At 41.1% G+C, this 60,948-nt stretch overlaps 3 protein-coding genes and 1 long non-coding RNA gene across 4 annotated transcripts; 1 reads left to right on the top strand and 3 right to left on the bottom strand.

Annotated features, from left to right (window-relative positions):
- Nucleotides 1–3,596: 3,596 nt before the first annotated feature.
- LOC146723476 (uncharacterized) lies at nucleotides 3,597–8,782 on the bottom strand. Its single transcript, XM_085481879.1, is given in 5 exon segments — nucleotides 3,597–4,391; nucleotides 4,983–5,070; nucleotides 5,182–6,568; nucleotides 6,658–7,227; nucleotides 7,369–8,782. Coding segments are annotated over 5 exon segments (4,254 nt in total).
- Nucleotides 8,783–18,855: 10,073 nt separating this feature from the next.
- LOC114934129 (uncharacterized) lies at nucleotides 18,856–19,735 on the top strand. The gene is made up of 3 exons (XR_003820199.2): nucleotides 18,856–19,073; nucleotides 19,144–19,232; nucleotides 19,347–19,735. It is a non-coding gene; the product is annotated as an uncharacterized LOC114934129 (long non-coding RNA).
- Nucleotides 19,736–22,776: 3,041 nt separating this feature from the next.
- LOC146723475 (uncharacterized) lies at nucleotides 22,777–25,797 on the bottom strand. The gene has a single exon (XM_085481878.1). The coding sequence runs from the start codon at nucleotides 25,795–25,797 to the stop codon at nucleotides 22,777–22,779; it is 3,021 nt and encodes a 1,006-aa protein (XP_085338004.1).
- Nucleotides 25,798–26,027: 230 nt separating this feature from the next.
- LOC146723474 (uncharacterized) lies at nucleotides 26,028–27,352 on the bottom strand. The gene is made up of 2 exons (XM_085481877.1): nucleotides 26,278–27,352; nucleotides 26,028–26,236 (listed from the first exon to the last, which is right to left on the bottom strand). Exons 1-2 carry the CDS (start codon nucleotides 27,350–27,352, stop codon nucleotides 26,028–26,030), a joined length of 1,284 nt encoding a protein of 427 aa, XP_085338003.1.
- Nucleotides 27,353–60,948: the final 33,596 nt, after the last annotated feature.

Raw genomic sequence — 60,948 nt, 5'->3', positions numbered from 1 at the left:
AATAAATATCAAGAAGCTGTATGATAAAAAAAATAAATATAAAAAAAGAAAGATAAAAAGAGAAAAAAAGAAGAAAGAAAGGAAAAGAAAAAAAGAAAGGTATGTATATTATTCAGTAGTGTATATTATAACAACAAGGTATCTCATTTTAATTTAACTCCCCAAAAACTTTTTTATTTTTAATTTTAGAAAAATATGTTTCAAACAAAAGTTTCATGATTTCGAGGGGGAAAAGGAATGTCGTTGTCAGTGCAATCGTAGATAACGCCATTTTCGAGATTTCTTTAATAAGACCAATTTTTTAAACCAAAACCCCCCCTCAACAAAAGTACATTACAAATAACACATTTTTCATTAAAAACTACCAAGCGTTTTCTTTGCCCTAATTGATTCACCTCATTATTCTATACACTATATTCTATATTTTATATCAAGATACACTACTAAAAAAAAAAATAGGGAACACTTTCGAGATACCAAAAAACAGGCTATCTTCAAATGGCTGTAACTCCGCGAAAAATCATCGCAGAGAAAAAATAAAAAAAGCATTTTGAAGCTTGAAGTTTTAACTTTAACGCTATGTCGACAGATTTTCGAAGTTTTTTTAACTTCCTTGTCTTAGGCAGTAAAAAAGCACTCCTTGTTTTGTTCCTTAAAATTTCGTATTTTTTACACTTTGCAGTTGGATAAAAGAATTTTTATCGAACAATTCAAGTAAAGCTTCATAAACTACAATATTTTGCCTACAAAATGCTTTTTTTAAAATTTCTCTACGATTTTTTTTTAACCGAGTTACGCGACTTTGAAGCTAAATCTGTATTTTTACAAATTAATATCCGTAATCCGTGAAAAATCATCGTAGACAAATGATTAAAAAAGCATTTTAAAGCTCGAAGTTTGAGTTTTAACATGATATCAATGATTTTCAAAAATTTTCTAAATTTTTTAGTGCTATGCCCCCAAAAGGATATACTGTTTTTCCTTAAAATTACGTTATTTTTGATAGCCTGTAGCTCGATAAAAAAATTTTGTTTCGACAAATGTAATACAAGTCAATCATAAAGTATCATAAAGTATGACATTTTCTCAACAAAATGTTTTTTTTTAATTTTCCTACGATGTTTTTTGACCGAGTTACAAGACTTTGAAAAAACTTTTTTCAAAAGCTATCAAAAATAACGTAATTTTAAGGAAAAACAGTGTATTCTTTTTGGGGCATAGCACTGAGAAATTGAGAAAATTTTTGAAAACCATTAATAGCATATTAAAGCTCAAACTTCGAGCTTTAAAATGCTTTTTCAATCATTTGTCTACGATAATTTTTTCACGGAGAACGGATATTAATTTGTAAAAATGCAAGTTTAGCTTCAAGTCGCGTAACTCGATCAAAAAAAATTGTAGAGAAATTAAAAAAAAAAAACATTTTGTAGGCAAAATGTTGTAGTTTATAAAACTTCACTTGAATTGTTCGAGAAAAATTATTTTATCTAGCTACAAAGTGTCAAAAATACGAAATTTTAAGGAACAAGGTGTGCTTTTTTACTGCCTAAGACAAGGAAGTTAAAAGAACTTCAAAAATTTGTCGACACAGCGTTAATGTTGAAACTTCAAGCTTCAAAATGTTTTTTTATTTTTTCTCTGCGATGATTTTTCGCCGAGTTACAGCCATGTGAAAATAGCCAATTTTTTGGTGTCTCGAAAGTGTTTCCTATTTTTTTTTAGTAGTGTATATCAAATATTTTATAAACAATACAATTTAAAAAATTTAAGTAGTTTCGTTTAAAAAAATAGTTTTATCAAAGAAATCTCGAAAGTGACGCTATCTACGATTGAATTGATAACGGCATCCTCTTTCTCTCTAGAAATCATGAAGCTTTGTTTGAAACATTTTTTTCTAAAATCAAAACTAAAAAATTTTTTAGGGGCTAAATTAAGATATCTTGATAAATAAAAAGTACTAAAAATATTTCAAATAAAAATTTTAAAGTTCAATGGAAAATATAAGAAAATAACATTGGTTTGACTTTGGATTGTGTTGTCGAGGTCATATAAAAATTAGCAGCCACTTTTTAAAACGGAACTATCTTAATTGTTTTAGGTAAATGGATTTCTTGTAATATTGTAAAAAAAAAGTTACAAAGATATCATGGTGAAAATTGTATTGTTTATGGGATATTTGATATCTTAAATTGACATATTTTGACATAAAATATAAAATATCTCGTATAATATTTATTTTTCGATAATCTTACCTCACTACTTTTACACAGAATAATGAGATGAATCAATTGGTGCAAATAAACATATGTTTGTTTATAATAAAAAGTACATTAATTGCAAACTACATATTTTTTGTTACAAACAATCATGCTTTTTCTTTACACAAATTGATTTGTCTCATTATTCTGTGCATAAAAATATTAGGATAAGATTATCGAAAAATAAATATTTTACAAGATATCTTATATTTTATGTTAAAATGTGTTATATTAAATATATCAAATTTTGTTCGATAGCAGAGCGAAAACGCGAGCGATAATTTTCAAGAGAGAAGTGCGCGACAAGGAAAGGGACGCTTTCGAAATAGCGATTAATTAGAGAGTCGATTTTTAGGCACATACAATGTATATTTAAGACGGACACTATTTACAGGCTATTTACACTGGTTAAATAAACCGTGGTTTAATACGTGCATCCGCGAGCTACGGAGAAGGCGTTGCGTTAATTGCTGGCTAAACGCGAGCTACGTAAAGTCAAAAACGCGCCGAAATCGTACGTGCTACTTGCGACAGATATGCGTCTAATTCCGAGAGCGACTATATCCCGGTCGATCTGGGGTGCCCTTTTATAGCAACGTTTTTCGAGAGGATTCTAGATGCTTTTAGAATAACATGTTATTATTTTAGAATTATCTCGAAGGACATTAGCGTATTATTTTTCGTAGAAAGACTGTTGTTGTTTACAGTTCTCCTATTAGCGCTTGCTATAGGCGCTTTGGACTGTATACGCGTGGTGTAGCGATTGGCAAAAATAATCCGCGGTAATTTTGCCTAAATTCGACTTGCGCTAGGGCGTTTTTAAACATTCCGCCCGCCTTCGCTCGAAACTTTCGGCGAATTCGCTGCTGGGGCGCTACCGCTGACTCGCTACGCTACTGCGCTCAGCTAATTGATGCTCGATCACGCTTCGACCACGTGAAGACGCACGTGTACATACGAGTGATACGAGTACGCTACGCAGCGCGATATTCTATCGATTAATATTTCGGTGTTTTACTGTGAAAGTGATCGTGAGAAAAATCAAGTGCGTGTGCGGTGAAGTGAAGATTGGGCCAAAGTGTCGTCGCAGATGTACAATATTTTCAGTGCACGCCAGTGAGTATCGGTTTGCTGTCGGACGGTTCTAACCTGACAAGTCAAATAATTTGGCATGTATAATTGACAGGTGATACTTTAGCTGAGAATCGGTGGATGAAAGGAGCCTATCTACACTATTATTTTTCATCGATGCCAATGCGCTTATTATACAGAAGTACTTGAGCCTATTTCCCTTTTTCTTTGCAGGAATTACATGATTAAAAAAAAAAAACTAAAAAACTAAGTGGCAGTGCCTTCGTGATCCGACGGGCCCTCGAGTGCATCGTCGCCACTAACGGGAAGCAGGACGAGTTTGACGACGGGTCGAGTGAGCTCCGTCGCCGCCGTCTTTACTGTGACGACCCGAATTCTTCCTTCCTCTCCAGGATGTGCGCGGATGATTCGAGCTAGTGGCCATCTCGTCGGCGGTACGTTCTCGGACCGGATCAGACAGAGGCGCCCCACGTTGAAGTCGGAGTCCGCCTTTAGCCATTTCGGACGATGAGCGAGCGTATGGAAATATTCCTGGGACCAGCGTTCCCAGAAGTGATCCCTCATTTTCTGCAAGGCTTGCCAGCGGCTCAGGCGGTTCGCTGGCCGATCAATCAGTGAGGGTTCCGGCAGTGCAGTTAGCGAGGAGCCGATCAGAAAATGCCCCGGCGTGAGTGCGGCTAGATCCTCAGGGTCGTCCGATAGTGCCTGCAACGGTCGGGAGTTGAGGCACGCCTCGATCTGTGCGAGGAGAGTAGCCATTTCTTCAAACGTCAGCGTAGCTTCTCCCAGGACTCGGCGAAGATGATGTTTGAGGGATTTGACGGCTGCTTCCCAGATGCCTCCAAAATGTGGTGCGGCCGGCGGGTTAAACAGCCACTGGATGCCCTCGCCGGCAAGACTACTGACTATTTGACGGCCTTCGTTGCTGCTGGCCGCAAAGAGAGCTCGAAGCTGAGCGTCGGCTCCAACAAAGTTCGTGCCGCAATCGCTCCGAATCGTGCGGCAGATGCCTCTTCTAGCGGTGAAATCGCCGCAAAGCAGCTATGAACGCCTCGGCGGTGTAGTCAGAGACGACTTCCAAATGGACCGCTCGCGTGGCGAGGCAAATGAAGGCCGCGATGAACGCCTTGTACGCTCGATGTCCTCGCCCTTTCGTTGTCCTCAAGTGAATCGGGCCGGCGTAGTCGACTCCGGTGTGCAGAAACGGCCGGGACGGAGTGACTCGATCTCGCGGAAGACTGCCCATCAATTGTTGTGGAATCGCCGCCCGCCATCGCACGCACGTCACACATCGGAAGATAAGCTGTTTGACTACAGCTCGTCCTCGAGGAATCCAGTAATTCTGCCGGGTTAACGCTAAGGTCGCCTGGACTCCCCCGTGAAGAACTCGTCGGTGACAAGCCGTGACGATGAGCTGAGTGAAATGCGAGCCCCCCGGCAGGATGATTGGATGCCGCTCGTCGTAGCTGAGGATAGAGTGCTTCAATTCGTCCGCCCACCCGGAGGAATGCCCTGAGAATCAAAAAAAAGACTCAAACGGGTAAGTGGATTAGATTTAGATAGGGCGCGGCCTTGCTTTATTGTTTCTAACTCCCCTTTGTAATTTGCAGCCTGCGTCAGGCGGATCCACACTGTGCGAGCGGCCTCTATTTCTTCTACTGACAGGGCATCTTCGTAGAGGCTGGGATTGGACTTTGAAGCAGTAGGATCCGGAGCGCCTCTGTGACGTAGCCACCGTAAGCACCATGCCGATACGCGTAACAGTCGATGGAGTGACGAGAACCGTAAGCAGTTCTTCGGCTTCCTCCACTCGAAACGGCCCGACTCTCACCGCATTGACCTTTGCTTTCTCCTCTGGTAGATTCTCATCGCAGATGATCTCAGATGTGGATGGCCATGAAGAGCGCTCCGTTTGAAGCCACGGTGGGACCTTGCTACCAGAGAGCGTGGTTTACTAGGTCGCTCGGTAAAAGCCCGCGAGATGCGCAGTCTGCTGGGTTGTCCTTGCCTGGGACGTGCAGCCACAAAGCGTCTGGGACCGTCGTCTGGATTTCGGCTACCCGATTGGCTACGTATGTCTTCCAGCGCGTCGGATGTCCACGAATCCACCCCAGAGCGACCGTCGAATCCGACCAGAGATGTAGAGGAGATCTTTCCAAATCCAGAGTCGACCAGGATATGTGCGGCAAATCGAGCCAGCAAGGTAGCGGCGCAGAGCTCCAACCGAGGTAAGGTTATGGGCTTTATTGGCGCAACCTTAGTTTTGGCAGCGATGAGGATCGACTGCCATTCACTAGTTTGTCCTTGTTCGCAGGTACAGGACAGCAGCGTATGCGCGTTCGGAGGCATCCGCGAACCCATGAATCTCCACAGTCGCTCCAAGAGACATCCCGCGTCAGTCGCCGAGGAATTCGAATTCGCTCGAGTTGCGGAAGCTCCGCTTGATATTCCCGCCATTGCTTGGCTGACGCGTCGTCGAGAGGAGAGTCCCAGTCGACTCCTTTGAGCCAGGTTGACTGAAAGGCAATCTTGGCTCGGACTACCAGTAGGAGCCAACCAGCCGAGCGGATCGAACAGCCGCGCTGTGAGCGACAGTACCGATCGCTTTGTGAAGACTTCCACAGCCACTGTCCGCGTAGCGAACGAGAAGCTGTCCGTGCCTGGGTGCCACTGCAATCCTAGAGTAGGGTGTGTTTCCTGAGGTCGCCATGCCCGAGGTTCGCGTTGCATCCGATGCTCCACGGGGACGTTGACGAGTAAGTCTTCATCATTGGCGGCCCACTTACGCAACGGGAACCCGCCCGCCATGCACAGCTCGGCCAGCTGCCGTTGCAATTTCTTTGCTTCGTCCAAGGTGTCAGCTCCGGTGAGGACGTCGTCCATGTACACGTCCTCTCGCAGCCCGACCGCTCCCTGAGGAAAGCGCTCTTCTTCGTCATCTGCCAGCTGGCAAAGAGTACGCATGGCCAGGAACGGTGCACAGGATAGACCGTAAGTCACCGTGTTCAGTCTGTACTCCCGGTGAATCTCTTGGTCGTTAGATCGCCATAGTATTCTTTGCAGATCGCGGTCGTCCGGATGGACCAGGATCTGCCTGTACATTTTTTCCACATCCGATGCGAGGACGTACGCGTGTCGCCGCCAGCGTAGTAAGATGTCCGCGAGGGGCGGCAGTAGATTGGGTCCCACCATGAGATGCCGATTTAGCGACTCGCCCGCTGGAGTCGTTAGAGCCGTTGAACACGACTCGCAACTTCGTTGTTGAGCTGGATTCTCGCATCACGCCGTGATGAGGAAGGTAACTCACTCGCTTCCCCCCCGCCTGCTGCTCCATCCAGTAGAGTCATATGGCCAAGCTCTTCATACGTTCCCATAAATTCTCTGTATAGGCCTTTCAGACGAGTGTCTCGTGAGAAGCGCCGTTCCATCCCTGTCAAGGCGCGTAATGCAGCGCGCCGCGTTGGAGAGAAGTTAGGCAGAGGAGGGATCACGGGGAGACGCACGATGTATCTTCCCTCGGCCGTTCGAGTGTGAGTCCTTTTGAAGAACTCCTCGCATTCGAGTTCCTCCGGAGCAAGAGAGCTTGTCGCGGAAGGCAACTCCTCCTGGTGCCAGAATCGACCAACAAGAGTGGGTAAGTCATCCTCGAGATAGCACAGGTGAGTTGTAGCTCGGTTTCTATCAACTGTGGTACCAGTTACCCCTGACAGAATCCAACCTAGTGACGTCGGCTGTGCCATAGGTTCTTGAGGTCCGCCCTTACGAATTCCCTCTTGAAGAATAACCGTGTGGATGCCGACACCTAGCAGAATCTCAATCGGATCCGAGTCAAGGAAGTTCGGATCAGCTAGCTCCAGACCACGTATATGAGGCCAGCCTTTTCAATCAGCCCGAGCCGCGCCGTCATACGACGTGAGGCGAGAAAGTACCAGGGCGTTGACGATCATAGTTGAATCTCTTTTCAGTGAGGTGAGTTTAAGTAAAATTTGCCCTCGAGAGAGGCTAGTTTGTTTATCACCTACGCCGTAGATCGCAACGGAGGCAGACAAGCGCGGGAGTCGAAGACGCTGCGCGAGAGATTCCGCTACCAGGGACGACTCCGAGCCCGGATCAATTAGAGCGCGAGCAGTGTGCATGACTCCGTGACGGTCAGCTACACGAACGCGAGCGGTGGCAAGTATCGCGGCTACGGGAGCCTTGGACGGCTGATACGCAAGATGCGATGTAGTGGCTACGACACTTGGTTTGCACGCATCATGAAGTGACGTGTGATGACGTTCGCGGCACACCGAACAAGTTTTCTGCGACAAACACTCACTCACTTTGTGCTTCCCGAGACAGTTCAGGCACATATTATTCTCGTCTATATGCTGCTTTCGTTCGGTAGCCGGTTTTCCACGGTAGACGTCACACAGCATGATATAGTAATCTTTACGGCACAACGAGCAGCGGCCGCGTTTGCTCTCTTGCTTGCGCACGTGCAATGAGCGTGTTTGGCGAGCATCACTGGGGCTCGTCTTCGACGAACTGACTTCCGGTTTCAATGGCTGGAGAGACTCCAGGGTGTGCAATCGTCTTTCCAAAAACTGCTCCAGCTTAGCGTATGGCGGTGGCTCCGTCGTTGCGCATATCAAACTTTCCCATTCGCGCCGCGATCGTGAATCGAGCAGTTCAACGACGAGGTACACGAACAGATCCTCACCGGTAGTGATCGGTCGGCCGATACTTTCGAGTGAATTGACGGTATTTTTTACTCCGTGATATACTTTGCGTAAGTCGTTAGCAGACTCACCCTTTAATTTACTCAAGGCCGTAAACTTGGAGATGTACGAGCGCACAAGAAGTCGTCGATTTTTGTTATAATCCGTGAGCGTTTTCCAGGCACGATTAAAGTTCTCGTCCGTCGTCGGCAAGCTTCGCACTAACATCTCAGCTTCTCCTTATAAACAGGACTTAAGATAGTGCAATTTTTCCACAGGAGTTACGGAGGCGTCCTTCCCGATGATGGAATGGAATAAATCGCGAAACGAGGGCCACTCTTCATACCGACCCGAAAACTGAGGGAGCTGGATGCGCGGTAGCGTGGTGCGAGGAGCCGTCCGAAACTCGCTCTCGGCGGACACCGAGGACAAGGTCTTCTTCGACAGTGCTTCCTCTAGCTCGAGGATACTGGCGCGCTGAACAGTGTATATGTCCTCGACCTGACCCATAAAATCCTTAACGATGTAATCGTTTTTCTTGACCTCGCTCCAATATTCCGTCTTCAGCAGACTGTGCTGATCCTGAATTTTAGCCCATTTCTCGTCGAGAAGCTTGAGCGTGGTAGCTACAAGCCCTTTATTAATCTTGGTGATACCGGACTTTTTCATGTTGTCGTACGTGCGAGCAACCCGTTGCGACAACTCATGCTGCGAAAGAATTAACGCTTCCATTTTCCTTTCAGGTCACTAGCGGCGGCTCACTTGTCTCTCCGGATAGCACAGAATCACACTCAGTTACTCAATCCACTCACTTACGTCGCGGTGACCGGCTAAGAATCCGGCTCAAAGGACCATAAATGTTCGATAGCAGAGCGAAAACGCGAGCGATAATTTTCAAGAGAGAAGTGCGCGACAAGGAAAGGGACGCTTTCGAAATAGCGATTAATTAGAGAGTCGATTTTTAGGCACATACAATGTATATTTAAGACGGACACTATTTACAGGCTATTTACACTGGTTAAATAAACCGTGGTTTAATACGTGCATCCGCGAGCTACGGAGAAGGCGTTGCGTTAATTGCTGGCTAAACGCGAGCTACGTAAAGTCAAAAACGCGCCGAAATCGTACTTGCACTTGCGACAGATTCTAAGCGTCTAATTCTAAGAGCGATTATATGCCGGTCGATCTCGGGGTGCCCTTTTATAGCAACGTTTTTCGAGAGGATTCTAGATGCTTTTAGAATAACATGTTATTATTTTAGAATTATCTCGAAGGACATTAGCGTATTATTTTTCGTAGAAAGACTGTTGTTGTTTACAGTTCTCCTATTAGCGCTTGCTATAGGCGCTTTGGACTGTATACGCGTGGTGTAGCGATTGGCAAAAATAATCCGCGGTAATTTTGCCTAAATTCGACTTGCGCTAGGGCGTTTTTAAACAAATTTAGATATTAAATATTTTGCAAACGTAAACGATGCAAATTTTGGTCATATTACCTTTATAATTTTGTTATACAGAATATTACAATAACTCTATGTATATAAAACAATTTTGATAATTCCATTTAAAAAAATAATAGCAATAATCTTTATACAACTTTAACAATACAACCCAAGATCAAATCAATAGTACTATCTTATATCCCCTTTTGAACTCTACCTTATGTTTCAAATATTTTTCAGTATTTTTTATATGTCGATATATTTTGATACAAAAATTAAAATTGGATATCCTGTATAGTAAAGTTAAGATCAAAACATATGTTATATAATATTAATAATATATATATTTGTAACGGCGTGGCCGTTACTAACGCCTCGCGGGCCGATCACCCGCCCGCCACTTGAGGCTATGGCGCCTAAGGCGCCCCTAAACGCAAAAACATAAGCGATACACGAGTCACCCTACCCCAGGGGCGCCCCACTACAACCCCCAGAGGCGCCCCACTACGACGCCGGCGCGTTACCCCCACCACAGCCTCGATGCAGAGTGGGGAAACCGCCGGCAGGGTATATAAGCCGGCTCGACGGATGAGCCGGCACCAGTCCTGTTCCGGACCTCCTAGCCAGGCAACGGGCTTCTCGTTGTTACGCCGGGTTTCTCGGTTTCTGGCCTCCTACCTTTAGTATCGGGCAACCGGTTTCTCGTTGTTACGCCGGGTTTCCCGGTTTCCGGTCTTTTCCTACTATACACCGGGTGACGGGTTTCTCGTCATTACGCCGGGTTTCCCGGTTTCCGGTCTCCTCCTGTTACACGCCGGGCGACGGGCTTCTCGTCGTTACGCCGGGCTTCCCGGTTTCCGGACACCGATATAGGCTATATGCCTCAGTACGTTCGATCTCCAGATTTCGCATACCGGGTGACCTGTAAGTCCTTTCCGGACACCGCTACAGGCTATACGCCTCCGTACACCGTATCTCTAAGTTATACCGGGTAATTTGTAAGTCTTTTCCGGACACCGCTACAGGCTATACGCCTCCGTATTTTGTTTATACCGGGTAGTTAATAAGTTTCTCTATTCAGGCTTTATGCCAACGAACATTTTGTTTACTTGTTTCTTTTTGAATAAACCAAAACATTGTTAATAAGGAATAAGCGAGTCTGAATCTCCCCCTTCCTCCCGAATCCTGGAACCGGCGAGCCGATCCGCGGCGTCGGGAAAGGTGAACCGTTACATATTATTATTGTTTGTTTCAGAAAAACATTTAAGGTGATCTATAATTAACATCAAAAAAACAAGACTTAAGATATTTAGAAAAATAAAATTATTTTTTATCATTATTGTGTCATTATTATATTATTATTGCTATATTATTATTATTATTATTATATTATTGAATTATTATATAATATTATTATTATAGTTATTGTATTATTATTATATTATAGTAAATTATATTATAGTTATATTATATTATATTATATTATATTATATTATATAATATTATATTATATTATATTATGTTATATTATATTATTATATTATAGCTATATATCATTTTTATTTAGATTTATATTTTCATTTATATTTTTTTTAATTGTAATTTATAATTTAATTAATTTAAATTAATTTAATTTATTTATAATTTAAATACAATTTTCAAAACAAGAATAATAACAAAAATGATAATAATTATGAGAATGATACTGAATAACTACAATAATGATGATGATAATGATGACAATGATGACAATTATAATAATGATAAAAATGATGGTAAAGATAATAATAATATTGATGATTATGGGTTATTATTAGTTGAGTATTCGTTACTGATTGATTATTGGTTAATAACAAGTTACTGATCATTGTTGATTATTGATTGATTATTGTGATTGATTTATTATTGATTGATTGTTTGTTACTGGTATTATTAATTATTGGTTATTGGTTGTTAGTTACTAATAGATTATTAATTAGTGATTATTGATAAATAATTACTAATATATATATTATATATTTATGATATATAAATATTATATATTAATATATATATTATATATTAATATATATATTATATGTTATATATTATATATACAATATATATATATATATATTATATATATAAAAAATATATATTCCTGTCTTCATATGAAGACAGGAATGGAGGAAAAAAAGAGATAGAAGAAGGGAGAAGAGAGGAAAGGAGGAAAGGAAGAGGGGAGAGCAATAGTAAAAAGAAAAAGGAGGAAGGAGAAAGGGAGACGGAGGCAGAAAGGAGGAGGGAACAGGAGAGAAAGGAAAAAGGAGGAGAAGAGAGGAATGGAAAATAGATTTCTGGAATGTGGCAGGGCTGAAGAATAAGGAAGAAAAGTTCTGGAAGGAAATAGAAGATTGGGAGGTGGTGGTGATGATGGAAACATGGATAGAGGAAAGGGGGTGGGGGGCGATTAAAAAGAGGTTACCGAAAGGATATAGATGGGAGAAGCAAGCAGCAAAAAAGAGAAAGAAGAAAGGAAGATCGATGGGGGGAATGATCATGGGGGTAAGGAAGGAGAGGGGAAAGATAAAAGTATCAGGAATGGGAGAAAAGGCGGAGGGAATAATGATGGCGGATTTAGAAGTAGGAAGAGAGAAGTGGAGGGTAATAGGCGTATACATCAACGGGGACATGGAAAGGAAATTGGAGAAAATGAAGGAATGGATGGAAGAGAAAGAAGAAAATAAATGGACGATTTTGGGAAGAGATTTCAACGCAAGGACAGGTAGAAGGGGGGGAGTGATAGGAGGGGAGGAGGAAGAAGAAAGAAGATCGAAGGACAAAAAAGTTAATGAGGAAGGGAAGAAGTTGATAAAAGAGTTGGAAGAGGTGGGATAGGGAATTTTTAACGGGGGGATAAGAGGGGATAGGAAGGGGGAGTACACATATACAGGAGGAAGAGGGGAATCGGTGATAGATTACGTGGTGGGAGAGGATAGAGTAAAGGAAAGGATAAAGAGAATGGAGGTGGGAGATAACATAGAATCGGACCATCACCCATTGATTGTAACGCTAGAAAGAAGAGGAGGAGCTGAAAAGGGAAAAAGGGGGGAGGGAAAAGGAATAAGAAAAAGAGGGAGATGGACAAAGAGGGGAGGAGAAAGAATAAGAAAGGAAATAGAGTGGGGAGAGGGGTGGAAGGAGGGGATTGAAGAGGAGCTTGAGGAAAAAATAGGAAGAATAGAAGAGGAATTGAGAGAAGGAGAAAAAGAGAGTGAAGAAAGGAAAAGGAAAGGGTGGTGGGACGAGGAATGTGAGGAGAAGAGGAAAGAAGTGAGGAAAAAGTTAAGGGAATGGAGGAAAAAAGGAGGAGGAGGAGAAGGATATAGAAAAGTAAGGGCGGAATATAGGATAATGTGTAAAGGAAAAAGGGAGGAGGAGAGGCTAAGATAGTACAAAGAGGCGATAGAGGCAAGAACGGAAGGAGAGGTATGGAAGATTATAAACAGGGAAAGGAAAAAGAGAGAAGGGGTGAATGAGGAGATAAAGGCGGAGGAATGGAAGGAATACTTCATGGACTTATTGGGAAGGATAGAGGTAAAAGTTGTAAGAGGAGAAAAAGAAAAAAGGGAGAGGGATGAGGAGCAGGAGATAAGCAGGGAGAAAGTGAAGAGGATGCTGGGAAAAATGAAGAAAGGAAAAGCAGCGGGGGAGGATGGGATACCGGGTGAGGTATGGAAATATAGAGGGGAGAGGGTAGAAGAGTGGGTATGGGAAATGTGCAACAGAGTATGGAGAGGAGAAGGATGGCCGGAGAGGTGGAAAGAAGGGATAATAGTGCCACTGTTGAAAAAGGGAACGGGGAATAAAGTGGAAAACTATAGAGGAGTGACATTGATGCCAACGCTATACAAGATATACGTGGGGATTTTAACTGAAAGGTTAAAGGAAGAAATGGAGGGGAAGAATATGATACCGGAGAGTCAGACAGGTTTTAGGAAGGGAATGGGGGTGATGGATAGTATCTATGTGCTGAACTATCTGGTGAATAAGAGGGTAAATAAGAAGGGAGGAAAGGTAGTTGCGGCATTTATGGACCTGAAGGCGGCGTTCGATTCAGTAGATAGGGAGGTGTTAATGGAGGCAATGAAGAGGAGGGGAGTAAGGGAAGGATTAAGGAGTAGGATAGAAGAGGTGTACAGGGAAACGAGGAGTAAGGTAAGAGTGGGGAAGGAGGAGGGAGAAGATTTTTGGACGGCAAGGGGGGTGAGGCAAGGTTGCCCAATGAGTCCGCACTTATTCAGTTTGCTAATAGCGGATATAGAGGAAGTGCTAAGAAAAGAAGGTGGGGGGGGGGTGAAACTGGGAGAGGAAAAGGTGCATTGTTTGGCGTACGCAGATGACATGGTACTGTTGGAGGATGAGGAAGGGATGATACATATGTTGGGGAAAATGGAAAGTTATATGGACAAGAAAAGGTTGGAGGTAAATGTGGATAAGACAAAGGTAATGAGGTTTAAAAAGGGAGGAAAAAGAATGAAGAGAGTGGAGTGGAGATGGAAAGGAAAAAGGGTAGAGAAAGTGAAAGAATTCACATATTTAGGGTATAAGCTACAGAGGAACGGGGGGCAGAAGGCGCAGGTAAAGAACAGAGTTAGGAAAGCAGGAGCGGTGATAAGACAGGTGTGGGGAATGGGAAAGAGAAGATTTGCAGGAGACTGGATGAAAAGAGTATGGCTAATGGAAAGGCTGGTGGGGACGGTGTTGGAATATAGGGCGGAAATATGGGGATGGAAAGAGAGGAGAGAGGTAGAGGCAATGCAGGAGCGATGGATTAGGTGGACGTTAGGAGTAGACTGGTGCACGCCGGGGTATATGGTAAGAGAGGAGATAGGAAAAGACAAATTTAGGATAAGGGCAGGAAGGAGGGCGGTAGGGTATGAGAGGAAGTTGGAGGAAGGAAGGGGAGGAAGTTTAGCGAGGATGTTTTGAGGATATGAAAGAGAGGATAAGAGGAGGAAAGGAAAGAACGATGTGGGAGGAAGAGAGGGAGAAATTCTGGGAAGAAAGAGGAATAGAAGGGAAAGAGATGGAGGAAAAAAGGGGAAGAGGAGAGGAAGTATATGAGGGATGGGAACAGAAAGACAGGGAAAGGCAAAAGGAGGAAAGATGGGAGAGGATAAGAGAATCGAGATATAATAGATGGTATGGGGAATGGAAGGAGGAGGGTTTACCGGAATACCTGAGAAAGGGATGGGGGGAAAGTAGATGGAGAAGGATAGTAAGGTTCAGAATGAACAATGAGATGAGAGGGGCGAGATACTGGGAAGAAGAGGGGAAAAGAAGATGTAGGTTATGCGGGATAGAAGATGAAACATGGGAGCATGTGATAGAAGAATGTGGGGGAGAAGGGGAGAAGGGAAACTGGTGGGAAAGAATGAAGGGAATATTGCAGGAAGGAGGAGAAGGGGAAGGATGGATGAAAGAAATAGAGAAAAAGAGGGAAGAGGGGAGAACGGAAGAAAAGGGGGAGGGAGGGGAAAAGGAGGAAGGAAGTATGAGGAGGAGAATGAGTGGAGGTATGAATGAGGTGGTGGAGAATATATGGGGAACCGGAAGCCGAAGCGAAGCGATAGGTAGGGACGGCTCTTTCTCTCTCTAAAGTAGTAGATAAGTATAATAGGTTAAGGTAGAATTAAGTTATTTGTAAATTAGATGTAAGATGTAGAGATAAGAGTAGTTATAAGTATGATTGTAAGAGGCTTGTAAAGTTGGGGAACGCTCCTTCAAAAGCGCCTTCAATCCCTTAGGGGACGAATAAAGAATTAAATTGAATTGAATTATAAAATATATATTTTATATATTGATTAATTATTAATTATTGAAATAATAAGTTAATTAATTGTAAAATAATTATTAATTATTTATTAATTATTTAAATACCAAAACTAAATATAACAATAAATAAAATAAATGTAACAAATATTAATTCAAAAATAAAAAAATAAATAAAATATATATATTGTTTTAATTAAAATATTTTTATATTTAATTAACAAAATGCCAAGACGTAAAATAAATCGCACTTTAAAAGAAGAAGAACAGTTTCAACAACAACGTCGTAAAAGATTGAGAGAAAATCAATGTCGTCATCGTGAAATTGCACAAACAACAACTAATCAAACTACTATTTGTATGACTGGCACAATATATAATAATCGTATAATAGAAATAAATAATGACATGGTTGGAGGAAATTCTACAAATAATATTTATACAACTGATTCAATACATAATAATAGTACGATAAAATTAAATAATGATATTGTTGATGAAAATTCTACTATATTATTAAATCAAAAGCGTATAGAATATCAACTTCATTTTAGATCTCGAAAAAAACAACACTCTTGTTTAAATGTTAGTAGTACAATGCCAATTAATGAAATAATTGAATACTATATTGGTTCTATGGATGTACTTTGTATCCATTGTAATGCAAAACATTTTGTAGCAGAAAAAGTATCTAATAAAGGAAACTCATTTTATGATTGTTGTAATCATGGTGCAGTATCTTTGGAATCATTACCTCAACCTCCACAATATCTTTGTAATTTATTTGATGGTAATCATATAAAATTTAATAATTTTTTACATTATATTCGTAGTTATAATAATTCATTCTCATTTGCGTCATTTAATGCCAATTTAATTAATTTTCAAAATAGGCGACCAGGTCCATATTGTTTTAAAATACAAGGACAAATTTATTACCAAATAAATACAGCATTATATGCTGCTCAAGATGAAAATCCATCTTATGGTCAGCTTTTTATTATAGATCCCAATGAAGCAATAAATTATCGTTTAAATGAAAATTCAAACTTAGATTTGGAAATTATACATAATCTTGAACATATAATGCGAGAATTTAATGTATTTGCTCAATCTTATCAAATGATGGGTGAAGAATTAGAAAATCAACGACGTTTAGAAATCGAATCTGGAGAAATATTACCAGAATTACAATTATTATTCACTTTAAAACCAGGAATGGATTGACGTCGATATAATGCTCAAAGAACTAATGAAGTTGCTGCAGTTTTTCGTACAACAGCTGATGGAGAAATTCCAGAATCACACGTAATAATACGTAACAGAAGTACTAAAATATTACAAAAGATTAGTTCTATGGATCCAAATGTTGAACCATGGATATATCCCTTATTCTATCCATATGGTTCTACAGGATGGCATTGTAATTTAATGAAATTAAATAGTAATAAACGAATATCCAGAGGTCAATATATTAAATATCGTATAGCTATTCGTGATGAATATAATTGTTTCTTATTGGGCCGTCGTCTATTTCAACAGTGGCTTGTAGACAATTATGTAAAAATTGAAAAAGACAAAATAAATTATTACAAAAATCATCAAAAAGAATTACGCACTGAAACATATCAAGGTTTAAGAGATTATATACAAACTGTGGCAAATAATTTAAATGGACGTATTGGAAAGATGATTATACTTCCATCTACTTTTATCGGATCACCGCGTAATATGTTACAAAATTATCAAGATTCCATGGCAATTGTTGGCAAATTTGGAAAACCAGATCTTTTTATAACAATGACTTGCAATCCAAAATGGCGTGAAATTGAAGAAAATCTTTTACCTGGTCAACAAGCTTCTGATAGACCTGATATCTGTGCTCGTGTTTTTAATATTAAAAAGGATTATTTAATTGATTTAATTGTTAAACAACAATTTTTTGGAGAAGTAGCAACTTTTGTATATGTTATTGAATTTCAAAAACGTGGTTTACCACATGTCTATTTGTTAGTAACTTTAAAATATAATTGTAAAATAACAACTCCACAAATCGTTGATAAATATATTTCTGCTGAAATTCCTGATCCATGTGAAAATCGTACTTTACATGACATAATTATGAGACATATGATTCATGAACCTTGTGGCGATTGGTGTTTGGTAAATGGAAAATGTTCAAAAAATTACCCCAAACCATATCTTGACGAGACTAGAATGGATGACGATGCTTATCCTTATTATCACCGACGAAATAATGACAGGAATTTTGAACGTCCTGGAGGATATATAGTTGATAATCGATATGTAGTTCCGTATTGTCCTATTTTATCAATTATTTTTAATTGTCACATAAATGTGGAAGTAGTTTCAAGTATTAAATCAGTTAAATATTTATATAAATATCAAGAGACACGGTAGTGTCTCGCGACCAGTTAAGGGCGTAGCCGAGACACCGTGTATCTTAACGCGAGTCGGACATTTGAGTCTTTATAATATTTCGAATTCTCGATAACGGCTGAAGCAATCGAGTTTATACTAGACTTAATCGATAGATTGAGTTTGAATTATATAATAAAAGTGTTTTTATTTCTGCTCTACGTGATTTGTAAGCAGAGATATATAATTGCAAAGTCGAAATATGAAAAATTTCTTTTAAGAAACGTCCCCGTCATCATTATTATTATCATCATCGACCACGCATACATAGTAGCATCGTGCTACACGTATTCACACGTATACAACACATGCGCACACATATATCACACGTACACAACACATGCAATAGATGCATAGTATTGGAAATGTCCAGTTCTCACGTTTTACAACAGACGGCGATTTTAGTGACAGTTGTCACTATCGCACTTGTTTCCAGGTTATATGTCTCGTCGAACTGCATTATCTTACGCTAAAGTCAAGGTGAGCGATTAAAAATTTCGGATATTTCATCTTTATTGCCGATTATAATCTCTTGATTATAATATCTTAATTTCTTCATTTTTGTTTTTCATAATAACGTGATGTGAATGACGTATGGACGATGCAATTCATTTTGTTATATTATACAATTTATATACTTATCAATTCCTGCAATATGATTTATTAATGATATCTTTATGCATAAAGCTTCATAAAACGGTATGTTTTTTATAAATACATAATTTTTTTTCATATGACACGTTCGCACATAAAATATCAAATTGCTAGAGATGATGTAGAAACATCAGAATATTTGCCGCAAAATGTTTCAGATTTCCAAAATGTAATAAAGCCAGAAGCCACATTTTGGAGGAAAGCATACCAAGTGTGTTTATTGATCTCTGCTTACTTTATTTTATCAATAGGCCTTACATTTTATAATCCATGGCTGTATAATATGTATGTGAGTAATTACATGTATAACAAATTAATAACTTGCTTTTATTTATTATTATTTAGTTATATACAACTTAAAATTATTTAATTATTATAAAAAATATTGCTTTATAGAAATAAATTCTTTCTACATATTTAAGAAAACATATAAGTTTATTAATAATTGTTATAATATTTTTAGGGATTTAATTTTTCACTTGGAGTAGTAGTTTGCCATTTGATTATAAAGTTTATACTATCCGCATTAATACGCTGCATCAGAAGATGTTGCACTGGCAGACGGATAAATTTACCATGGCAAAATATAATTTATTCGTTAATGATATCTGGCATGGACAGCGGTGTGAATATTGGTTTATCCAATTGGGCACTTTCATTAATTTCAATATCTTTGTAAGTATAAATAATATTATAATGGCAATTATATAATAAAACAAAGTGTTCATTATTATTTATTATACAGTTTAATTTCTTCATAAGGTCACCATGACCAAATCAACCACCATTATATTTATTCTTGGATTTTCTTTTCTCTTTAAACTGGAGAAAAAGGTTTGTTTTTAATTGGAATTTTTTAAATTATGTAATTTTAATTAAATTATATATTTATCAGAATTTTTGTATATTTCCTTCTAACAGGCAAATAATAATTATTGTTTATTGTAGTCATGGTCTCTAGTAGGGATAGTGGTGATGAATAGCAGGAGGATTAGCAATGTTCACCTATAAATCTACCCAATTTGGTATTCTCGGATTTTTATTGTGTCTCTTAGCTTTGTTTGCAAGTGGTATTCGATGAACCATGACACAACTCATTATGCAAAGATCCAAACTCGGTCTCCACGATCCGATAGATATGATGTATTATATGCAACCTTGGATGTTATTACCTGCAATATCTGTAACCGTGTGGTATAAGTATTATCTTATCTTACCATGTATTAAAACAGAATGTTATTTGTTTTCGTTGTAAAAGTGAATGCAGAAACGTTCCAGATATTATTTATCTTATTACAATTTTAATCACAATAAAACTCAATTACCGTGCATTAAAATCTTTTGATGATTTTATTTGTTAAAATTTTATAATTAGTTTGACATCTTTCTCATATAAGTGCAATAAAAAATTTTTGTTAAACACTTAATGATTTAGTTATATGTTGCATATTTTATTATTTACAATATTGAAAAGATTAAATTAAATTTTAGGAAGTAGAATTATTAGAGTTACCGATTGGAGTGATATTGGTAGTATTTTGTTAACTGCAAATGCTGTAATAGCAGGTGCCATTTTAGCATTTAGTATGGAAGTGATGGAATTTTTAGTTGTTACTTACACTTCTAGTCTGACATTGTCAATCTCGGGAGTATTTAAGGTAAATGATAACATTCATTCACATTTCATTATTTCTTCTCATATCGCATGACATGTCTCACGTTTTGTTTTCACAGTCAGTGAAACACTAACAATTTTAATAAATTATAAAAAGACTATGATTCACAAACATATTTTGTATATTTAAATATAATATTCAGTAATATTAAATATAATAATCAATGTTTCAATTTCCATTTCTTCTCTCTGGTTCCTTACAGGAAATATGTACATTAGCATTGGCCTTTGCATTGAAAGGTGATCAAATGACTGGCCTTAACTCTATAGGATTGTTAATGTGCCTTGGTGGTATAATGCTTCATGTTGTCCAGAAGGTGTTACTCAATAGAAAGAAATTGATAATTTGGAATTACAATCAACCAACATGCTGTCAGATATTTTGCAACGCAGGGAACAGTGATATACATCATGCATTTTTAGCTATGACACAAGAAATTATTTTATCAAGCAAAGCATTCTAAAACAATATATGTCTATGTCTTACAGCATTTTATATTTTCCCAGTGTAAATTTTTCAGCCAATAAAAGTGTTAACATTATAAATTTTACATCACAACTTTATGCCTTATAAATGGCATAAAATTTAATATAACCAGAGACAAAATGCATTATAAGTTTTCTAAAAGATGTCTTTGAGACGTTCTTTAAGATTCTTTTAGATATTTGTGTATTCTGGGATATTCAAAGCATAAAAGACTTAATTAATATATATGTGTAATATAAAATGTCATGTAAAAGTTTGTCCGATAAATTTCAATGTATTATTATTACATAAGTCTGATATATAAATATTATAGAAAATTGCAAAGTACAAACATAGAAAGTATGAAATGGAACCTTGTCGTATCAATATGGATATAGAAATACCACTATCTGTGAAGAAAATTGTTAATGTTATTGCTATCTCATTATTTTTAATATCATAAACAAAAGCTTTGCATGCAAACTATATGCGATATAAATATAAATTCTTTTAAATTATGTCACTAGTTGTCTACACTTAGGATATATATATATTTCCCGAATAAGACAATGATAACCCATATATTTGTGTATATAATAATTTTTTAATGATAAACGCACAATAAATTTGAATGACACATACTAATTGACATCTACATTAATATAAAATTTAAATATATAATTTATTTTAAAAAGATTATATATATATTTATAATATTTATATAAAACTGATAAATAGATTACCTGTACTATATTCATTATGTTAACAATAATGTATCTATACTATACCAAAAAATTTAATAAAGTTATGTAATTTTCATAATTTTGAGAATGAGTTTTTTAACTTGATTAGAACTTGATAAAAATATTTTACATTATAAAATATAATATTATAATATTATAATATTATATTGTAATATTATTTTACATTATATAAATATTTTACGTTATCGTTACCTAGGTAAGTATATATTAAAATCAACATTCTTATGTTATCGTCGAAGTTCACTGCTGTTATCTCGCACGTCTACGACCGACAAGATTTCCGAAAGAAAAAAATAATGAATAAAGAAAATACGAGCAGGATACAAGAGGTAAGTAAATTTATATTTTAACGCACACACACGAGAGAGAGAGAGAGAGAGGGGGGGGGAGGGAGGGAGAGAGAGAGAGAGAGAGAAAGAGAGAGATTATAATTTTATTTTTATTCTTTATTTTTAGGACGCTTGTACGAGTGAGGAATTTAGCACATCGTTGGATTTGGAGATCACCAGAATTGAGTTGGATGATATAAAGAGACAGTTAGCTGCAGCAAAGCAGGCTCTTGCTGCAGCTACTGCTGCTCCAGCTTCAACCGGAGCTCCTGTTCATGCTCCGACTACTGTTAACGCAACTGATCCTGCTTCTGCTCCAACTCCGATTTGCAAAACCGGAGTAGCTCAACCTGCTCCAACTCCGGTTTGCAAAACCGGAGTAGCTCAACCTGCTCCAACTCCGGTTTGCAAAACTGGAGTAGCTCAACCATCGCAATCACCACAGCCTGCAGTGGTGGTTCAAAATGAAAATATACAACGTAAGTAAAACATAAAAATAAAAATTATTTAAAAAATAAATATAAAAATAACAAATATAAATATGTTTTTATATTTAAATTTTATTTGTTTTTTACAGTAAAACAAAGACCCGCTCGATGGTCGCGAGCTGGTCGCGGGCGTGGTCGCGGACGTGGTCGCGGACGTGGCCGCGGACGAGGACGAGGAAACATAATATATGTTCGAAAATCGAACGTCAAAAAACGGGGTGCAGTCGCGTTATGCGCGCAAGCGGCCACCGTGTGGGTGGAGTGATCTCGTTCCGTACTAGGCAGAGTCGACCGACGCGAGCCTCTTGATTAATTCGGGACCATTTCGATCGATGGGCCAGCGTGTTTAAATATTCGTTGACCCATCGCGACCAGAAATGGTCCTTCATTTGTTGCAGGAGTTGCCACCGGGAGAGACGCGCCGACGGCTCTTGTTCAAGCGACGGCTCGGGGATCGTCGCGAGAGCGGAGCCGACCAGGAAGTGACCGGGTGTCAGCGCTGCTAAATCCTCCGGGTCGTCAGACAATGGCTGCAGCGGTCGGGAATTGAGGCAGGCCTCAATCTGTTCGAGTAAGGTCGCCATCTCTTCATAGGTGAGGGTTGCTTCACCTATGACTCGCCGAAGATGATGCTTCATGGCCTTCACGGCGGCTTCTCACAAGCCGCCGAAGTTAGGTGCCGCCGGCGGGTTAAAATTCCACCGGATTTTTTCCTGGGCGGCACAGGATGCTATGCGGCGTCCGTCGGCACTGGCGGTGGAGAACAGTTGCTTTAGCTGCTTGTCGGCTCCCACGAAGGTGGTGCCGCAGTCGCTATACAACGAGTGGCATACTCCTCTCCTGGCGATGAACCGGCGCAAGGCGGCAAGGAAGGCGTCGGCGGTGTAGTCAGAGGCGGCGTCGAGGTGGACTGCCCTGGAGGCTAAACAAACAAACACAACGATAAACCCTTTGGTCGTCTTGTGTCCACGGCCCCGTGTTGTTCGCATCCAAACCGGTCCGGCGTAGTCTACGCCGGTATGCAGGAACGGCCGGCCTGGCGTGACTCTTGGAGCGGGAAGATTTCCCATCAGTGGCTGAGGAGTGGCGGCCCGCCACCTTGTGCACCTTACGCAGCGGCTGATGCGGCTCTTCACCAGCGAGCGACCGCGAGGAACCCAATACTCCTGGCGAAAAGAACACAAAGACAGCTGGGTACCGCCGTGCAGCGTTCGCTTGTGGTGATCGTCTATGATGAGGCAAGTGTAGTTCGATTTGCTTGGTAGGATTGGTGGATGCGTGGCATCGAATGGCAGCTGAGCATGTTTCAGGCGCCCGCCGACGCGTAGGAGCCCCTTGCTGTCCAGAAATGGACTTAGCTTTAGCAGGGAGCTTCGCGACGGCAGGGGTTGCTCCCTTTGTAGATGTCTAATTTCCTCTTTGTATGCTGCAGCCTGGACTGTCTTCAACCAGGAGATCCGGGCTTCCTCGATTTCGTCGGCGCTGATCAAGCCAAGCTGGCCGTGCTCGTGGTGGGGCTGACGGTGGATCCGCAACCAGCGACGGCACCACGCTGTGATCCGGAGCAATCGTTGTAGCGAGGAGTATCGCAGCAGCATCTCAGGTTCGGTCCTCAGTTCGGCGATGGCGGAGACGTGGGTGCGTACTCGCCTCTCTGGGAGGTCATCCTCTGGAAGCTCCTCGCTGTTGGTCGTCCAAGGGTGGCTCCCGGCTGACAGCCACGACGGACCTTGCCACCAGAGTGAGTGATCCTCCAGCTCGCTGGGGTAGAATCCTCTGGAGGCGCAGTCCGCGGGATTATCTCGGCCGGGGACGTGATGCCAGTGGGCGTCTGGAGTTAGCGTCTGGATCTCGCTCACTCGGTTAGCCACGTAAGTGACCCACGACGAGGGGTGACCTCGAATCCAACCGAGCGTCACAGTGGAGTCTGACCACAGATGTAGAGGTGCCTTCTCTGCTCCAATAAGAGGGACGACATGAGCGACCAGTCGAGCGAGAAGACAGGCGGTCGATAACTCTAAACGAGGTAAGGATACCTGCTTCAATGGAGCCATCTTGGTCTTAGCAGCCAACAGCGTCACTCTGCTACTTCCGTTGGTGTTGATTCGCAGGTAGAGGACGGCGGCGTAGGCGCGTTCGGAGGCATCGGCAAACCCGTGAATTTCCTGAGGGGAGTCAGCTATACTGCCTAACCATCGAGGCACACTCAGGTTTTCCACTGCAGCTAGCTCGTCCTGGAAACGCAGCCATTTCCTCGCTTCCTCGGTTGGCAGAGACGCGTCCCAGTCAAGGCCCAGTAGCCAGATCGTTTGGATATTGATCTTGGCCAGCACGGTAGTTGGAGACAGCCAGCCGAGTGGATCAAACAACTTCGCCGTCAAGGAGAGGACCGATCTTTTGGTGACCGCCGAGAGGGTGATCTGATGAGTGGCGAAGGCGAAGCGATCGTTGCACGGTTGCCATCGAAGTCCGAGAGTGGAGTGACTTTCTCCGGGCAGCCACCATCTGGCTTCTTGTCGAAGACGGTCGTCGGGCTCCACTGTGTTCAGCAATAGCGAGTCGTTTGCCGACCACTTTTTCAGTGAAAAGCCGCCCGCCTTGCAGATGTCAATCAGCTGTTGCAGCATGACTTCGGCTTCCTCCATGGTCTCCGCACCGGCCAGGATGTCGTCCATGTAGACATCGCTCAGCAGGATGAGGGCTCCTTTCCGGTAGCGATGTCCTTCGTCCTCGGCCAGTTGGCGTAAAGTGCGGATCGCCAAATAAGGAGCACAGGATAGACCGTACGTAACGGTACCTAGCCAGTACTCCTTGATTTCGTCGTTGGCGTTCTCTCTCCACAATATCCTTTGCAGGTTTTGGTCGTCGGGGTGCACCAGTATCTGCCTATACATCTTTTTGATGTCCGTAGCGAAGACGTAACGATGACGTCGCCAGCGCAGCAAGATGTCGGCTAGCGAAGGAAGCAGATTCGGCCCAGTTGAAAGGTAGTTATTGAGGGAGTCTCCGTTTGGCAAGGAGCTCGAGCCGTTGAAGACTACCCTCAATTTTGTGGAGGTGCTGTCTGGACGCAACACACCATGATGCGGCAGGTAGCAGGCACCTCGATGCGATTCAGCAGGTTCTGGCGCAGGCATCATATGGTTAAGGTCCTTGTAATTTTGCATAAAATCGACATACATGCTTTGGAAGTCGCTCTCTTTCTTGAATCTTTTTTCCATATGATGCAGAGCACGACTTGCGGCGCGTCGAGTCCCCGACAGGTCAGGGATAGGCTCGATTGTTGGCAGCCGCACAATGTACCGGCCATCTGGAGAGCGAGTATGATGTCGCCGGTAGTGTTCTTCGCACTCCAGTTCGGCCTTGGTGAGGATCGGAGATGGCCGGCGAACTTCCTCCTGCTCCCAGAACCGCCGCACCAAGCAGGTGATGTCCTCCTCGATTTGACAGTGGTGAGTGGAAACACGTTGGCCGGGCGCCGTCGAATTAACGGTACCCGAAAGGATCCAGCCCAACGAGGTTTGTTGCGCTACAGGCTCCTGAGGACCTCCCTTTTGTAGGCCTTGGCGAATGATGGTCCCATATACGTTGACTTCCAACAGGATGTCGACGGGATCCGAGGAGCTGAATTCCGGGTCGGCGAGCTCCAGGTCCTTCAGATGGGTCCAAGCGCTCATACGGCTGTGGCATCCTCCGGAGAACAAGGTAAGTTTCGGCAGCACTAACGCGTCGACGAGGGTGGATGATTCACCGCGGCACGACTGTAGGGTAAGTCTCACCTTCCCTTTTGATACTCCGGTCCTTCTTTCTCCGACTCCATAGACACTCACGGCGGCTGCTATTCGAGGGAGTCGTAGTCGCTGCGCTAGTCGTTCCGAGATGATGGATGATTCGGATCCCTGGTCGATTAGGGCGCGAGCGGACTGCCAAGATCCGTGGCAGTCGAGGACGCGGACCCTGGCCGTGGCGAGCAGCACCGTAGCGGAGGAAGAATGTGTACCTTGGGCCACATGTGAAGTCGTAGAGGGCTCGGCTTCCCGGAATGCGTCGTGAAGCGAGGAGTGATGTTGACTGCCAACACGCTGTACACGTCTTCTTCGAAGCGCACTCCGAAAACTGATGGCGTCCAAGGCAGTTTGAGCAGAGTTTGTGTTCACTGACGAGCTGTTTGCGAGCCATCGCCGTCTTGCCCTTGTAGTCGCCGCAGAACATCACAAAGTGGTCCCCCTGACAGATGGAGCACCGGCCCCTGGGCTTCTCTTTCGGGTCTTGCCTTTTTACGTAGTGGCTCCGAGTTGACTTCGAAGGGCTGTGGCTGCCGCTTTCGTTCCTGGCCGGATACAGCGCCTCCAAAGTATGAAGTCGGCGTTTTATGAAGGCCTCCAGCTCGGAGTAGGAAGGCGGATTCGTCGTGTGACTGATGTCACTCTCCCATTCTCGCCTGGAGCGATTGTCGAGTAGCTCGACGACTAGGTGGACAAAGAGGTCTTCCGTGCGGTTTATTGGTCGATCGATGCTCTTTAGTGAGCTGACCGTAGTTTTGACCCCGTGGAAAAGTCGCCTCAATTCAGCGGCGGATTCGCTCTTCATCTTGGTCGACATCAAAAAATTGTTGAGATAATTACGCGTCAGTAATCTTTTGTTTTCATAATAGTCACTCAGCGTCTTCCAGGCAATGTCGTAGTTATCGTCCGTGGTGCTGAGGTTCCGAATGAGCAGATCAGCGTCACCCTTTACGCAAAGCTTTAAATAATGCAGCTTCTCCACAAGTTTTGCTGCCTGGTTCCTACCGATGATCGATTGGAAAAGATCTCGGAACGAAGGCCAGTCCTCGTATTTCCCGGCGAAGGTCGGCGGCTGGATTTTCGGCAGCGCTGTCCGAGGAGCGGAAGCCGTTGTTGCGATCGAGGTAGAGCTGGCTGCCTGCAGTTGAATCTGGAGAGCACTCTTCAAGTCAAGCATGAGGCCCTTGTTCAGCAGGTAAGCCTCTTCGCCCAACGAAGGGATGTCTTGTTTTGCGTAGACATCGTGGCGTATTTCGTCCACGCGATCGGCTAACGTATCGTTAATTCCGTCGAATTTCTCCCACAGCTTCTCGAGATTTAGAAGCCGGGCCTCCACCGCCCCGAGGGTGATATTGGCCTCGCCGAGCTTCCTAAGGTTCTCGTACGCGCGAGAGATCTTGCCGTATAATACTGTGGCGGTGGCAATGATTGCCTTAGTGTCGGCCATCTCTTACTCTGTCTCTTTTTCTTCAGAAGCACTGGTCACCGACACTGATGCACTATCGCTTCCGTGGCACCGGATTCACAGGAGGTTCCGGAGGATCCGGCTCGAAGGACCAAAAAATGTGCACAACGGATAGCGGGAAAGGAAGGTCGGAAGCGAGACGATAGAGAAGTACTGCGCTCGACACACGCGTAACGTTAACAAAAATTATATTTAAACTAAGAACAACAAAAAATTACAATTGTTTAAACCGCACAAAAATAGCCAGAGAATTAAATGAAAAGAATAAACCACAAGAGTTAGCCGAGTCGATAATTATTAACTGAATGTTCCGCAAGCAACGGTAATTAGACGAGAAAAACGAAAAAAGACAAGCGATCTTTTTCGTAAAGTATAAGCACACTCTTGACGCGACAAGCAATCGGAAAAGAGCTCCGCGATCACGAGAGAGGAGGTTTATATAGGCCCGTATTTCTAGAATAGTCTAGAAAGATTTTCTTAATTTTATCGTTCGGCTGAGGACGAAAGAGCGTTTAGTGTAATTGTTTACTTTCAGGAAAATAGTCGTTTTGTTGTTATCGGAAACTAAATTGTATCTCCTCTCGCGCGACCGCGGTGTTTACCATTATATGAGATTTGACGAAAGCGCTTTCTTTTCGCAGGCGCGGGGTATACGTATATCTGTGCGGCCGAGCGCTATTTGAAAATAATATTAATATAAAATTAAGCATGATGCATGTTGCATATGAAAGAAAAGCCTGCATGAATTTTAATTAATAATATTTTTAAGACTTTTCAGCTTTTTTGACGTTCGATTTTCGAACATATATTATGTTTCCTCGTCCTCGTCCGCGGCCACGTCCGCGACCACGTTCGCGACCACGCCCGCGACCAGCTCGCGACCATCGAGCGGGTCTTTGTTTTACTGTAAAAAACAAATAAAATTTAAATATAAAAACATATATTTATATTTGTTATTTTTATATTTATTTTTTAAATAATTTTTATTTTTATGTTTTACTTACGTTGTATATTTTCATTTTCAACCACCACTGCAGGCTGTGATGATTGCGATGGTTAAGCTACTCCAGTTTTGCAAACCGGAGTTGGAGCAGGTTGAGCTACTCCGGTTTTGCAAACCGGAGTTGGAGCAGAAGCAGGATCAGTTGCGTTAACAGTAGTCGGGGCATGAGCAGGAGCTCCGGTTGAAGCTGGAGCAGCAGTAACTGTCTCTTTATATCATCCAACTCAATTCTGGTGATCTCCAAATCCAGCGATGTGCTGAATTCCTCACTCGTACCAGCGTCCTAAAAATAAAGAATAAAAATAAAATTATAATCTCTCTCTTTCTCTCTCTCTCTCTCTCTCTCCCTCCCTCCCCCCCCCCCCCCTCTCTCTCTCTCTCTCGTGTGTGTGCGTTAAAATATAAATTTACTTACCTCTTGTATCCTGCTCGTATTTTCTTTATTCATTATTTTTTTCTTTCGGAAATCTTGTCGGTCGTAGACGTGCGAGATAACAGCGTGAACTTCGACGATAACATAAGAATGTTGATTTTAATATATACTTACCTAGGTAACGATAACGTAAAATATTTATATAATGTAAAATAATATTACAATATAATATTATAATATTATAATATTATATTTTATAATGTAAAATATTTTTATCAAGTTCTAATCAAGTTAGAAAACTCATTCTCAAAATTATGAAAATTACATAACTTTATTAAATTTTTTGGTATAGTATAGATACATTATTGTTAACATAATGAATATAGTACAGGTAATCTATTTATCAGTTTTATATAAATATTATAAATATATATATAATCTTTTTAAAATAAATTATATATTTAAATTTTATATTAATGTAGATGTCAATTAGTATGTGTTATTCAAATTTATTGTGCGTTTATCATTAAAAAATTATTATATACACAAATATATGGGTTACCATTGTCTTATTCGGGAAATATATATCCTAAGTGTAGACAACTAGTGACATAATTTAAAAGAATTTATATTTATATCGCATATAGTTTGCATGCAAAGCTTTTGTTTATGATATTTAAAATAAAGAGATAGCAATAACATTAATAATTTTCTTCACAGATAGTGGTATTTCTATATCCATATTGATACGACAAGGTTCCATTTCATACTTTCTATGTTTGTACTTTGCAATTTTCTATAATATTTATATATCAGACTTATGTAATAATAATACATTGAAATTTATCGGACAAACTTTTACATGACATTTTATATTACACATATATATTAATTAAGTCTTTTATGCTTTGAATATCTCAGAATACACAAATATCTAAAAGAATCTTAAAGAACGTCTCAAAGACATCTTTTAGAAAACTTACAATGCATTTTGTCTCTGGTTATATTAAATTTTATGCCATTTATAAGGCATAAAGTTGTGATGTAAAATTTATAATGTTAACACTTTTATTGGCTGAAAAATTTACACTGGGAAAATATAAAATGCTGTAAGACATAGACATATATTGTTTTAGAATGCTTTGCTTGATAAAATAATTTCTTGTGTCATAGCTAAAAATGCATGATGTATATCACTGTTCCCTGCGTTGCAAAATATCTGACAGCATGTTGTTTGATTGTAATTCCAAATTATCAATTTCTTTCTATTGAGTAACACCTTCTGGACAACATGAAGCATTATACCACCAAGGCACATTAACAATCCTATAGAGTTAAGGCCAGTCATTTGATCACCTTTCAATGCAAAGGCCAATGCTAATGTACATATTTCCTGTAAGGAACCAGAGAGAAGAAATAGAAATTGAAACATTGATTATTATATTTAATATTACTGAATATTATATTTAAATATACAAAATATGTTTGTGAATCATAGTCTTTTTATAATTTATTAAAATTGTTAGTGTTTCACTGACTGTGAAAACAAAACGTGAGACATGTCATGCGATATGAGAAGAAATAATGAAATGTGAATGAATGTTATCATTTACCTTAAATACTCCCGAGATTGACAATGTCAGACTAGAAGTGTAAGTAACAACTAAAAATTCCATCACTTCCATACTAAATGCTAAAATGGCACCTGCTATTACAGCACTTGCAGTTAACAAAATACTACCGATATCACTCCAATCGGTAACTCTAATAATTCTACTTCCTAAAATTTAATTTAATCTTTTCAATATCGTAAATAATAAAATATGCAACATATAACTAAATCATTAAGTGTTTAACAAAAATTTTTTATTGCACTTATATGAGAAAGATGTCAAACTAATTATAAAATTTTAACAAATAAAATCATCAAAAGATTTTAATGCACGGTAATTGAGTTTTATTGTGATTAAAATTGTAATAAGATAAATAATATCTGAAACGTTTCTGCATTCACTTTTACAACGAAAACAAATAACATTCTGTTTTAATACATGGTAAGATAAGATAATACTTATACCACACGGTTACAGATATTGCAGGTAATAACATCCAAGGTTGCATATAATACATCATATCTATCGGATCGTGGAGACCGAGTTTGGATCTTTGCATAATGAGTTGTGTCATGGTTCATCGAATACCACTTGCAAACAAAGCTAAGAGACACAATAAAAATCCGAGAATACCAAATTGGGTAGATTTATAGGTGAACATTGCTTTTTTTTTTTTTTTTTTTTTTTTTTTTTTTTTTTTTTTTTTTGCGATCGGCGCAAGGCGGAGGAATGCGTTTACGCATACCACAGTGGGGCCGTCCCCGCCGGGTTATGTGGGACTCACCTATGCCCGGGGTACTAGTTACCCCAGTACTAAGGCACCTCGCCCCGGCTAGTTTCCCCACGTAATCGAGCCATCGAAAATGGCCCGACTGCCGTAGGGATCCCAACCGAGACAACAGCCTCAGCTAGTCCTACCCACTTAAACCTCCGCCTGGGCACAGAAGCTATCCTCTGCTTCTGTGATCGGTTGGGTCCGCAAGAACCGTTGTGCACAATACTTTTGCGGGTCCAACACAGGTGCGTTTGCACGCCTCTTCCTTCGTCTTTCCGTCCTCTGGCTGGTCTTGACTAGTCTTGGCCAGTTCCTTCTCCTCTATCTTTCCTCTCTTCCATCTCTCCCTTCTTCCCCCCCACCTCAGACTCGCATAGCGAGGAGAGGGGGGGGAAAGGGGGAGAGACCTCCCTCTTTGGACCTTTTAGGTGCTCCTTCAGTGCACACATGCATACACTCATACACACACACATACATACATACATACATACATTCTATCGTTCGCCCTCTACACACCCACACACACCCACGCACACACTCACACACACATACAATCTTATGTACATACATACAATATATATACTCACATATACACATGTACATACTCGCATATGTCCGGTAGGTCAAATCGATTCGGATTGGCTCAAATCGATTATTCAGTGACCCGACCGGTCACGCTGTCCTCCTCCTGTGTTCTTCTTCGTCTTGTCCAGTTTGTTGAAAATTGGTCATCTCTGTTTATTTATCTATTAGCTAGACGAATCTTCTCCATCCGAGACGGGAGTCAATAGGACCTCGCGAGCCTGTTTCTCCCGTTCTATATTTTCTTTCTTGAGCATTACGTTTCCGCAGAAGGCGGCAAATGCTCTCCATGCTTTTTTGTTTTGACAAATCGCCTGCACCACTGTTGCCAACGTCAGGTCAGGACCAATCACTTTCGTTAGTTCCTCCCTTTCTTCAGACCATGCTCTACACACCTGCAGAGTATGTTCCGAGGTGTCTTCTAGGTTCTCTGCACAATGTGTGCAAAGTGCGGAGTCTATTTTGCCTATTCTGTTGAGATACGAGGCAAAACAACCATGTCCAGTTAAGATCTGTGAGACATGGAACGTCATACAACCGTGTGACCTTTCCAACCACGTCTTCCAGTTGGGTAGTATCGCATCCCTAGTACGTTGACCAGCAATTAAAGGTCTGCTTGCGTACACCTTCCATTGTCTTCTGGTGAGCAGTGACTCCTCCTCGCGGATTTCTTTCAATGTTTGTTCCGGGTGCTCCTCTCTATCCTTCACCTCCATAGATCTAATATAGGCCCTCTTTCTCATTGAGGCTATAAGGTTCAGGGGTGGGGATCTCGCCAATAGTGACGACGCATCCAGAGACACCGTGCGGTATGCCGATATCGTTCTTATGTTGACGACTTTCATAAGTCGATCTAATTTCTCCCTTTGTCTTCTGGAGCGAGTGAGGGCATCGCACCAAATGGGTGCCGCGTACATGATAATCGAGATCACCACGTTAGCGTATAGTCGACGTTTACCCTCCCCGGGCCCCCTCAAGTTGGGCATCAGCTTGTATAGAGCGCGCACCGTCTTGTACACCTTTCCTTCCAGGTATTCGAAGTGAGCCTTGAAATTCATCCTGCTGTCAAAAATTACGCCTAGATACTTCAAGGTCTCTTGAGTTTGGATGCTTGTTCCTCCTACCATGATGGATGGCATGTTGTCCGGCCTTTTCCTTTTACCATAAAACAAGACAGCCTCTGTTTTTTGGGTGGAAACTGTTAAACCCAGTCTGCTTATCCTGTTGAGCGTTAGGCCAACCTGTATATTCGCTCTTGCAACCGCGTTGTTTATACTATCCGCTGTCGCGAGTATGAGGGTATCATCCGCGTAGCATATTGTATAGCATCCTGTCTCGGTACCTCTCTGAAGGATACTGTCGTATCCTATGTTCCACAGGGTCGGTCCGAGGACCGAGCCCTGTGGGACCCCGGCTAGCATGGGCCTTTTAATAGTATTTCCGTCCTGGTCTGTATACTCGATGTATCGGTTGTGCAGATAATCGTCTATGATACGCCTCAGATATTCGGGTACCTGTTTCTGGGCCAGCCCTTCCCTTATAGCCTTGAAGGGTAGCGTATTGAAACGCGTTAGCTATGTCTAAGCTGACCGCGATCACGACTCCATCCTCTTCAATCGTTTCCTCTATTATATTTTGCACTCTGAATAGAGCGTCGCACGTGGATCTACCTTGCCGGAATCCAAATTGGTCATCCGAAAGTTGGAAGTGTGGATCACCATCCATCCACCCTGTAACCCGATCTGCTATTATCTTCTCCAAGATCTTTCCGATTTCGTCCAGGAGGCAAATAGGCCTGACCTTTGGGATTTCTTCATCCAGAGAGCTACCCTTAGGGATGAGAACCAGCTTGGCTAGTTTCCAGATCGTCGGGAACTTTCCCTCTTGTAGGCATCTATCATAGCATTCCACTATTTTGGGGATCATCTCTGGTGGGAGCTTACCATATGCGCTCATCTTCAAGCCATCTGGTCCAGGAGCGGTGTTGTTGCTCTTCTTTTGCTTTATCACTCTCTTGACCTCTCCTCGAGTGACAGACCATTCGTCCTCCCATTGCCATTCCTGCCAGTGAGGTCCATGATCGTCTGATCCTCCTTGTGGGAATAGCGAGTCCAATAATAGTTCTCGGACTTCTTCATCCAGGGTTTCTGTGAGGCTTGGAGCTGCACATCTCAGGCGGTTCATCACAATCTTATAAGGTCGGCCCCAAGGGTCATCGTCGATTGTTTGGATCAACTCTTTCCACGCCGAGGACTTGGCCTTGTTGATTCCTCTTCTTAGTAGTCTTCTCGCTACGTTGTACTCCTGTCTGAGCCTGTCCACCGTCTCCTGGGGTCTTCTCCTTTCTTTGGCATGTGTCCATTCTCTGCGCGCTTGTATGGATGCCTTTCTCATATCACCGATTTCTGCATTCCACCAGTAGACCTGTGCTCTTGGTGGTCGGGGGCCTACTCTTGTTGTGGCAGCGTCGCATGCTTTGTGCATCGTGCGTTTAAGCCATCTCGCGTATCTGGATGCCGTTATATTCTCTGTTGTTGGGGCCGTCTCGGAGTTCCATATTATGGAAGCCTGGAATAGGTCTTCATCCAGTTTCTTCCAATTCCACCTTGGGTACTTACTCTTCTTCTTCTTTGCCGGTTGTTTATTTTGGGCTGGTGTTCGTCCAATGTACATAGAAATGTATGCATGGTCTGATAGCGATTCTATTTCTGACAGTACCTTCCAATCCTGCACTTGTGCTGCGATGTCTTCCGTAACCCATGACAGATCGATTATGGAAGTTCCTTGTGGCCTGATGCATGTGGGGGAGTTCCCAGTATTGGCCAGACACAGGCCATACTCTGCGGCCCATTCCTCCATGCACTCTCCGCGTTGATCTGTTCGCGGTGATCCCCATAGACGTGACTTTGCATTAAAGTCGCCACAAATCATGGTTTTGCCTGGCAGGTTTGTGATAGCCACTCCAACTTCGTCGAGGAAGGTTTGGAACTCCCCAAATGATACGTTGGGAGAGATATAGCATGAGATGACGCTATACCCTCCCATCGCTGCCACCACAAAATCTCTCGCTCTGTAGATCAGCCTGCATGTCTGCACAGCGCCTCCAGGATTCCAGCGGATAGCAGCGCGTTCGTTAATGCTTTTAAACCAATATTGGTTTTCCGGTACGCTCCTCGGTTCCGATACTGCGCAAATTGTGGCGCGGAGTTCCAGCATATGCTGTTCAAGCAGATGTTGTGCTTGCCAGCAATTGCCCAGGTTGCATTGAACAATTCTAAGCATTCCCTGTCTCCATTTTTTCGGGCCTCCGATCCGCGTTCCCTCCAGTTGTCCTAAAATCCGCTGAACACTGTGCAGTGCCAACACGGTGATGTGGATCCTTTCCCTGCTCTTTGCATAACAAGCATGCCGGCGGATTGGTGCAAGTCAGCGCCGAGTGCCCTGTTTCCCCGCATCTATAACAATTTTGGCTCCTGTCGTTGGGAGACTTACAGTTGCTTTTCAGGTGTCCGTGCCCCAGCAGCGGAAGCATTGTAAGGGCCGGGCCTTAAGAAGCTCAATTCTCGCGACTGTCCATCCTATTTTAATTTTGCCTAGTTGGGAGGCCTTGATCGCGGCTCCCAACGGGCATTGTGCCCATGCGGTAAACAGACCATTAGACATAGGTCTGATGGTGCCCACCTTCACTTCTCCAGATTTGCAGCCTCCCTCCGCGCTTATCACGTCCGCGATTTCGTCCGGGACAACGGAGTCATCCAAACCAATGAGCCGAACATCTCCTTTGATGACTGGACGGGATACTCGAGCTGTTTCTCCTAAGGCGCTGCAGACTTTTTCCCTCAGGGCTTCCGCCTTGGCTGCCTTATCAGGGCCTGGGACCTCAATAATCATACCGCCATTGGCTGAATGTCTAATCGAGGTCTTGCTTATCCCCAGGTCTGGCAGAGATATCTTGTCTCTCAGTTGTCGTAGCGCAGCCGCATATGAGAAGTCGTCCGTGAGTCCCTTTACTGCAACTGCAGCTGTACGAGGTGGTCGACGTCTCTTATTTTCCGGACTCTTGGTCTTAGGCAGATTATTCCCTGTTGCTGGTTGTTTCTCCGTTCTTCTCTCAGAATTGTTCTCTTTATTGGGACGGTTCACAGCCTGACTAGCAGCTTTCCGTTGTCTCTTCTTCTGCTTTTTAGTAGTAACCGCTATCCACTCCATCCTCTCACTATCCATTTGTTGGGCAGGTGGAGGAAGAGGTGGGAACTCTTTAGGCAAGGGCGGGGCGATCTGTACGTTACCGATCACACGAGGTTTCCCTCGGGATGGACTCGGTGGTCGGGACGCTTCTTGATCGTTCCTGGACGCTTGTCGGAGTTCCCTTCTTCTAGCTGTAAGCTCAACAATCTGCCGAGACAATTCTGCATCCAACTTTTGGTCGTGTTCTTGTCTTGAACGTAGACCACTCTTTTCTACCGCCGGAATGGGTTTTGAAATACCCTGGAGCGGTGGTCTCATGACAATGTCCATTGTAGAGTCCGTCTTCTTGATATTTACGGTCCTTGCATTATTACTCCTACTTCTCTCTCTACTGTGCACAGGATCTCTTCTCGAATCAGTTTTAGTCTTTGTTTCCTCCTCTTTCCTGGTTCGAGATATGGATCTCGAAGTCTTTCTCTGACCGGCATCCAGTGGAGAGGTTGCTTTATATCCGCACGTTGGGTGTCAAACGTTAGAGCGTTTGTGAGGTCCTGTACCTTCCTTTTTAGATCTTCTATATCTCTTTTCATTTTAGCAGATTCCTTCTTTGACGCGGTAAGCTCTGCTAGTAGCTCCGCATTGCGCCTTCGTAGGTACGCTGGGTCACCAGTGTCCTCCAACTTCTCTGCAAGTAACCTCACCGTTTCTTTAATAATGTCTACTCTTTTACGAATCTGACCACTAAGCGCGCCCTGGTAACTGCTCCTTACGCGAATGGTGTCAATGTCCTCGAGCCATTCAACAGCTGCAATGCTGGCATCACCCACGGTCATAATATTAAGTTCCTCAGCCGTATGGAGCGGGCGAAGCAACTGATTAATTGTGGGTTCGTCAGGCCGTCTTTTACGTGCTGCTTTCTTAGCAGGGTGTCTCCTATTGCTCAGTTTGTGTTCTACTTCGGAGCATGACTGACTCGGGAGGTCTGAATCAGTTGTTGCTGCAACTGGCTGAGACTGGTCCACATTAGAGATTATAGCCTGGGACCTGGTCTTCCTTGCAGAAGGTACTTTTTTATCATCTGTCACTATGCACTTTGTCTTGCTCGCGCGGGATTTACGTCGAATCTGTGGCGTAGGATTCTCTTCTTCTTCTTCTGAGCTATTGATTTCAACATCCTTTCTACGTTACCGAGTAGGGCGGTCGAAAAATCCATCATACTGGCGGATGCAGATGCTACCGAAGATGCCTCCGTCACTACACCACCTGATCTGAGTACATCCTTGTTAAAAGAGAGTGGAGCCCCAAATTCCGGTTGCGCGTCCTTCAGCTCCGAGAACAGATAAGACTGACTGTCGTTATCGTTTTGTATTATAGAATCCGCTGCGGAATTCGCAGCAGGGGTCGTTTCTCTAGAAGGTGAAGGGCTGTCTTTCCAATCCTCTAGTATAGCAGATATGTACTGTCTATTCTGCGAGGTCGTCTGTTCGACCATTTCTCTTCCTATTTGCTCTGTAAGGCTACTTAGAGCCTCTTTGCCAAACCTTTTTTCAAACTCTTGATGAAATTCTTGATTAGGTGATTCACCTCTTTCGTAGTCACCGTCTTGGTTCTCCACATGTGACGTCATTGGAGCGCGTCCTTCTTCCTCCCTTTCCAACAAGCTCGATCCTATTTCCACCTCTTCGTTTCTTTCGACATTAATTGTCGAGAGTACCCCCTGTTTTTGGTTGTTTTTCTCATTGTTGTTTAGTTGATCATTCATTTCCTTCAATATATCCCATGCTTCATGAAGGCTCCGCTGGCCGGCGCATCTCCCACCCACCGGGGGGCGACCCGAAACGTGACCGGCATCACCCCCCGGCGGGGCCCTCGGTACTCCGGGAGAGCCAGCATATATCTCTGGGCGAGGGGGAAAACTCCACACCCTCGTCACTGGATTCCTGCCCCTTACTGACTGATGCTTTCGGGGGTCTCTCGCCTCCGACAACGAGAGCACCCTCATGAATGGCGCCACCCAGGGGGCCCCGTGGACAGTTGGGGTGAGAACGCCGCCCCCGACCCAAAAAGGGGGTTTTATGTTTTTTCGCGTTGGAAAATTTTTAATTTTTTAGATTTAGAGGTCTTCGGGATCTATTTTTCGCGTCCCCTTAAAAATTTGGGGGCTCGTTTCGATCGTGGGGCCCTTTTCGTCGAAAAGGAAAAAACCAAAAAAAGGTTAAATAAATTCACATGAAAAAAAAAAAGGATAGATTGTTAAAATTTTTTTGAAAAATTTTGAATATGACCCATTTTTGTAGCGTGATTTACTTTTTAATGAGCCCCGAAAAAGAAAAAAAGGTTAATTTATGGGAAAGGGCCTTCACCTGTTTTAAAATTTAAATTTTTATGTCAAAAAATTATTAAAAAAACCCCTGTATTAACTAAAAATTTTTGGAAAAAAAGGGAAAAAAGGGAAAGGGTTTTTGAATGGAAAATTAATATCTGCGTTGAAAAAAATAAAATTAAAATGTTTCAATCGTTAAAATTAAATTTAAAAACCTTGAAAGGGGAATTCTTAATGAATAAAAATTTTGGGGACCTTGAAGTAACAAATTGAAAAAGAATATCAAAACTGTCTTTTGGTTTGGGGGAAATTTAATTCGCAATTTTGGAAAAGGGCGGGTTTTTTTAAAAAAGCATGAAAAATGAGAAATGGTTTTAACACCGGTTATTCCGGGTTTTCATTTGGGTTTTTTAATGGAAAATTTTTTTCCCTTCTTTTTAAAAAATTTTGCATTTTTGAGTTTTTTGCGAATTTAAAACCTTCTACAGGATATAATTTAAAGGGGGTATAGAGGTTTTTAGGAAAGAGGTTGAAAAAGTATTAATATCTTTTTTAGAGTTTAAAAATACTTGGTAGCAAAAGCATCAATTTTTAATTAAAAATTAAAAATTTAATTTTTTTAATAATCTTAAAAAAAAAACCACTGTCTTTTGGTTTTTGGTAAAAAAATTTCGGGGGTTTTAAAGCAGAGAGAGAGAAACCCCAGGGAAGGGTGAAAAATGTACTTTGCCCGTGGATTCCGGCCCCAAGGGGTTAATGCGACGTTCATTTAAAAACGTGCACTCAAAATAAAAGTAACGAATTTCCTTATGACGGGGAAAATGGTTTTAATAGAAAAAAAAAGGGAAAAGGGGGGATTACACTTTTCAAAAAATTTAAAAAAAATATAAAAGATCATGTCAGTCGGTAGGGAAAAAGAATTCGCAATTTTGGGGGAAAGGCAATTTTTTAAAAAAAAAAAAAAAAAATTTTAGAGAGGTAGGAACATCCGGTTTTCCCGGGGGTTCCCCGGGCCCCGGTTTAAATTTTGGGCTAACTACTTTCACTTTAAAAAATTTGCATCTCGAGAGATTTGCAAATTTTCCCCCTTTAAAACGGATAAAATTTTTTTAAAAATTTGTACTGAGGAATTAGCGTTATTAATTCTTTTAATAGGTATAGGAAAGGGGGATTACATACTTTTTAAAATAAGCAGCGAATAAGGAAATACATAAGTTTTTTTTATTATAATTTTTTGAATAAGTATGCAAAAAGGTTTTAAAAATTTGAAATTAGGGGGGTTTTATCTGTGGGGTGCGGCTGCGAAAAAATTTGGGGAATGCAAAATTTTTTTTTTCCACGAGACGGGGAGCTTTTGGGGGGTCGCGAATCTAGGGGGTTTCCCCCCCGGGGGATACCCCGATCTGAGGTTTTCCCCGCGGGGGGAACTGAGGTGATGGATTATTGCGGAGGGCCTTTTCCCTTTTTACTTTTTTAAAAAAAGAAATTTTTCGTCGATTGCCTATGGGAAAACCCCCTTTGGGGTTTTCGTAAGTAATCTTTGTACAAATTGAAAAGCTCGCCCAAAATCACCGATTCGCTTGGGGGAAAATTCGGAATTTGGGGGACCCGGCAATTTATTCCGATAGGGGTTTCCCCTTGGGGAGAGAAAACTTCCAAATTTTCCCTTTCCCCAAAAAAATTTTTGAGACTCTAGGTAAGGTGGAGTGAAAAAAAAAGCAAGAGTGGCCTTAGCCCCCAAAAAAGGGGTTTTACCCGAAAAAACCCCAATTTTGGAAAAAGAAAAGGGTTAAAAACGGTACGAAGAGTTTTTAAATTCTGGGGAGGAGTTATACCTCAAGGGGGGAGTGGGCACATTTGTGTTTGTTGCTTTTAAACAATTTTAAAATCCCCCCCATTCGCTCTTTGATTTTTGGGGGAAACCCCCCCGGCCCCGTTATCGAAAAAGTTGGGGATTTTGTGGGAAAACGACGGTAATTGTTCGGGGAAAACATGGTAAGGGGCCCCGTAAGGGTCGATAAAACCCCTTGGTAAAAGAACGAAAAGTCGGAAAAATCTCGGAAAAAGTCGGTAAAAGAACGTATTTGGGGGATATTGCCCCAAAACGTCGGTAAAAGAACGTTTTGTCGGTAATCGTGGGGAATTTTGGTAAATGGGGAAAGGGGTTTTCAATTGATTATTGTTTAAATGACAAAACCCTTTTTTTACGGATTTACGAAGTTATTTTTTGAGACAAAAGTTTTTAAAAAGAATAAATATTTTCTTTTTTTCCCTGTTGGGGTTCCCCAGAGTGGAAACCCAAAGGGTTTTGGGCGCCCCCTTTTTTTTAGCCGCCCTTTTTTTTAACCCCCCTTTTCCCCCCCCCCAAATTTTTCCCCCAAAATTGGGAAAAAGAGGAACCCCCCCCTTGCTTTCCCCGGAATTTCCCCCCTTTTTTTGAAAATTTTTTTTTCCCCCTTCCCCCCCCCCCGGGGTTTTTTTTCCCCCCCCCCCCCTTCCCCTTTTATTTTTTAACCCCCCCCCCCCCCTTTTTTTTTTTAAATTTCCCCCCCTTTTTTTTTTTTTAAAAAATCACTTTTTGGGGCCCCCCCCTTTTTTTTTTTGGCCCCCCCCCCCGTATTTTTTTGGGAAGGTTTTTTTTGGGGGTGCGGGGAAAAAGGGCGTTTCCCCTGGGGGGTTTTTTTTTTTGGGCCCCGGCAGTCGGGGGTGGGGGGTAAAAGGGGGGGAAAAAGTTCTTTGGTATCCTTCCCCCTGTAGAGTTGGGGCGTTGTTTATTTTTAATGTTGAAGATGTTCCGTATTAAAAGGGTTGGGGCCCGTTTTTCCCCTCCGGGAATTGAAATTTCCTGGGGCGCTTTTCCGAAAAGTCGGTTTATTTTTTGAAAATTTATTTTTCCCCCCTGCGCGCGCGTTTTAGGAATTTTGGGGAAATTTTATGCACCCCTAAAAGATTCTAATTTTGGGGGGGTTTAATCGGGGGGCCCCCACTATCAATTCCTTTTTTTTTGGGGAAAAACTGGGGAATGAAATTTGATTTAGAGCGGGGTTTTCCCCTTTTCCCAAAAACAGTTGAATTTTCTAAAATTAAAAAGCCTTTTAAAAAAAATTTAAACGTTTTTCGTTTTTATAAAAAGGGGGGAAGGGGTTTTAAGAGACGAACAAGTTTTCAAAAAGAATCCACTATTTATTCGTATATAGTCAAAAATTCGAAAAATTAGAATTAGAATTTAGTTTTGGGGACTTAGAATTTGGAGTTAGAATAAAAATTAGAGGTTAAATTTTTTTAGAATTGGTTTTTAGGATTTAAATTTTGGGGGACTTAGTTTTAGAATTTAGGAGGGGGGAATACGTTTGGGTCGCCCCAAAAATCCAAAAAATTCCCCGGGGGACTGTCTAAGGCCCTTTGGGGTTCGGGGGGTCCGGGCCTGGGGGGGCCCCGGGGGGGGAAAAAAACCTCCCGGAAAAGGGGGGGGCCTCCACCCGTGGTGGGAGATCCTTAGAACTACGAAGCCCAAAAGCTTAGTTTCGGGGGCCGGATTTAAAGGGGGCCCGGGGCCGGGCCCCTTGGCCCCCCTTTTTTAAATAGGTTAAGGAATTTGGAGTAAACAAAAAAATTTTTAAAGGGGGCCGGAGGGCCCCCTCCCCCCTTAAAAAAAAATGTTGGAAAAATGTTCCAAAATTTTGGATTAGTTTTCATGCGAAAACGATTGGTTTTCTTAACTTTAACATTGATTATGAAAATTTTTTATTTATTTCCCCTTTTAATCTTTCATTGGGGGAAAAACTCGTAGGGTGAGTTTTTGCACACACTTTGCCACGGTTGATTCTTAAAATTAAAAAGGGGTTTTTGTGTGGGGGGGGTTAAGGGTGTTTTCTTTTTTTTTTGGAGGGGGTTTTGGGTGCCGTTTTTCTTCCCCGTTGCCTTTTTCCGTCCGCTGATCCCCAAAGGTGTAGGAGAATTTTTGGCCCCCGGGGCCCCAAATGGCTCCAAAATAGATGTGACTCCATCCGTAACCGAGTGGAGTGCGTACCCAGGATCAGGGTGTGTTTTTAATTTTACCCCAAACCCAGGGGAAAAAGAAGAGCCAAGTACCCCCCCGGGGCGGCGGTTTTTAAAAATTAAACCCCCCTTCCAAGGGGTGGTTTTCCCGGGTTTTTTCCCCCCTATTGGGGGCGAGAGTTTTTTTTAAAAAATTTACAAGGAAAAAATCCCCGTGGGGTTTTTTGTCCCTTTTTCTCCCCTGGCGATTTTTTGGGGGGCATGGGGGTTTTTTCCCCCCGGAGAACTGATATGGTCCGAAGACGATAAAAAATCTTCTTTTTTTATAGAAAACCAAAAGGAACGATTTAATCCGGGTTAAAATTTCCCCTGGGGGTTTTTGGTTTTAAGGGGCCCATGGGGACCCCGGGGCCCCCCCGATTCCACTTTTTTGGTGTTAGTCTAACCAGGTTTTTGTTTTTTGGAAAAAAGTTGGTAATAGTTCATTGAAAACCCTCATTTTTCCGGGGTTTTAGTAAGAAAATTTTTGATCTTGGTAAGGGGAAAAAGTGACTTTTTTTTGATGAGTGAGGGATTTTTTTTTGTAGCACTCCTCGGAAAAGGGCTAGGGGGAAAATTTACAGGAAAAACATTTGTTTTGGGTTTTTATAACTCCCCCCAGTTATGGCGTATAATGGAATTTTTTTTTAAATTTGATGCCCCATTTGTCAGGTGCTATGGGGGTAGAGAAAGTGCGTTGAGGAGGATCTGCCTTTCCGGCCCCAAAATTTTTTTCTCCAATACCCCTTTTAAAAAGTTGGGTCAGCTGGGTTTTCAGGTTTTTTCCGCCCCTAATAAATTTTGAATTCACATGTGAAGATGTCGAGGTTGTCGATTTTTGCCCCTTTGGGAAGGCTTTTAAAAAATCCTTTGGGCCTGTTTCGAGGGTACCAATTTGGGGTGTTCCCTTCCCAAAGGTTTATCCCCATATTTTTTTTCGGTTGTCCCTTTCAAAAAGGAAAAGGGGGTTTTCCCCGCGCCGGGGACGGGGATAAAGGGGGGCGCTTTCCTTTGGGGGGGGGTGCCGGGGGGACAATCGATAGGGGTTTCCCTTTGTAGAGAAATCTTTCGCCAAAAATAAAAAGGGTAATTTTTGGCCCGGGGCCCCCAAAAAGGGGGGGGCGCCTTGGATCAATCCCCTTTCCCCCCTCGTTAGGGGGGGAAAAACGATTTTCCGGGGGGGAAAAATTTAAAATTCCCCTTGGGGCTATGCGAGGGGGGGGCCTCGAGTTTCGGGTGGAATTTTTTAAAGCTTGAACGACCACGTTCCCCCCAATTCCAAAGGGTCGAAAAAACTGATTTCCCAAAACCCATGCCGGGGGTTTCTGGGGTTCCTGCAAGGGAAAAAGTACGGGGTTGGTGGTTTCCCTTTTAAAGTCCGTGAGGGGGGCCGTTTTCCCCCGGAATTTTTTTTGGGTTTTGTATAGTTTTTCCCCGGTTTTTTTCCCCGATCTTCGCGGTTTTATTCGCCCCTTTCCCTTTTGTGCACCAAGGATTGGAGTGCCCCCCACAGTAGTGAGGGTTTGGGGATCTTTTTAAACCAAACTTTGGGGCCCCGATGGGTGGTAAAAATTCGCTCAGTTGGGGGCAGTTTAAAAAACTTTTTTTTTGTCCTTTCAATGTTATCGGGGTTCCCTTCCCCAATTCCGGGGGGGTTTTAGGAATTTTTTTTAGACCATGCCCCCCCGCAGTCAAACCCCTTTTACCCCCGAAAAGGGTATGGCAACGCAAAAACTGCTTTTTAGGATACTAGCAAAGGTCTTCATTCTACTGGGTTCGTCGTTACTGGCCCGGGGCCCCTCCCCCAAAATGCATCCAAGATATAGTCCCCCGGCCCCCGGGGGGGGGGTTTTTCCTCGAGGGGGCTTGATGTGGGGAATTTTTTGCTTGTCTTCTTGTTACTTTTTTGGTTATTTCTACTTGGGGGCTAACTTAACGTTACGTTAAAACCAAAGGGGGACTAATTTTTTTAAGGGCCCGGGGGGTATTGGGGGGTTTTTTTCCCTTTTTTGGTTCTTTTAATAAGTAAACGTGGTTTTCCCCTTTTGAAACTTTGGGGCCCCGTTAACCGGCGGTCGAGTAGCCTTTGCCCTTTTTTTTAGCGGCTTTAAAATTTTCCGGGGGGCGACGGTTGGGCTTCCCCCCATTTTTTTAAAAAGGTTTTAAGAAATTTTAGCGTAACTCTCCCCCCGAAAGGGGTCGGAAAAGGGGGGAAATTTGGGAAAGGGAAAAATTGGGGCACCCCCCCAAAAAAGAAAAATTCGGGGGGAGTATACGGTCCCTTCGTTACGTAGTATTAAAGAAAATAAACCTGTTTTAAGTATTTGCCCAAAAATTTTTTTGGTTTTCTAAAAGTATTTTTTTAAAGTTTTCCCCCAAACATGGGGGGTTTTCGCTTATTGACCATTGATTGCGGCCGGAAAAGCCCCCCTTTTTAAAAGGGGTTTTTTTAAAAAACCTTTTTTTGCTTTTTTTACGCTTAGGCTATTTGAAAATGCGACCCGGGGAATCTTTTAAAAAATAGTTTTGGGGCGCCCCAAAAGGGGGCATTTTGGGGTTCATTGGTGAACGCGTCAGAACGTCGATCGCTTTGGGGGGGTTTTTGGCAGAGGGATTGCAAGGAATATTTTTTTAAAAAAAGATTTGTATGGTAAGTATTTTTTTTATTATTTCCGTGTGAGGGGAAAAACGGTCCCATAATGTCCCCCGAGATTTTACGAAGGCTGTGCCAGGGGGGGTTCCTTTAAAAAACCATGGTGCTCCCCTTTTTACGGCGGACAATTTTTTTTTGGGGTTGGGGCAAGGGCGACATTTTTTAAAAAAAATTTGAATGTCTTTTCCCCATCCCTTTCCTTGGGGTAGTTTTTCTTTATATTTTGGTATTTTTTGTACCCTTAAAAGGCCCCCCATCGCGAATTATTTTTTCAGCGAAAATTTTTTTTCTCTCGGGGTTTTTTGGGGAAGGGGAATTTTCGTTATTACAAATAAATTTTTTTTACATTAATTTCGTTAAAAAATGGCGTTATAAAGAGTGTCCCGGGTTTTCCGGGGACTTTCGATATCGCCTCGGGGTATGGAAAAAAAAACAGTTCCAATCCTCTTTTCGACATCCCCCCCGATTGAATATTTTTATCCTTTTTTGGTAAAATTTCCCATTCGCGTTTTTTTGACCCCCTAACGATATTTTAATTTGGGTTTCCGTCGCGGTTTACCTTTGCCCTGGGAGAGCTGCCCTCAATCATGGGGAAAAAAATTTTTTTTGGAGCATGCGAATCCAAGGGGGATTTTTGGTTTTAACCTTTTTGTGTGACAAAAAAAACAGGTTATCCTTACGCGTGACAAAAAATTTTGGGATCGATATAACCCCGGTCCGATTTTAGGTTTTTTTCAAAAAATTTTTATCATTTATTTCGAAAATAGGGGGGTCCCCCGCTAGGGGCGGAAATTTTTTTCCCCTTTTTATCTCGCTATTTGCCCCGGGTTTGTATTGGGGTTTAATATCGTCGTAGGGGATATCGGTTTTGTTAGAAGAAAAGCGTGTTTGGGGGGGGGCGTTGTTTTGCGCTTTTTCCTTTTTTTGCCCCCATTTTTTCCATTTGTTGCGGAGTTTTTTACGGATCGCCCTTTTTTTTTTTGGGGAAAAGTGATTCCTCGGAATGGGGGGTTTTCGGGTTTTTCAAGAAAAGGAGGATTTGCTTTTTTCCCCCTTTTTGGGTTTGCAGGTTTTTTGGGTTTTTTGGGGGGAAATTTTATCGGCGTATGTTTTTTTTCCCCCGGTTATATTACGCTATATCCCCATTCCCCCGTTTTTAACGCCCCCGGGGGAGCCGTGAGGTGGGGTCCGTTACGGAATGCATCCACACCCGCGGCAGGGGCCGTAACTAGTGTAAACTTTTTTCCATATAATAAGGGCCGGGGAATAATTGACGCAATAGCGATAGCTGTAGTTTTCCCCCTTTTGATTGTTTTTAATAATTTTTTTTTTGGGGCTTTCAAAAGACGAGTGTATAATAATGGGTAGGTTTTTTCCGTTTTTCCCCCGGCTCAAGACTCCCCCGATAGCGAAACCCCGGAACGTCTGTTTTTGACGAAAAAAAGGTTTTTTTAAAAGGGGAAAAATTGGGAAAAGGGTTTGACAAAAAGGGGGTTTTGCGGATTTTTGTAAAACTTTTTTTGGGGGCTTTTTTCCCCCAAAAAAATTTTTGGGGCTTTTTTTGGGAAATTTTGAAAGGGGCCGTGCAATTTTAAAAAAAATCCGGGATAAATCTACGATGGGGATCCAGAAAGGGGCCAAGGAATTTTTTTAAATTTTTTTTCGCGTTGGGGGCCCCGGGAAAATTCCCCTTTAAAAAAAACCCCCAAAATTTTTAGATGGGCCCCGGGTTTTAAAACCCTCGCTGCTAAAAAAAGTGGCCCAAAAATCCGATTTCCCTTTTTCGCAAAAAATTGCATTGGTCGGGGTTGGGTTTTAATTTAAAACCTTTTCGTAATCTCTGGGGGTAGTTTTTTGAACTTGATTTCGTGCCCCCCAGTGAGCGGCGTACAAAACAAATCGTCGAGATAAACGAAAATTTTGTTTCCCCCTTTAGTCCGCTTTAAACCGACCCCCTGAGTCGTTGGAACGTCGCTGGGGCTTTTTTTAAAACCAAAAGGCTTTTGTTTTAACTCGTAATGTTCCATGGGGGGCCCAGAAGGGTTTTTTTCGGTGCGACTCGTGCTTTGGTATTTGGTGGAACCCGGGACGCGATTTTGAAACACTAAATTTTTTTTCCTGCCTGCTGATCGAAAATTTTTGGTTTTTTTTTTGGAAAAAAGGTACGCTTTCCCCCTATCGTTTTTTTGTTTGTCGATAGTCCACGACCTTCCCCCCAAAAAGTTTTTTCCCCTTTTAAAGGGTTTTTAGGTTTTTTCCAAAAGGGGGAAAATTTACGGTGTTTTCCAATTTAAACATCGTTGTTTAGTAATTTTTTTTATTTGCTTTTAAATTTTTTCCCCTTGTGGTTGGAGGGGGAAAGAAAAATTTTTTGGAAAAGTAGGGGGTTATGTCGGCTGTCGTAATTTTTTTGGGGGGAAAGCAACCGTATCCCCCCCCTTTTTTTTTGGGGAGGGGAAAAAAAGCGCTTTTTCGTTTCTATTAGGTTAGTTACAGGGGTTAAATTTTTTCTTTTTTTTTGATGGTCGAAAAAGAAGGAGATCCCGGATGTGGATTTCTGTTCGACAAAAGGGTAACTCTGGGGTTTTGGGGGAAAAAAATTTGGTTTGATGCCCCTTTTAAGGTTCTTTTGGATTGCTTCCCCTAGAGATTTTTTCTATTCCGGAGGTCTTCGTAGGGCCCAAATAACTCCCTTTTGTATCACTATTTTTATTGGTGGAGGGGGGCCCTTCCACCGTGTTTTGTGATATCGCTTCTCCGGGAATACGTTTTTTGCAAAACGCTAAGACGCGGGACTTTCCCCACGGGGACTTTTGGGGAATTTTTTTACGTTGACGTAAAAGGGGTTAGCGCGATCGGCGGGTACTACTATTTTTTTTGCGCGTGAAAAAGGGAAAATTTAATTTTCGCCAAAAAAAGGGGGCCCCTTCCTTGGGGTTTAAGGGGGGTAGCACTTGGGGGAAGTGGGGTCCTGGGAAAACCTTCTTGAAGGTTTGGGGGGAAATTTTTTGGACCGCGTGGAGATAGGGGGGGTAACCCATGTAAAAAAGATTTCGGTGGCCCCCGGGTTTTTATCTTCTCTTTTTTTATACCCCCTGGGAAAACTTTTTATTTGACGGGGTTTTAAAACCCGGGATGTAGATTTCGAATTTTAAAAAAGATTTTTGGGGGGCCCCCCATCTATCAAAAATGTTGTTTCTTGTAAAAAAAATTTAGCAATTAAAAGGGACGGGGGCGCGTGTGAAGACCCGGGGGAAATTTTTAAGTTTTGTTCGGGCTTTCCGGGAAAACGTTCCTTTTACTTTTAAATTTTTGGAGGGGGGTTTGGGGGGGAAACCCTTTTTGAAGTGTTTCCCGACCTTTCCAAAAGGTCGATGCGGTTTCCCCCCCCATTCCTTTTGCGCGGGGTTATTGTATTTTCGTTTTCTACACCCTCGATTTTGTGCCATTGTTTTGACAATAGCGACACCATTTGTTAAGGCGGGGGCATTTTTACGAAGAAGAGCATTATTGAGTTCGCGTATTATAGGTTTCCGTCTGTCTTGTAGGGTGGACGATCCTCTCTTTCTCGCGTTACAGGGGGGCCGCGTAATTGTACGCGATAAATTATTCGGAAACGCTCCGAGAATAATTTCCATTGCGCGGAATAGTACGTTTGGCCTGGGGTGTATATTCATTCGTGGGGGGTCCGGTTCGCAGGTCGCGCGGCTTTTTTCGATCTCTGCCACTCCCTCTCTTTTCAAGTTCCTTTCTTTGCAAATCCTCAAAAAAGGTACGGAAAAGGCGTTATCCATCGCAGCTTACAAGAGGTAGACCCTCCAAAGAAAGATCGGCCCTGAGTTTGTCGTTTCGAGAGCAATTTCCCTCGTCACATTTCCCCTTGTCGGCGTTGGCATCTAGGGTGCGGATCTGAGTTCCTTAAAACGACTAATGTAATCTAACATAGCTCGTGTGGTTTCAAGTACACCGTAAAGTTCCCTTTAATTGATCGATTGTTTTCCCCGGAGCCAAAAACGTTATTTAGTAGGTCTATTAATTGTACGAACTTTTGCAAGGTTCGTCCTCGACGGGCGTAAAAGGCGCGTCACGAAATTTTGTTTTTTTGCAGAGCTGAGGTTCCCCTCCGAGGGAAGGGGGTGATTTTCCCCAGCGCACGACAGCTCGCGTAAGTCCCCAGTGGACGTTTTCCGTCGAAAAAAGGTACAGATTCCGTGCTTTTGCGAAAAAGAGCCCCTTTGGGGGGTTGGGCGATCCCTATGTGGGCCGGGTTTCCCTTTGAATCTCGAGGGACAAAAGGGGTTTTCCAGAGAGCCGAAGACGGATGGTCCCCTCTGCTGGGGACGAGCTATTCCGGCGCAATTCCTCCATTTCACGAGGATGCTATCTTTTAACGCCGTCATTTCTCGAGGGCCGTCCTCCGACGTTTTTTGATTTTTTCTCAAGGGTTTCCAACTCGCGCTCTCTCTTATCCCTTTTTACGTTGGTGGGTTGGTAGGCGGTTGTCTTTCAAACATTTTTTTTGACCAACCGCGGTTCCCTATCTTTAGTCAGTCTGTTTTTCGGCTAATGGTTTCTCGTTGTTTTGTTTCAACGAATTTCAGCTAACTCTGCTTCGGAAACTTTTTCCCCTCGTTCCCTCCTTTTTACCGAATCTTTCCCTTTCCCCTTGATTCCGGGCGTGAACCATAGCTGGAAAATTTACGTATCCCACAACCCTGTCACCAAATTTTTTTTTGCCCCGTTCGCGTCGCGGGTTTATTCGCAGTGTATGATTCGCGTTCACTACTCGAATTTTGCGCGAGCAACGTCGTATTGGGAAAATTTTTCGGGGATACCCACGACAAAGGGGTTTTTCCGACAAAGGTTGCACGACGGAGGAAAGGGAAAATGTTTCCTTAAAGTGCAGTACGGGGGGGGACCTATCTTAATTCTACATTTATCGGGTTCCTTTTTCTATCTCCCCCGGGACCCATCGGGTTACGCAGTAGTCTTCGTATAAGACTCGCAAAGTTCGCATAGGCACCCCCTGAGAGGGTGGGGGGGTTTGCGCATTCCGCAAACTACCCAACTAAAATCCCCTAGGTTGGTATTTTCCGGATCCGCGTCCAGAAAAATTGAGAAGTTCGAGGTTAAGGGGGCGAACATGAAAGAAAAAGAGCGGTTTAAAATTTTCAAATGGATGTCCCGTACCGCTTGACAGAATACGGAGGCTCGAGGGTATTAGGAAAAACCCGGAAAGGGGGTTACCCTCAAGGGGATTGGAAATCTATACCCCCATTTTAGTTTTTAAAAGATATGCGTTTTTGGGGTTCGAATGGTTGAGAACCGGGCGTTGTCGAAGGTGGTAAATGGGGGGAAAGTGGCGATGTGGCGTCGATAAACTCGGAAACTATCGGTAACGATCGGGGGAAAAGGCGTCGGTATCCCGGTTTAAATCGTGGAAATCGTCGATAAAAAACGGGCGGTATACTTTGGGGAATCGAGAGGTTTTAAGTTTTATTGTTAAATGACTACTTTGTTAAAACTTTTTTAAAATTTTTTTTTGACCCCGAAGTTTTTAAAATTTTAATTTTGCTTTTTTTTCCGTGTTAGAAGTTCGAGTTTTTACCGTGTGCGTGGCGACCCTTTTTTTATAGCCTACCCTTTTTTTATATTTCCGCTGACGATGGAAAGGGAAAAAATGCGTCGGAGTTTCTAGAATTTTCTCTTCCCGTGGAAAACCGTCTTGAATTTGCTAACAGCGCTTTTCCCTTTAACAGAATTTCATTACTTTAGTACACTTTTTGATCTGTCGGCTCGTTTGGAGGTATCGTGGGGCGGGATCGTTCACTGGATTTTTTGGCGGCGGCGGGGGCGTGGTTGGAACGTTTGGTATGCACTCCACGTGGGGGTTCGTCGCTCTTTTTTTTTTAATGTTGAAAATTCCTCGTTTCAGGATGGGGGTATACTCCACCCCGAGAAATTGAGAGTTTTCCTCGGTCGCTGATTCACGAAAGTCGGTTTAGTTTTCGTTTGATTCTTTTTCCCGCCGTCGCGTCTTAGGCATATTTTTTTGAGCTCCCTGAATATTTCTAAAAAAAGGGGGGTTGAATCGGGGGGACCTCACATCTTCCCCTTTTTTTGGCAATGTGAGAATTTTATTCAACTGGATGAGCGGGGTCCCCCCAAACTTTTTTAAATTTTCCCCGATTCAAAGGGCCCTATGATAGTTAAAAGCTGTCGTTTTTATCAGGGGGGGGAAGTTTTGAGGAGTACTGAACACTAGTTTTCACACATGAATACCTAATTTTTTTATAAGTAAAGGTTTGAAACTAAATTAAATTTTTTAAATTAGATTAGAATTTTGATTTAGGTTAGGATATTATATTTTGGGTTTGAATTTTAAAATTAAGTTAAATTTGGGGTCGAGTTAGAAATTTTAAAGGGGGGACGTATGTTGGGTCGCGCAGAAACTGACAAAAATTGGGGGTTTTCTGAGGTCCTTTGTTTGGCGGTGGGGGCCTGGGGGGCCTGGAGGGGGAACCTCCGGGGTAGGGGCTTCACCGTGGTGGGGGGCCCTTAGCGCTACACGCCACGCTTAGTTTCTAGGGGGGAGTTTTTAACGTCCCCGGCCGGTTTGGCGCGTTTTTTTAATAAGTTTGAAAATTTTTGGGGTTTTTTTTTTTGATGGAAAAAAAAAAAAATTTCCATACCCTTTAAAAAAAAATTTAAAACCGGGGGGAAAATTTTTCTTTTAAAAAACAAAACTCCATATTTTTTGTTAAGTAAAGCAGTGGCAACCCTCGCGAAATGGCTTTAAAACTCGTTTTTTCATGAGGGTTCCTTTCGCTGGGGGTTCGCGTCCGTTTAGAAATCCAATTTTTTTGCGGTAATTAAACAAGGGGATGCTCGTTTGGTTAAGGGAAAATTTGGGGCGCTCCCCCCCATACTGTCGAGGTTTTTTGGGGGGCCCAAGGCTCCCCTTTAGAGGCGGAAGTTTTTTATCGTTTCGCCCCTTTTCTTCTGGCGATTAGCTGGCCCGCGTAAAAATTGTAAAATAGGCGGGGGTTGGTTTCGCTCGGACGTGGTGGGAATATTTCTTTACGCGTTACATGCCCCTAAATTGAGGAGGGGGATTTCACGTGAATGGCGGGATATTTCCCGTGCTTCCCTGAAAAAAACCCTTGACATCATAATGGTTCCGTGTTGGAAGCGGGAGACCCCTTTTTTCCGAGAAGCGTCCCGCGGGGTAATTTTGCGAGGTATCGTTTTCCCGCGCAGGGGTTTTACCCCCCCGGCGTAACGTTCGATTTTTTGGAGCATATACGCTTAAGCGGGTTTTCGGTTGCTACCATTTTATGGTTTTTAAACGTTTTTCCATCTCCGTTCTTTACTCCGAGGTTCTGCGGATGATTTCGAGGTCTTTTTCCAACCCTTTTTTTTTGCGTTCGAATTTTCTTTTCGCTTTTTAGCACCGATTTTTTCAAAGTGTTCCCTTTGGCATGTAATTGAGGGCAATTCGTCTATTTCTATTTTTAGTGAGCTTTTTGTCCCCCCTTTTCCCCCCGTGTTTCCATCGCAAATTAAACCTACCCACCGCTGTCACCAAATTTTTTTTACGTCTCGTGGGGGTGCGGCCGAAAAATTTAAAAGCAGAGCTGGGGTTTTTTCCACGAGACACGACGCTATTACGGGTACCGAATTCGTTTTCCCCCGGGTACCCGCATCTGGTTATTCGCCTAAAAAGAGTGATCGGATTTTTTGGGGGGGGGCCTACGTGACCTACTGTAAAAAAAAAAGCTCGTCGTTGCTTTATGCGGAACGTCGTGGGGTTTCGTAAAAAAATTTTGTACGAAAAATACAAAGCTCGCAAAATCCCCCATTCGCTGGGGTAAGTGGGGAAGTTGCAACTCCCCAATTTATTCCATGGGGTTCCGCTTTTATTAAATATTTTTGAATTTTTTTCCAAAGTAATTTCGGCCCCTTTGGTAAGGGGGATAGCAAAAATGCGAGACTCCCCTTTCTAAAAAAGGGGTTCCCCACCCCATTTCAATAAAAAAAGGGGTTAACGGACGAAAAATTTAAAATTTGGAGGGGGGTTTACCCCTAAGGGGAGTGGGCCATTTTTTTTTGGGCGAAAACGAATTGATAATGCGTCTTCGCTGTAGATTGGTAACCCGCAACGAGAATTTTTAACGTGGGGAAAACCGTCGGTAATTTTTCAGAAACCGGTAAGTTCCCCTAAGGGTCATAACCCGTGGAAAAAGAACGTATGTCGGTATAGTCGGTATGTCGGTAAAGAACGTATTTTGGTAATTGTCTAAGTCGGAAAAAAAGTTGTGGTATTCTCGGAAAAGTTGGTAAAAAAAGTGTTTTCTTTTATTATTTTTAAAACACCTTTTTGTACGGTTTTTCGAATTTTTTTTTTGAGGGCACAAGATTTTTAAGAGATTAACTTTTTTTCTTTTTTCCGTGTTAGAATTCCGGAGGGGCCCCCCCCCATGTGGTGGCGCCCCCGTTTTTTACCCACCTTTTTTTTAGTTCCGCAGGGGAGAGGGGAAAAAGGGAAAAAATCTCGGAAAATTTTTTAGAAGTTCTCTTCCAGGGGGAGCACCGCGTTTCCCTTTAGGTTTAACGTAAATTTTTATTTTCCTTTGTATGTCACGTCCGGTTCATAAAATGTCAGGGTTGTAAATTTTTTCCCCCTTTTAAAAATAAAACCTAAAACAAAATTATTGAAAAAGCGCCAAAAAACCGGCCATACCCCTTTAATCCGCCAGAACAACGTGGCGTTCGTACGCCTAAGGGGCCCCCCCCCCCAGGGAGAGCCCCTCTCCGGGGGGTTCCCCCCCTCCGGCCGCCGCAGGCCCGAAAACCGCCGAAACAAGGCCTAGAAAGTCCCCCCAAATTTGTTAGTTCCCCCGCGACCCAACAGACGTCGCACTTTTAAATTCTAAATTGATCCAAATTTTAAATCAATTTTTAAAAATTTTTTTCTCTAAGTTAATATCCCCCCAACCCTAAAATCTAAATTTAATCTAAGCTAAATTTAAGTTTTTTTTAAAAACCCGTACTACTATACGAAAAAAAACATGGTTTTTTGGGAAAAAAAATGTTCAGTACCCTCAAAAAATTTCCCCCCCGGGTAAAACGACAGCGTTTAAATTGTCATCGGCTTTTTAAATTTGAATAATTTAAATGTTTTGGGGCGGACCACCGCTCATCACAGTTTTAAAATTTCATTTCACTTTGCCAAAAAGGAATTAAGTGAGGTCCCCCGCATACACCCCCTTTTTGAGTAATCATTCAAGGATCATCAAATTCAAATACTAAATAATACATATTACATGACAAACAAAATAATAAATTTTTTTTTAAATTAAAAAAAGTCATAACAGAGCTCAGTCTTGAACCTAGGATTCCTAAATTACTATTCTTGTGCTCTGCCGCTGCGCTAACGGAACTGATTAAATATGCGTCTTTCTTTAGGTCTTATAACAAACATGAAACTTTTTCTAAATATCAAGTATAAAAAGATATTACTTACAAGCGTATTGGATGAAAAGCTCGATCATGAATCAATTTATCGAAAAAATTTAATTACGCTTATGTAAACAGTAGAATTATTTAAACAGGTAATGAAAAGTTACATAAGTGGTCCCTGGCATCAATACAAAAGGCGGGATTATGTGCAGCCCACTTTAATAAAAATTTTATAAGCTGTACGAAATTACATATTAGAAAAAATCCCATACCATAGACTTCAAAGGATATTGAGATTCCAGAGCTTGTCGAAGATAAAGCTGAAAAGATTACAGAAGAAAGCAGAACAAATGAAAATATACTAGAAAATGTTATTTCAGAAAATGAAGACTGCATTCCAATGGAAGTCGAAACGCATACCAATTTTGAAATAAACGTAGAAGAAGCAGAAAATAATATAAATCAAGTAACCACAATAAAAATGGCCCCTAAGAGATGTTACCCTTTTGGAAAAGAACTTTTTTGCAATTTCGGAGATGAGTTGTGTAATAATAAAAATTTTCCACTATTTTTGGATAATTATTCGCAAAAATAAATAAAAGCAAACACGATAAAAAAACGAATAAAAAACCACAAAAAAGTCTGCTCCTAAAAAATACATAATGAAGATGAATTGTCCAAAATTGAAAAATTAAAAAAAGAAAATTTGAGATTAAAAAAACTTCTTATGCAGGGGAAGAGAAAACAAAAAATATAACTGCTATGTTGCAAAAACGTAATATTGTAATTCGGAAAAACAAGAACGTTTGCAAACACAGTGTTGATGAATTTTTAGATGGAAAGAAATGTCAAAAACCAGTTGCGAGATTTATGATAAAACTTCAACTACATAAGGGTCGAAAAGAATACACAAAGAAGAAAAAGATTTAGCGAAAACAATGTTTTATTATTCCGCAAGTGGATATTCACGGATGAGAAAAGCTGGACTAAATTTCCCATCAGAATTTTCTGTCAGAAATTGGATATCTGAAACAGAAATTCGACCAGGATTTTGCGAAGAAATATTTTATAAAATTCAAGAAAATTTGTCCAAACTACCACTTTCTCAAAAAGTTGGCTGTTTAAAATTTGATGAGATGTAAATGAAAAAATTTGAAGAATACAGCCGAAAATATGATATCATCGAGAGATTAATAGATCTCGGACCCCTAGGACGACACGATGAATTAGCGGGACATATTCTACTATTTTGCCTTGATAGCATTAATGCGGAAAATCCTTGGCGGCAAATAGTAACATACTTTTTGACTGGAAAAAGTTTAACACATAAGGAGATTATTGAACTCATTGAGATATGTTTAAAGAAATTAAAAGATGTAGGGGCAAATGTACAGATAATCACATGTGATCAAGGTGGAGCAAATAGAAAAGCTTTTAATATTTGGCAAATTTATCCACATAAACCGTCTTTTTCATTAAACAATGAAACTTATTTTGCTTCTTTTGATTGATCTCATCTTATCAAGCAGTTGATTAGTCAGTTAAGATCTCATAAGTATATTAATGTTAATGGCGAAATTATTATGTCTTTTCATAACTTATTTGCAACATGGCAAATTTACAGAAAATTAAATATTCAAATTTATTGTATCACATTACCTACGCGCACTTTTACCCAAACAATTTTGAAGTCATGAATGTGAAAAAAGCATTTCAAATGTTAAGTGCAAGATTTGCTGCAGCAATATCAACAGCAGGCCAAAGCAATACGTTAAAAAGTTTTTTATGGAAAGCATCTGCAGAATTTGTTTACAAAATGAATAAAGTAATAGATGCTATGAATGTATATCATTTAAATAATTGGAAAGGAGAAAAGGGTTCGTTATCAGATGATAATCCAATGGTTAAAGAATTATTAACGTCTTTCATTGAATGGTGTTTGAAGTGAACTACTTCCCCCAACAAGATATCGAGACCTCCGTGCTTTGATGGAATAATTACGATTGTGGAAGCAATTTTATCAATGTATCATTCCATCAAACAACACTATCCGGATTACAAGCTTGCCACTGCACTATGCAACCAAGATTCTGTAGAACATACATTTGGAAAAATTAGAGGACGCGGAGGATCAACCGTAATTCAATTGCCAGAATGGTACGGTTAACGCTGCGGCACATTTTATCTAGTGGATATATTTATGGAAGCGACAGAGGAAATGTAACTTGTCAAGAAACGTTTTCATTAACGAATTGTACATTGGAAGTTCGTGATGAGATGGAAAATAACAGTATTCCATTACAAGAAGAATTTACTTATTTAATTGAAATGGATGACGACTCTGATAATCTTATTGCGACAGCCTTTGAAGAAATTACAAAATATTGAGAACAAAATTATTCTGACAATTTAGAAATAACAAAGACCAACAAGGAAGATGTAAATTTAGAAACAGAGGCATATGAAGTAAATTGCAATTTCATATTTTGCAGGATATATTGCTCGCTACAGTTACAAGAATATAAAGTGCGACAGCTGCCATGAAAAAATTTGAAAACACCGATAGAAAAATCAAACAATAATGAAATCTATATTCAGCTACGCGAATATGAACATCAAGATAAAGATAATCTTGAAGTACAATCGAGGCCAACGGATTCATTTTTGAAAATTATTACTCTACAACTTGAAGCAATAAATTCATATTACAAGACGTATTGGCACTTAAAAGATGTGAAGAAAAAGCTCTTTGAGATTTGTATAAAACACGTCCAGCATGCTAATGAAGATTTAACGAGAACAATGAGTGTTATCCACACAGAATTGAAATGTTAGACTTTATGTTAAGAGTCAAGATATATGCAATTACAAAAAAAATAACAATGGAGGAAGAGAAGAAATAAATATAGCATCTAAAAGATCAAAAGAAATAAAGACAAAATGTCAAAAACTAAAGAACATAAAACATATGTAAAATTGCCATATTACATGCCCAGATAGCCACAGTAATTATTATGACATCATTTTGATGTCATAATAATTACTGTGGCTATCTGGGATATATAAAACGATCGCGGCTCTTCGAGCGGAACGATCTGACTTATTTTACATTTACTCGCAGCATTTAATGCGGAACGAGTAAAATATTTGTAAAAATTTGCGGCCTTATGGCGGATCGAATAAAAAGGGAGATAATTAACTCGGATTTCTAAAAATATAAACAATTTTTTACTTTTTTTAAATATTAACTTTAGGTACAAAATATTTACATTTTTACACTTTATTAGCAAATTTATTATGTTTATATTTTAAAGAATTACGAGTTATATGTCAATTGGCCTCCACGTGGCATCTCTTGGAAATGCTCTATGAGTAGCTAACAATTGACATTTTAAGATTATTGTGTTGAGCGCGGACTTTCACCCAGACGTGCGCAGAACGGAAAAGACGAGGGCCCCACCAACCATTGCACACGTAAGCCCAAGGTAAAGGAAGAAGAGAGGTAGTTACTGCCCTACGTCTCTTTCTATAATGTAATTTTATTTGTTTCGGGATGTATCAATAAGAACATAAGTCCTCGGGAAAGGCGCGATTTGTTTGCGCAAGCCCGGACTTTTTATGAAGTTTTTGCGAGAGCGGTACCATAAAGGATCCTTTTGCGCACGCGGAGGCAGTCGATGAGATTTAACGGGTAGGTAGTCGACCTGTGGTGGATGCATCTAGGTCGGAGTCCACGCACTATCCGAAGCTTCCTCCGAAGTGGAAGGTGTCAATAAAGACTGTGATTCCTCATCGTTAAAAAAAAAGTTTGTGTGTGTGTATGTGCAATATTATATATATATATATATATACATATACATATAAGTACCATCTGTCTGTCTGTCTGTCTGACCGCGAACTACTTCCGCATTTGTGAACCAATTTTCATCAAATTGGTACCAAAATTTCGCAAATTTTCCGAGGAGTGTGACGATGGTGATTTTTTGTAAGTTTTACGCCTCCACCCACGCACCCACCCACGCAATCGCATATTTATGAACCGATTTTTTTGAAATTGGTATCAAAATGTTGCAAATTTTTTAGAAATGGCGACGATGCGGTTTTTTCAAGTGTTACACCACCACCCATGCATTCACCCACGCGCATGCGCATTTATGGACCAATTTTCACGAAATTGGTACCAAAATGTTGCAAATTTTTCTGAGAAAGCTGTTGTGTGGTTTTTTTAAGTTTTATCCCACCCACGCATTCACACATTTATTCACAGACTTTTTCGAAATTTGTACTCAAATTTTGTCGGGGATGGCTACTATATAATTTTAAAAAATTTTTATCATACTATTCACCCGCCCACGCACCCACCCACGCATCCACCCATGTGCATACGCATTTATTGACCGATTTTCACGAATTTGATACCAAAATGTTGCAAATTTTTAATAGAAAGCTGTTGTGTGGTTTTTTTAAGTTTTATCCCAATCACGCATCCACCCACGCATTCACACATTTATTCATAAATTTTTTTGAAATTTGAACTAAAATTTTGTAAGTTTGTCGGGGATGGCCAATATATGATTTAAAAAAATTTTTAACACCCTATTCACTCACTCACGCATCAACAAATTTATAAACCGATTTTCTCGAAATTGGTACAAAAATTTCAGATATTTTTCGGGGATCGATAATATGTGTTTTCTTTTTAAATTTTACAATACTACATACGCATCCACCCACGCATTCATACATCTATTGATTAATTTTTTCGAAATTGGATATCTATTTGCAAATTTTTTGGGAAGTGTGATAAGATGGTGGTTTTTTAAATTAAAAATTTTTTTTTTACATAAAGGAGGCTATGTTTTCACGAAAAAAAATTGAAGTGATATAAGTTTTAATTTTCTAATGTATCATTTAATAAACGACTGTATATATAAGTGCTAATTTCAAATGTACATGTCATCATGGCTGAGAAAAATACCAATGAAATAAATACAAGTAATAATGTAAGAAAAAGTGTTACAATAAATAAAATGAATCAATATGATGAGCATAGCAGCATGGACGAAATGTCAGCAAGACGAAGAAAAATTGAAGAATTTAGAAACGGTAAATAAAAATGAATAATAATTAATTAATTTAAAATTTTTTTAATCTTTTAATAAATAATTTGATTGTATAATATATCTAATTATATCTGTATAAATATTTTGACTATATAATAAATCTAACAAAAAATAATAATAAAAATTAAAGGCTCGGTTATAAAATAAAACGTATACAATGAAACAGACTAATACGAGCCAGCCAACGTAGAAATTAAAGCGTGGTAACAAAATAAAAAATTAACATAATCTTTGATTTAATACGATTGTTTAATCCAAACGTTTCGATCCTTTTTTTGGATCATCTTCAGTGAACTGTTACAGAAATAAACACAAAAATATATAACCTAATCCAAAGTGACACAAAATAAAATTTTTTTTAAAAAATCATTAAAATACATATAATCATATGACAATTAAAATTGTGCTACCATTCTCAAAAATCTCGGCGCAAGTCGACAAGCAAGCCTCCCGTCAGTTACAGCCGTTGGGGGATAAAATAGAGACATGATTTTGTCAATGTTTTTAACTGTCAATCAATAAAAAAGAAAAAAATATGTAAAAACATTGATACTGGCATGGATCTCTAATTAAAATTAGAAAGTATATGTATGATATGGAGACTCACCACCGATCAACCACGCAAAGACCCTACACCTTTAATTGTCATATGATTGTATGTATTTTAATAATTTTTAAAAAAATTTTATTTTGTGTCACTTTGGATTAGAATATATATTTTTGTGTTTATTTCTGTAACAGTTCACTGAAGATGATTCAAAGAAAGGATCGAAACGTTTGGATTAAACAATTGTATTAAATTAAGGATTGTGTTAATTTTTTATTTTGTTACCACGCTTTAATTTCTGCGTTGGCTGGCTCGTATTAGCCTGTTTCATTGTATGCATAATATATCTAATTAAATTTAAAAAAATTTCAGTGCTTAAAGATGGGCTCGATAACGTTTTATTAAATGCATTAATTGAATTTGAAAATCAGGAGGTTAAAAAAGAAAAATTTATTGATTTTGAAAATCAGGAGGATAAAAAAGAAGAATTAAGGGAAGAAGTGAAAAAAGAATATAAGAAACGAAAACATATTAATGATGACAAGAACAAAAAAAATAAAAAAAATAAAATTTGATGTAAAAATATTTTTTTTTAATAATAATCTTTATATTCATATTATATCTAATATCTATTTATATATAAGTGTATATGTATCTATATATCTATTTATTAAAAATAATATATCTCTATATATATATGTATCAAATATCTAATAATTAATTTATAGATATTTATCTAAAAAAGTAAAGTGTGAGAGTGAGAGAGAGAGAGGGAGAGAAAGATAGGGGGAAGAAAAAGAGAGAGGGAGAGAGAGAGGGAGATAGAGTGAGAGAGAGAGAGTGAGAGGGGGGAGGGAGAGGGAGAGGGAGTGGGAGTGAGAGAGAGAGAGGGAGAGGG

Source organism: Nylanderia fulva, unplaced genomic scaffold (assembly GCF_048542155.1).
Source record: "Nylanderia fulva isolate GAGA-0341 unplaced genomic scaffold, ASM4854215v1 Scaffold194, whole genome shotgun sequence".
In the NCBI taxonomy this organism is placed as follows: domain Eukaryota; kingdom Metazoa; phylum Arthropoda; class Insecta; order Hymenoptera; family Formicidae; genus Nylanderia; species Nylanderia fulva.
This window is presented reverse-complemented; position numbering and strand designations above follow the sequence as displayed.

What these genes read in the sequence shown, in the direction of transcription:
- LOC146723475 (XM_085481878.1), bottom strand. Translation starts at nt 25,797, where the DNA reads ATGAGCGCTTGGACCCATCTGAAGGACCTGGAGCTCGCCGACCCGGAA.
- LOC146723474 (XM_085481877.1), bottom strand. Translation starts at nt 27,352, where the DNA reads ATGGCCGACACTAAGGCAATCATTGCCACCGCCACAGTATTATACGGC. An exon ending in GGCTCGCAAACAGCTCGTCA is followed by an intron (nt 26,237 to 26,277) that starts GTGAACACAAAC and finishes GGACGCCATCAG; the next exon opens with TTTTCGGAGTGCGCTTCGAA.